The sequence below is a fragment of the Ahaetulla prasina genome, chromosome 2 (assembly GCF_028640845.1).
Source record: "Ahaetulla prasina isolate Xishuangbanna chromosome 2, ASM2864084v1, whole genome shotgun sequence".
Lineage (NCBI taxonomy): Eukaryota > Metazoa > Chordata > Lepidosauria > Squamata > Colubridae > Ahaetulla > Ahaetulla prasina.
The window spans coordinates 242,639,182-242,711,270 of NC_080540.1; the positions used below are offsets into that span (position 1 = coordinate 242,639,182).

At 38.2% G+C, this 72,089-nt stretch overlaps 1 protein-coding gene across 4 annotated transcripts; it reads right to left on the bottom strand.

Annotated features, from left to right (window-relative positions):
* Window positions 1–5,858: 5,858 nt before the first annotated feature.
* On the bottom strand, window positions 5,859–59,873 carry AUH (AU RNA binding methylglutaconyl-CoA hydratase). 4 transcript variants are annotated; one of them, XM_058166849.1, is made up of 11 exons: window positions 59,322–59,855; window positions 52,779–52,846; window positions 52,609–52,696; window positions 45,173–45,259; window positions 43,529–43,621; window positions 43,065–43,121; window positions 32,949–33,136; window positions 20,778–20,828; window positions 17,249–17,296; window positions 16,077–16,150; window positions 5,860–14,279 (listed from the first exon to the last, which is right to left on the bottom strand). In XM_058166849.1, the coding sequence occupies exons 1-11, from the start codon at window positions 59,539–59,541 to the stop codon at window positions 14,276–14,278; spliced, it is 978 nt and encodes a 325-aa protein (XP_058022832.1). In that variant the 5' UTR covers window positions 59,542–59,855; the 3' UTR covers window positions 5,860–14,275. The 4 variants fall into 4 exon arrangements, with proteins under 4 accessions (XP_058022833.1, XP_058022832.1, XP_058022834.1 ...); XM_058166850.1 differs by lacking the exon at window positions 16,077–16,150 and having other exon boundaries at window positions 5,859–14,279; window positions 59,322–59,863; XM_058166851.1 differs by lacking the exons at window positions 5,860–14,279; window positions 20,778–20,828 and having other exon boundaries at window positions 15,549–16,150; window positions 59,322–59,873.
* Window positions 59,874–72,089: the final 12,216 nt, after the last annotated feature.

The window sequence follows — 72,089 nt, forward strand, 5'->3', positions numbered from 1 at the left end:
TTGTTGATTGAACTTGTTCAGCCCTAACAACCTAGGATGAGAAATGGGCATAATGGCCTTGAGTTCATGTTATCAGAATAGCAAAAATGTCAATACGCAAAGATAAGGGAAAACATAATCCTGTTTTTGTCACATGGTTGACTGGGTTCACTGAAGAGGTTAAAATGCTGCAGAAACACTACAAAGGGGACAGTTAACCCAGTCAACAAATTCTACGTTAGATTCAATCCAAATCAAATACAGTCTTTCACTGGGCTAAATTAACTTCACCCAGGTATTTCTGTACTATAGAGTTGTTGATGACACAAATTCTTGCTCATATTATCCAGGTGCTTCATGGAGAAAGTGAACAGGAACTTTACATATTCCAAAAAAACCCCAAAAACTTTGACCCAGTTTGAAGGACTGTGCCCTGTTAGAACCACCAGTAAGCAGATTTGATAGTGTTAGGGACTAAGTAGGTTACCTAATTGGGTTAAATGTTTTGTGTAAACAGGGCATTCATGTTGCAAATACCTAATTAGGCAGAAAAGTATTTTCTTTGTTTTAGAAAGTTTACATGTAACTTATACGGGAATAAATACCAATTAATATACTAGAATGTATATTTGAATGAACATCTACAAGATTTTATTAGCTAGGTTATTTAATATTTGTAGGAGATGTCCAGGCTAAGCCTAAGGGAGCGGTCAAGCATTTCATCAGTCTCAAGTCCCTTCACACCCACCAGAGATCTAAGTTTAGCCCACCCTGAGGTCTGTTGACTCGTATCTACCGCCAATTTGCTTTGACTGTTAGTAATTCAGATTCTTGTAGGAAGCGTGAGTATACATTGAATCTGTATTCATTTAAATCACCTTGGCTCCTGATGTCTTGTGCTTTCTTTAAGTTATCAGCACTGTCCGGAGATGTTTTCATGGTCATGTGGCCAGCATGAAATCACACTGCAGTGCAACAATACAGTGAAACATGGAATGCTGTGACCTTCCCACCAGGGTGGGTTCTACTTACCTTTACTACCGGTTCACAACGGGCGCGCACGTGCTCATGCACATGTGCAGAAGCTTCTGCGCATGCGCAGGTCATCTATGATGACATCCGGGCAGGTGGGTGGAGCCTCCCCCCTGGTTTTACTACCGGTTCACAAGAACCAGACCGAACCGGGAGCAACCCACCATTGCTTCCCACCGAAGTGGACCTATTTATCTACATGCCTTGACATGCTTTTGAACTGATAGGTTGGCAGGAGCTGAGACATGCCTACTAAATGTCTAACAAGTCAATAAATACAAATACAGGGGCCTCTGGTGGCGCAACTGGCTAATGCAGCCTATTATTAACAGCAACTGCTTGCAATATTGCAGGTTCAAGTCCCACCAGGCCCAAGGTTGACTCAGCCTTCCATCCTTTATAAGGTAGATAAAATGAGGACCCAGATTGTTGGGGGGCAATAAGTTGACTTTGTATATAGTATACAAATGGATGAAGACTATTGCTTAACACAATGTAAGCCGCCCTGAGTCTTCGGAGAAGAGCGGGATATAAATGCAAAAAAAAATAAAAATGCAGCAAAATGTAGAAAATAAACTCCGATTCTTTTTTTTTGATCACTTAGAATGGGAATACAAATTCCAAATTTAACATTGTAAGTCTCCCAGAATTACCATGTGGTGAGATGGGCAGCCAATAAATTTTACAAATTCATCACAGAATATTGCATAATCTGTCACTGGCTGCCCTTTTCTGGAGTCCTTCTAGAAGGATACCCCATAGATGCATATTCCCTTTTTAAAGTACGTTTTTTGAATGTTCCATTGGATGTTACAATGTTATTCTTTTAATTAAATGCACTTTTTTGTGACTGGGTGCAAATATATTTAGACCCCAGTTTTATTTTGTAGCTATGTAGCCACAGCTAGGGTTTTCATTTGACAACAATGTCTAGAAAGGCTGCTAATCAAGATAGCTTGTCAAACCAGCAGCAACAACAAAAGCTCCTGACTATTAATAAAGAACATTTATTGCCTCCCAGGTTATTGAGGAAGTGGACAATAGTTCATGCAAGTATTTGCATAATCACATTTTATGTAATTCTTCTGTTATAACTTTCAAATCATAATGTAGATAATGGGAAAAGCTAATAATAGGAAAAGCATTATATTACTACCTGAATCTTGGCCTCTCTGGATTCAGCCAAATCAATGAATGCTGATACAGGTCATAAAATATCAAAACACAGAAATGTTATTCTGAATGCCCAGTTTAGGAAGCTGTTTGTGTCTAGCTGTTATCCCCTTTCTCCTATCACTAATACATTAGGCAACATATACTGGTTCAACTGTTGAATATTTACTTGCCACACCACTATGGCACAGGGGCTTAGCCAGAGAAGGTGACAATCAGATGTCAGTTGTTCTGCTTCAGTATAAATTAGCTTTGTATTCAGCATATATCATTTTAGGAAATGTATTTCCATGCTAACTCCAAAACCAATTAACACTGTAACCCCAAATATTTCAGAATAAAAAACAAAGTGAAAACAGGTCTGGTGATTATTTTTATTTATTTGAATCACGATGCAAAGCTGCTCTAGGAACTATTTACAAGGGATAGAAAAAAATAGCTGTTTTGGATTCCTTTGACCATTGCTAAGGCTTGCTTGAGTAGCTGGGAACTATAGTCCAAAATGTTAAATGACTGTTTTCAACACATAATCATATAGGAAATGTGGCACATAAACCTAGATATTCCCAATCAGCATAGTATTTCTCAGGACCAAGAGAGTGAATTTAGTTCTGCATGATTCTTCTTGTCTTCAAAGTCTAGTCATTATTCCCTACTCCCCAAATCCATTTACTGGTGGAGATAGGTCTCCTCCATCTTCACTGATAAAACATGGGACAAAGGATTAGGCTTAGAAAACACGCCTCTTTTAATGCTGCCTTCTTCAATCTAGCTCTCTCCAAGTGTATTGGACTACAGAAAATATTATCAGGAGTTAGGGATAAGCGGAGTTGTAGTAGTACAGCAAACCAGGAAAACAGCAGGCCACAAAAGCTCTGAGACCAATCCTGAGATGCTCCTCCTATTGAGTCCCTTGTATATTAGTGTGCACGGGCGGGGGGCTGCATGGGGCTGCATAAAGTTGTCTGGTGCCCCTCCCACCATTGGTCAATGAGAGAATCTAGCAAGGGAGAGAGAGAGAGAGTTGGATGAAGGGGAATAGTGGCTGGATGCCCATTGTGTTAAGAGTGAAGCACAATAGAACCTCTCACTGCCCCCACGTTGACTGTGAGCCTTTGTGTTCATGCCCAACAGGTAGGGAAGCTGGAGGTCCAAAGTTAGGGTGTCTCTGGAGGACAGGGGTAGGGAGGGCAGTTATAACCAAGTGGTGACAGGCAGGGAGTCAGAAAGCAGGCCACATGTGGGGAATATGCCCCTAATGTTTACTACTGTCTTCTGGCCATCTGCATTCACATCTAGGCCTGGCAGATCAATGCAGCCTGGGGTTTTTGACTGCTGCTGCTTAATGCCACATTGATCGACAACAAAGCTCATATTTGTGACATACATCCTCATGTATGAGGATCAAGCCAAACTACTATGTATTACTGAGATCTAGCTGGGCTCAGAGGTGGACAGGTTGTCCTCTTTGAAATATGCCAACTAGGTTTAAGTTTTGGCACCAACCAAGACTCCAAGGCAGGGGAGGAGGGATAGTAGGCATCCAGGGGTAGGCATCCAGGAATCTCTGGTAGTCATCAGAGGCACAGCCATTTGTGAGATCCTGTCCTTGAAGTTAAGACTCCTGGGAGCAGTTGGGATTGTTGCTATCATACCAGCCTCCCTGCTGCTTTGCAACTTTCCTACCTAAGCTACTGGAAGTGATTGGCAGGACTGGCAGTGGAATTCCCCAGACTCATGATTCTGGGAGACTTCAACTTGCAACTCTTCTTTACCTCAACAATGGTATCCTTCTGGGCTGACTTAGGGAGTTGGTGGTTGGTGGCACACTTCTGTGCTGCTTCCAATTGGTGTTGGTCAGGAATGAGAAGTCCATCTCTTTTCTCCTGCTTTGTGGGGTGCCACAGAGCTTGGTGCTTGTACACTGTCCAGAATCCCTCTGGGAGGGGCATAGATTTTTTTAAATTTGATAAATTGGATGGATGGATGGATGGATAGATGGATGGATGGATGCATGGATGCATGAATGCATGGATGAAACAGGGAAGGTGGGGAAAAGGTAAGTGATGCCTCTTCTGGCCTGCAATGGTCCGTGATCCAAGCAAGCTGAAGCAATGATTTTGAGCTTTAGGAAAGCAAGCTCAAATTAAAATGTCCCTGTATGAGCAAGTCTACAAGGAAGGTGCAACAACTGGGGATTATCAGATGGCCATGTTTGCATTTGCATTATCTGTAATCCATCATTTTTTAGTTGATTGTACCTGGCAACAGCTGCCTATGGCTTTGTTACCTGATAACTTTTTGGAAACTATCTGGAAGTTATATGTGGTACAGAATATGACTACTAACATATTACATCTATGTTAAAAGCTCTTATTCTGATCATTGTTTTGAAGCACAATTTAACGTCCTAAAAGCTCAGCTCCTAGTCAAAAGAGTGAGAGATAGTTTATATTAATATAAAAGATTATAAATACCCTACTTAAAAAGTTGCCCTTTAATTAAAATACTGTATCTGATGGGGTTATGCTAAGGCGTAGAAGAATATGAACTGTGGAAATGAGTGGTTGTTTTCCTTTTTTTGCAGCTGAGGATAGCTCAAATGATCAAAACATACTTACAGGGTTTAAGTTCATACATATACTGTATATCAGTACCCAATTATGCCTCATCTTTGGAAATTGTTTTTAGTCTCCTTAATATAACGAGATTCAGCTTACTTCAGCATTTGCCAGAAAGACTTTAGATGGCAAAATCCAATTTGTTTTAATAACCACTGATAACATACCATTTTCTTCCTCACATCAGCAATTGTTTTTCTAAATACAGCCCTATTGGGCAAGAAAAAAACATTACAGTACTGGCTGTTGTGACACCAGAAGGGCGAGATTTTATAAAAGTTAACATCTCCATAATCATGATTTAGCAAATTGAAAACAGCTAAACCACAAAGGAAAACACAGCACACACACACACACAGCCTCACACGCATAATCATCTTTCCCTTCTTTTATCTCACAGATTTCTATAATAAACTGGTTGCTAAAGAAATCTGATCAAATTGTCACACAGTATTTTGAAACTCTTCATGGAGTTCATTTGAAACATAACAAGTGGCCTCTTATCTGTGTACTATTCCAAGAAGGAAGGCATGCTATTTCGTCATCCCAGCTGAAAAACTAGCTGGCTTCGCACGTAGACCCAGCGAGAAGAGAGACAGAGAGTGAGTTTGCACACATACTAGTAAACAATGGTAACCAAAACTCTTTCCTTTTCCCCTTGCTGCTGTTACTGCTTTGCTGGAACTGGAATGCAGGAAGAAGTATTGCCCAGATTCCTAATAAATCAAAGTCAATGTTTGACTTTTTATTTGCTTTTGACCGTAGCTGCAGTTTATTCTGTGGTAGCATTCTTGTTCTGCTTCTCCCAGCTGAATATGGATGCATCTCTCATCGAGGTCGTGCACCCTTTTTACAAACAGACCCGCTGAATTCCTAGGGAGAACTTACGTGAGCGAGGCTTACTCATGCTTAGTGCTGAGGCTGATCATTTCCAAGCAGACAAACATTTCACTGAAGAGGGGAAAGGCCATGTTGCACCTTTTCCAAGTTAAAAATAGTCTTCTGTAATTTGGGGATATAGAATAGAATAGAATAGAATAGAATTTTTATTGGCCAAGTGTGATTGGACACACAAGGAATTTGTCTTGGTGCATATGCTCTCAGTGTACATAAAAGAAAAGATACGTTCATCAAGGTACAACATTTACAACACAATTGATGATCAATATATCAATGTAAATCATAAGGATTGCCAGCAACAAGTTATAGTCATACAGTCATAAGTGGAAAGAGATTGGTGATGGGAACTATGAAACGATTAATAGTAGTGCAGATTCAGTAAATAGTCTGACAGTGTTGAGGGAATTATTTGTTTAGCAGAGTGATGGCCTTCGGGAAAAAACTGTTCTTGTGTCTAGTTGTTCTGGTGTGCAGTGCTCTATAGCGTCGTTTTGAGGGTAGGAGTTGAAACAGTTTATGTCCAGGATGCGAGGGATCTGCAAATATTTTCATGGCCCTCTTCTTGATTCGTGCAGTATACAGGTCCTCAATGGAAGGCAAGTTGGTAGCAATTATTTTTTCTGCAGTTCTAATTATCCTCTGAAGTCTGTGTTTTTCTTGTTGGGTTGCAGAACCGAACCAGACAGTTATAGAGGTGCAAATGACAGACTCAATAATTCCTCTGTAGAATTGGATCAGCAGCTCCTTGGGCAGTTTGAGCTTACTGAGTTGGCGCAGAAAGAACATTCTTTGTTGTCCTTTTTTAATGATGTTTTTGATGTTAGCTGTCCATTTGAGATCTTGCGATATGATAGAACCCAGAAATTTGAAGGTTTCTACTGTTGATACTGTGTTGTCAAGTATTGTGAGAGGTGGAAGTATGGAAGGGTTTTTCCTAAAGTCTACCACCATTTCTACGGTTTTGAGTGTGTTCAGTTCCAGATTGTTTTGGTTGCACCACAAGGCTAATCGTTAGACCTCTCGTCTGTATGCGGATTCGTCATTGTCTTGAATGAGACCAATCAATGAAAAATTAGTTGCAGGAGGAGAGGATAGCATGTTGCTTCTTCCGGTGTCAGTAGATGGATCAATAGCTCTAACCAGCCCAACTTATACAAAGAAAGGTATTTTTAAGAAGACTGTTATCTAGATATAGTGGCTAGGGTCTAATACTATATCATCTTCGGATATGTTAGGTTTTGGCTTAGTGCGGTATGTAAATACTGCTGGTGTGGCAAATTATGTTTTATAGCTTAGTATACTAATTGGGTTGGGAAGAGGCAATTCTGCGGATACTGGGCCTGAAGTCACTGAGAGCATGGCTGGTACGCTCTAAAGAAGTTCAAAGAAAGCATGGGCTAGGTAGATTCAAATCTTTGTTTTATTATGAAGAGCCTTGTATGACACAGGACCTATTTCAAGGGGGGCTGTTAAAATAAGGGGAGACACTCAATGTATTATCCTGCTCCAGAGAAAAGCTCAAGGTTAAAACATAGCAGTAAATACATAAATAAGTACATGCTTAGCATCTTCAATTGGATTAATCAAAAGCAAGAATAAATAAGATTGTTGGGATAATTATGAGAATAGTAATGTCCAGAAAAGAATAGTTAAGCTTGATTGTTGAAGAAAGACATCTGACTATGTAGAGAAAATGAGTTACACTTGTATGATTGTCACTATTTCCAAAATTAATCATGTGTAATACTTTGCAATCCAAAAATAAATCATCTATGCCCTTTCCCAAACAAAAAGCTTTTTTCTGAACTTTGAAGCTGAACTACATTACCAAGAAGAAAAGGCTTCATTTCTGAATTGTGAGTTTGAAAAGTTTTGAGACTTTCATATTTATGTGATGAGAGTTATGTCACAAAGTTAATCATTCCCAGGATATAAACATTCAGGCTAATGAAAAACTTCTTGTGCAAGGAGTCATTAGTCAGGAGCATAACATTGCATAATGCTTTCTAAAACATGTGTTATGTGATCAGAGTACAAGGCTACATAATACAGACAAAGTGTTTATGCCATATGCTGACCTTTCCTAAGACAGAAATGGATCCATGTGACGTGCTGTTCTTGCCAACTGAGACTTAATGCCAATAATTAAACTTGATGATATGAAAGAAGACAAAATTGTCTTCTTTTCAATCTTTAAGAAGCAGCTTTCAAGTTCTTACGTTCTGCCGTAATAAACGTAACCATAGCCACGTTTTCCACTGGGAAAATCGCTTTTTAAAGCTGGAATCAATAAAGACTTCAAATGGTTCCTGGCATTTGTAGGAGAGAAAACACACACTCATAATATAGATACATGTACGCACACAGGCACTATCACACACAATTGCTTTATTTGTCAAAGAAGTATAAAGGTCAGAGGAACAAAGACAGCCAAAAGAATGCATGGCACATCAAATCTCAGCACAGAACAATGGCGTTTGAAGTTCTTGAGCAAGAAGCATTAGCAAGAAGTTGTTACTTAATCTCCTACCAGTATGACTGAAAAGAACATTTGCGAAACCATTCAGGCAATCATGCTATAATTATAATAAAAAGGGGTTTGCAGCATAATTTTAACTCTTTGTACAAATACTTCTTTAGACCTAGCTTAATTAAGAAGAACAAAGAAAGCCATGGCTTTCCACATGCACTTAAAACTATTATATAGTAGGTAGCACATACATATAAGTATCTTTACCTACTGATGGCATCCATTCTATTTTATGAAATCCTGAACACGGTTGTTAAGTGACTAAATTCCCACTAAAACTCGGTATACTCCAGATATATCCTAAAAGTTCCAGCTAGCTTTCATAGTAAGAGAGAAATATGCAATGAACTCACTGGGAGTAAAGGCAGAATATAGATTTGTATTATAAGGAAACTGCTAAACCAGGTGTAGGTAGAACGTAGATTTAATATTGGGAAACCCTTGGATAATTTATAATAAATATTTCTAACTTTTTATCCATTTTAATTAATTAAAATTAGATTGCAGAGATGGAAAAAGAGTTTAAAGAACCAAAGGCTTTTCTTTTGGGATTGATGGACAAGCAGTTGAGAAAAAGTTATGGAACTTTGTTTTTGTATAGGGTCACTGCAGCAAATTATTGCATGCACAATGATGGAAAATTTTGACACTACTCACAATGGAGAATAGTTGGTTAGGATGATAGAACCTGCTGAAATGGCTACATTTTCCTTGATCAGGAAAAAAAAATCCAGTAATCTATGTTTATTGAAATTCCTTATAGACTTTTTGCATGAAGAAAAAAAAGGTGAACGTATGATTTATGGTTTTGATGATTAAATAGGATATATGAAGGAAATGAGAGGGTTATATTGAACCATAGAGGTAAATTTCTAATTGTATTTATAACTGCTGCATAGAAGATCAAAAGCTACTTTGTATCTTTTTTTTCTATTTTTCTTTTACATTTTTCCCTTTCCTGCACTTTTAACTTTCCATTTTTTCTTTTTTTTCTTATTTTACATTAGTTTGTAGCAGTTATCTTACTTTTTAAAATATTTAATAAAATGTATTTTTAAAAAGCTGAAAGAAATGACAAATAAATAAATAAGGGTGTGCTGGTCTTGAAAAGATTTTGAGTTAGTTTACTTGTACGGAAAATAAATTGTTGGCTAAGGAGACGCTCAGATTAGACACTGCTGTTCTAGCAAAATAATGTAGATCTCACAAGTTTTAAATCTGCCTGTTCTGTACAAAACCAGACTTTATTACTCATATTATTCCCACTATGTAAATGGCATAATAGGACTTCCACCCATCCTCCATACTTCCTCTAAAATTTTACAGTTTTCCAATTGAAACTGGTAATTTAGCTGAAGAAATTGTATTTGCATTTTCTCCTACCAAAATAAAGCTTAGTTTTCAGAGTGCATCAATAGATTTCTCTATACATAACCATTTTGTAATTTTTGAACTTGCTATTAATATAGGCAACCAGACTTCTTTCTGCCAAAGGTTGGCTGGAGTTAATAGAAAGTATAATTCAGTTTGCAAAATTCTTGAAAAAAGAATGTGGGTTCCACATGCCCCAAATTTTTGAGAAATGTTCAACTGATAAATATTGAATTAGAATGAAGATGTTTAGAATAGTTTATTGATTAGCCTTGTGACATCAATACAAGAAAAATAAAATGCATAATCTGGCTCCAGGATAAAACAGGTAGAATGTAATACAGTGATAAAATACATATGTGATAAATACAATGAGTCAGCAGGATAAATACAATGAGTACCCTTTCAGGATACCTCAATTTATTCAATGTGTCAGGTTCTTAGCTCCACTGCCGTATTAAAAACTTAATGATATATGTAGGATAACCTACATAATAGTAATAATTCATTCAGAACTATGCAAAGGATGGGTGGTGGGGCATGTAATGCCAAGAAAAATGGAATATCAAAATAGCTATAAAACAGGTAAGAATACAGTCAATGGCTATGATATAATCTGAATCTGTATGTATTCCTTTTTCTTTCCTACCTGTACAACAGTCATTCGTGTGTGTCTCTCTCTGTGTGTGTATGTGTGTGTTCATATACAGGTGTGTGAAACATATACAGCAGTAACACAAAGCACAGGGCAATTTGGGAACTGCCAACTTCTTGAACTTGGACACAGTGAAATGGATAAGGTTCGTTCAAATCCAGCCTACCATTTCTCATTTCTTGTTGTTGCTTTTAGACAGACAATAGAGAAATAAGCCTTTCTCACGTGATGCCACCCTCTAAAAATACTGGCAAATAACTTGGAAAAAATCTCCCCTCCATCTGAAAATATTTTTAATGAGAGAAAGAGAAGGGACGAAGGAAGAAGAAATCAAATGAGACTTGTGGTAGTGTCCTCCCCCACATTCGACTTTAATTTCATTTATTGTCCACAATTATCCATCTACACCTGGCACAACATCACTGCAAAGCTGTATCTATCAGCATGAAAATAAAAGCCCCCCACCTGCACTTAATGGGATAGTGTTGGGATTGTACATTTTGGACACGACTTCTGATGTCATCAACAGCTTCATCCATAATTCTTCAAATTTCTCTTCATTTTTTAAGAAAATTAAAGTGGATTGCTTTTCATTAATGGGAATTATAAACTGGTACAAAAAACACAAGAATAGTTTCTCTGTCTAGAATTAAATTTAAGTATTTTGGAAGAGTTAATTGATAGAAATGCTTGAACCAAAAGTACACATGCTGATGAAATATTGATGAAGACATGAAGAAAGGAAGTTATGCAACTTCTTTGTTTCATCACTGGAACAACTGAGTTTTCAGGAGTATTTCAGGAGTATATGAAGTGTTGCTGCTGAATCTTTCTCTCTTTTCCAGGCTCCCACCCAACTTATGTTTGTCATTTCAATCTTTTTTCCCCTTCTCAACCAGCTGGGAAAATAGTTTAAGCATCTACAGTTAGTAAATGGAAATACCAATATAAGCTAAATACCTTAAATGAATTAAGTGCAATTCACCAAAATAAGCATGTTCGTAAGAAACTGAAAAACATCTGGTACTTAACTGAATATCAACATTGCAAAATTTGGAATCTTCTTCCCAAATTCATTATAATAACAAGAATTCTCCTGAGTCCTTGTGAACAACAAAAAATGACATTTTATCATACTTGGTGGATAAGTAAAAAAAACTTTTAAAAAATTGGATTCAAATAGATACATTGATTCAAAGGATTTTAAAATAACAGTAAAATAAACAATTGTGATCAGAGGCTTTTATAGTGGAATTGACGGGCAGTTTGAAAAAAGTAATGGAAGTTTGTTGTTGTACATTGTATACACAAACTTGGAAAGATTTAGCATTATCCACAGTGGAGGAATGGTTGGTGAAAATGAGATGGCCAAATTGACTTCTTTGATAATTAGACTGGATAGATTATAGAAAGAGAGTCGTGTTGTTTTAGAGTACGAAGGCAAATTTATAATTGTCTTTTAACTGTAAAGAAGGGTGGAAGCTATTTTGTATATTTTCTATTTTTCTTCTACCTTTTCTCTCTTTCTTCAATTTTGTTTTCTCTTTGATTTATTTTGATTTTTTCCATTATATTAGTTTATTTCCATTTTTATTTTCCTTTTTAAAACTATATGCAAAAATTTACAATGGAATAGTGATTTTGTTTAGATTGTTTTGGTTATAGAACATAGCCCATTTCTTTTGCAATTTTTTTCTGTAATTTGATGTATAAACAATGTATTTACTTAGTTTTGCTTATCACATCAGTAAGATAAATTTTATAAACAGGAAAGAAATTGAAATATGAGTGGAAATCCCATAAAAGATCAAGGTTCTTTATTTTCCAATAATACCAAATATCTTTATGGTATCTTGCTGTAAATCCAGTTTTCTCATAGTGAATTTCACTTCTACTTATTTGATCTTCCAAAGTTTCATAACAAAAACAAGCAAATATAGCAAAATGGGTTAAGAGGCCATAACAATTTTTCTTGGCAACTATGGCAAGCAATAAATCCAGATGTTTAACTCACCTAGTGATTACATATTGACAAGCCATTATACTTCAAAGCTAAAGGTTCTCTAAAGATTATGTTCTACATATCACCCTGGAACAATGCAATCAGAAAAATTAGCAGTTAATCCATGCTTTGGTTCCACTTGAGATAATTAATTTAAAAGAGTATGTATTATAAATGCATTATAAATAATATATTAATTGGATGTTCACTTCAGCAAGAGATAACGGCTTGGAATTTTTGAATGAGTATAAATCCCTTTAATTGCACAGGATCTAACAATAACATTTTTTTTTCTCCCATCTGATTCTTTTCCCAAAAAAAACTTAAGAAGATTGAGAAATTACTTTGCTTTGAGGTTAACATGGTAGGTGCAAATGGAATCAGCACAAAAGGATTATGTACTGAATTTTCAGCTGAACAAATTTTAAGGCAATGGACAATTTATTTCCCTTCTTTCCAGCAAATGATTAACCAACATAAATTAAAGAAAAATGAGGAAGAAACATAGGATAGATTATTGCCTAATGTGAATAATCTTTCCCCTGGAATTCATTACAACTTAAGATACCATGATATTTTATCTACAGAAATAACCAGATAAAAGGTCTGCAAATAAATAGCAACATTCTTCTTATGAAGAAAACTGAGATATGTATGTATAATTTTCTTAAATCAAGATAATTTTTAAAACATAAGACATCAAAATGACTAAATATTACAGTTTAGTAAAAGTATTTTTGTATTCCTTTATAAGCACTTCTGATGAATGACATTCAACATGCAATTATAATTTCTGTTATTTTTAAACACTAGATATATTTAGTCTGAGTGATGTCTGTACACTTAAGTATATTTAATTGGATGCTTGACTTTATTAAACATTACCTCTTACACAATGAAAATAGAATTTTAATGTTTTTTGAGACTTTTTCTTTCTTTCTAAAATAATAATAGATGAAATGGTCAGTCAGCATAGTGATAAGCCCACTAAAGTACTTTAATCAAAAAGTGGAATAATTGTTTCATTTCATTTTGACCCATTCTTATATTTATTACTGACATGCAACATACAGAATTGCATATAATTTTCCCATGATAATAGACAATGCTATGTAATAGAATCAATATGTAAACAAAAAACCTGGTATACACTACATTCATAGATGAAACCTCATTCTAGTTCATATAGTGGGTAGAATAATTTCTCTACAAAGGTTAGCATCCAACTTAGGTTAACAATCAAAGGGCTTTGGGACAAAAAAATACAAAATTTGGGCATCATCAATATGTTTAATGCTTGCAGGTGATATTAAAAAGCTGACAATGAATCCAGATAAGATATTGGTTCTAAAACAAAAGGGGATTGCACAGAGGGAATGGTAATATAATGTATTAATTAAGAGCATAAGAATCCTTATTAAACCCCTTTATTTCTTTGAAGAAAGGAAAGATTGGCCATATTCATGGTCTTTTGTTAATTTTAGCTGTCTAGAAAGGACAAGCTTTCTGAAGTTCAACATGTATTTATTTAATTGCAGTTTTTCCTCTCATCATTCTCTTCAAAAAAAAATTTATAACAAGGGGTTGCCTTAAATAAAGCTTGTATGCATCCCTAAACTGTAAATTATAATAGAAGTCTTCAACTTACAACTACAATGAAGCCTAAAATTTATGTTGCTAAGCAAGGCAGTTGTTAAGTGAATTTTGTCCCATTTACAACCCTTTTTGCCAGTTTTTAAGTGAATCACTGCAGTTGTTGTTAGTAACACGGTTGTTAAGTGAATCTGGCTTCCCTTTGACTTTGCTTGACAGAAAGTCGGGAAAGGTGATCACATGACTCCAGGACACTGTGACCGTCATAAATATGAGTCAATTGCCAAGAAGCTCAATTTTGATCACCTGATCATGGGGATGCTGCAACTGTTTTATATATGAAAAATGGTAATAAGCCACTTTTTCCAGTGCCGTTGTACCTTCAAACGGTCACTAAACGAACTGTTGTAAGTTGAGGACTATCTGGAAAACAAAAAAAAAATCAGTGCTGCTTCTTACCTCCTCAGCAGAATGTAGTTGTTTTCTAAAGTTGGAAGAATTCCAAGCAGACAGATGTTGCAGCACTAGTGACTCCTTTTTTGGAGCCATCGGGTATGAAGAACCCTTGGCTGGCAGTGTCACTTTCTTTATAGCAATTTCAGTTTATTTGCCTTCCAATGAGAAGCCTGGTTTACTAGGCAACACAACTGCAGCAAATTGTATGAGCAATTTCTAGACAAGTGTAACATAAGATGGTAAGGTCTCCGATTATTATTTTTTAATTAATTATTATCCCTATAGACACTTAATTAAAATGTACAAGTTTATTAGCCAAAATGTTCTATTTTTTTTTAATTTGAATTTATATCCCGCCCTTCTCCGAAGACTCAGGGCGGCTTACACTATGTTAAGCAATAATCTTCATCCATTTGTATATTATATACAAAGTCAACTTTTATTGCCCACAACAATCTGGGTCCTCATTTTACCTACCTTATAAAGGATGGAAGGCTGAGTCAACCTTGGGCCTGGTGGGACTTGAACTTGCAGTAATTGCAAGCAGCTGTGTTAATAACAGACAGACTTAGTCTGCTGAGCCACCAGAGGCTCTTGGTCTGTTTTGATTAGTATGTAGGGTAAACCTATCTGCTTTATTGCTAAATTGGGTTTATTAATGTATTTTCAACTATGCATTTATTGTTTTAATTCTATTTTACATTCATTCTTGGATTTAGTTAGAATGCCTGTTGTTTCTGTGTGGATATGTGTGATTGTGTGTGTGTTGTGTGTGTCTACATCTACAAGTAGTCCTTGACTTAAGACCGCCATTGAGCCCAAAATTTATGTTGCTAAAGAGACATTTGTTAAGTGAGTTTTGCCCTATTTTATGAGTTTACTTGCCACAGTTGTTACAGTCATTAAGTTAGTAACCCAGTTGTTAAGTGAATCTGGATTCTCCATTGATTTTGCTTATCAAAAGGCTGCAAGAGATGATCACATGATCCTGGGACACTGCAACATCATAAATATGAACCACTTGCCAAGCATCCAAATTTTGATCATATGACCATGGGAATGCTACAGTGGTCGTGTTAAAAACGGTCATAAGTCCCTGTTATGGACACTAAATGAACTGATGTAAATCAACAATTACCTGTATACACACAATAAAAAACTCACGTGCCATTATACACACAAAAAAATTTCAACTCAATCTTTATGCTGCACTCAAATAATCCCAATCAAAAAAAGTCTAAGTTTCAGTCTCTATTTTATTGTTAAAATCCTATGGTGGAAGCATAGCACAATTAATATGCTGAATAACTCTTTACAATTATACAAGCTGTACAGTTGTTCCAAGAGTATATAAATATACTCCCAGTTGTTCTTTCATCGATTTGAGAAATGTCATAAATTTACATGTTCAGATGGAATAAAAATGCATTTGCTGATCTACTGATAAATTTATTCAATATAATCTACAGTGTCTGGTGTGCAGAATTATTTTGTTCCAACAGCAGAACACTTAACATTGTTAAGTCTCTTTAGGAATGTATATATTTAATTGATAAGATATACAATTCAAAGATGTGGAATAAAGTGCTGTAGAATTCAATGACCTTGCAATTTTACAGAAAAGCCTTCAGGACATATACATTATAAATATCAATCCATGGGTATTTACATTTACTTTCATAGTTGCAGTAGTCCACAATCTGAGGCCAAGAGTAAGCTAACAGTCTTTTATTTCATTTGCATTTTAAAAGAAGTTTTTCTTACTCTCCTTTGTAGCGAGGAGGTCTTTTCTCTTTAAAAGCAAGAAGACCTTCAATTCTGTCTTTTGTTGGGATAGTCTACAAAGAAGAAAATCTTTTTCAATTCTTCTAAGTTAGTTACATTTATATACAAACATCACCCAAAAATATGGGTTAGCAGAAAGATAAGAAAAAGTGTAAGCTGAGCCATGGCTACAAAATGCTTGCAGCTGTTGTAAACCAATCATGCTTTTCTATAATCAAAGTTTTGCTGGATATCAGGGATGGGATAAAAATGAGAGTAGTGTCTCATATTTGTTCGTTCTGAAATTAGAATCTCTCAAAAAAAGAATATACATATGTAACTATTAATTTTGCAACAAGGATGTAAATTGTGAAGTGTGGCTTCTTGAAACTGGTCTTGCAGGAAAGTTAAATACCCCTGCAAAAACTGAACAGCAATGGGCGGCTCTTTCCAGTTTCACTTCTGAATAAGCTCGTCTTAATCAAATAAACCAATCACAATTCATGTAAGACAGAATTAGTATGGTACATTCAAGAACAAAGAAAAAGCCCACCTTCCATTAAGTCCCGTTAACTTCCCAGACATTCTTAGGATATAAGAATTGCCTTGATACCCACAATGCTGCTGATCTACTTCAAGCTATTATTCAGGTTACATAATTGTTAATTTGATAAATTTCAATGGTAAAATAATACAGTGGTGAAGAAGACTCTTATGAAGGTCTAGATTACAAATTTGCCTGTAACTTACAGGATTTGTTAAGTAGTACAAGGAGAAACAGAGATGTTTCCCAAAGGTGCAAAGGCAATCTGGACTTGGTTTTTCTTGAAGAAGTTTTGTTTCTCATTCAGTTCACTGAAGAAACTTCTTGGATGAGGTGAAATGTTTTCAAGGACATTGGGACAACTATGACCTGGATGACTATTATGATGTCTGCGTTTCTAAATAATGCTGGCATCACCGAGAGAGGTAGACCAAGGGCTAATTTTTAAGAACATTACTGATTCATGAGAACAGATGTTCATTTCAACATGAGCACTCTAACACTGTAAATATATATATATCAATCTGGAATTAAGTCCTATTTCTAAGCAGGCATATATACAGTTGAACAGTAAATGAATAAAGTTCTCACAAAAAGAGACCAAGGAAGGGTAATTATGATTTCGTACCTGAGCATAACAGGCTTCTTCAATTGCCAAACCTGTTAGCAGATCTACCTAAATAACAACAGAAGTGGAATAAATAAATTTAAACAGTGTTGAAAATATTGTAATAATACTAGTGCAAAAATGATATTCTTATCAATAATAATAATAGTTGAGGCTATACTTCAATAGAATCTTAGGCTGGAATTTCACAAACATATACGGAATCTGTGGCAGATTCCAATAGCTTGCAGGCCTGGTTTAATTTGCTGGGATTATTGGGACTTGGGAGTCACAGGTTTCCCCCCACCCCATTAAAGTATAACGATGTTGTACTTAAAAAGGGTTTTGTGCCCCTAATCTAATTGTATTATTGTGGTAGGCCAATGAAATGTTATTTAGAGTTTTATTATGCCGAAAATGTGTCCCATTTACACACAAATCCAGCTAATGTCTTTAAAGTACTTTTATCAGGATGTCAATGTACTATTCCAAGAATTTATATTCTAACTGCTACATGATGCATATTTGCATTCCATTTTATGACTAATTTGTATGTATAATAGTAAAATCACTGATATAACATTTAAAAAAATAAACTGAAATGAAGAACCATATAAAACGTTTATGTATACAAGGCCACAGGGGATAAGTGGTCATAGTGAAATGAAATATAAGAAAAATATGAGAAATCATGTGATCCCTAACATTTTCCCACAAAACAGCAATTCAATCTTAGCCAAATTCTAAAACAACTAAGTGCATGTAACAGGATATATTCTCCATGTACAGATAAGGGCATTCAAAGCACCATTTGGGATTTCCATTTGAAGAACTCTTTCAACAAAAATTCACAAATACATTTGCAGAGTACATTTACTGTATGCTTATATGCTTCTCATATTCCTTAAGAACTCGGGGATACAAAACTATCTATAAATAACATATATACTTATATAAAGCAAAACATAGATCAATATCATACTTTCAGAAAACCATATCACAAAATAAATCAGAAGACAGATTTTAGTAGCCCTTTTGCACTTTTTGCATAAAGCAGAAAAAATAAACTTAAGATCTTTGGTTTTAACAATAAGTATTTTTTTAAAAATAAGAGTCGCAATGTAACTTTAGAGAAAAAGATAAATATATAGTTGTATTTATAACTGCTATAAAGAAGATTAGAATCACTTCTTTATTTTTCTTATTCCTTTTCAATTTTTCTTTAACTTTTTTCTTCTTGCATTTTAGCTCTCTCTCTCTTTTATATTTTTCTTATTATTTTGTCTTACACTTAGTTTGTATTAATTTTTACTCTTGATTTTAAAACTTTTAATAAAATTATGTTAAAGAAAATAGCTTTGGTCACCTTGAAAGAGGCGGTAGTGAGACCCCTCCTCAAGAAGCCTTCCCTGGACCCGGCTGTTTTAGGAAATTATCGTCCGGTCTCCAACCTTCGCTTTGTGGCGAAGGTTGTAGAGAGTGTGGTGGCATGTCAATTACCCCGGTACCTGGATGAAACTGTCCATCTAGACCCGTTCCAGTCCGGCTTTTGCCCCGGATACAGCACGGAGACGGCTTTGGTCGCGTTGGTTGATGATCTCTGGAGGGCCAGGGATAGGGGTTATTCCTCTGCCTTGGTCCTATTAGACCTCTCAGCGGCTTTTGATACCATCGACCATGGTATCCTGCTGCACCGGTTGGAGGGATTGGGAGTGGGAGGCACCGTTTATCGGTGGTTCTCCTCCTATCTCTCTGATCAGTCATAGACGGTGTTGACAGGGGGGCAGAGATCGACCCCGAGGCACCTCACTTGTGGGGTGCTGCAGGGGTCGATTCTCTCACCTCTCCTGTTCAACATCTATATGAAGCCGCTGGGTGAGATCATCAGTAGTTTTGGGATGAGGCACCAACTGTACGCTGATGACACTCAGCTGTACTTTTCCAGGCCACCCCAACGAAGCTATCAAAGTGCTGTCCCGGTGTTTGGAAGCCGTACGGGTCTGGATGAGGAGAAACAGGCTCAAGCTCAATCCCTCCAAGACAGAGTGGCTGTGGATGCCGGTACCCCGGTACAGTCAGTTGCAGCTGCAGCTGACTGTTGGGGGCGAGTCATTGGCCCCAATGGAAAGGGTGCGCAACTTGGGCGTTCTCCTGGATGGACGGCTGTCTTTTGAAGACCATTTGACGGCCGTCTCCAGGAGAGCTTTTTACCAGGTTCGCCTGGTCCGCCAGTTGCGCCCCTTCCTAGACCGGGATGCCCTATGCACGGTCACTCATGCGCTCGTGACATCTCGCTTGGATTACTGCAATGCTCTCTACATGGGGCTCCCCTTGAAGAGCATCCGGAGGCTCCAGTTAGTTCAGAATGCAGCTGCGCGGGTGATAGAGGGAGCCCCTCGTGGCTCCCATGTGACACCACTCCTGCGCAGACTGCACTGGCTACCTGTGGCCTTTCGGGTGCGCTTCAAGGTTTTGGTTACTATCTTTAAAGCGCTCCATGGCATGGGGCCGGGTTACTTACGGGACTGCCTACTGCCACCGATTGCCTCCCACCGACCCGTACGCTCTCACAGAGAGGGACTCCTTAGGGTGCCGTCCGCCAGGCAGTGCCGACTGGCGACACCCGGGGAAGGGCCTTCTCTGTGGGGGCTCCCACCCTCTGGAATGAACTTCCCCCAGGACTCCGCCAACTTCCTGACCTTCGAACCTTTCGCCGTGAGCTCAAGACACACCTATTTATCTGCGCAGGACTGGCCTAGGATTTTAATTTTAATTTTTAAATTTAGCTTTTAAATGGGTTTTTTATTATTTTAATTATAATTTTAAATTTGGCCTAATTCAATACGTTTTTTAAATACTGTTTTTACTGTGTATTTATTCTTGTGTTTTTATCAGGCTGTAAACCGCCCTGAGTCCTTCGGGAGATAGGGTAGTATAAAAATTTGATTAAATAAATAAATAATAAATAAAATAAATCTTTGTAAAAATAGATAAAAGGATAGTCTTCACTAAACATTTAAGAAGTCTAAAGGTACTAATTTCTAGTATAATTGTGTTAGAATACATATTTTCAGAAACCTAGTGAGGACAGAAAATAAATATATTGTCTTTATTCCAATAGAAATTTGCAAGTCTGATAAAAATATGTTGTGCTCAAAACATTAATTCAAAAATGAATAAAGACATCATAACTTAGCAGACTTTCTAAAGTTAAGGAATAAATATGCTGATTTATAGGGTTTACTCTTTTCAAACTGAGGACTAAGTAAGATATGAGAGAATCTGCATAATTGTTATTGTTCTATGTGCAATAGCAGGGTCACATTCAAACTTTCCCCGATTCTGTGAGGCAATGGGACTAAGAGTATAGTAGTCAGGAAAAAAGTATAAATAGGATTCAGTTTTCCAAACTTTCTATACTGTGCTTGAGACAATACATCCTACTACTGTTTTACAGATTTTGATCCATATATATCAAGTATACAATTTCTGCATGTACTTTGTCCCTTTAAAAAAATATTAAATTGTATGCATAAATAGATTTTCTTACTTCCATTCCTTGATTTATGGCCAATTTTGCAACTCTCATTGCTATGGGTCCCTAAAATTAAAAAGAAATGTAAGTTTCAACACAGAAAATAAGTTTTGTGACTTTTAAAAAGGATTCAAATATCAACATTTCATTTTGCTCTCTCAGAAGTCAATTGGATTAATTGTTACATTTGCATGTGTACCGTAACAGCATTTGAGGGTAAGAATTAAAACCTAAATCTATAACTTCACTTGACAAGCTGACTTCAGTCAACACAATATTGAATCTAACAACTTTTATGTAGAATAGGGCTTTGTACTCAAGGGCTTAAAACATATTTCATAATAAAATGAATGCTTTATCAGCAACCTGGAACTAATTATAAAAGTGCCAGATTAAAAATCAGATTATGAGTCGTAGTACTTCTACAGGCACATAAACTGGCTTGGTAGATTTGAGCCAGTTCTTTCTCTTAGAATAACCATTTTACAGGATTGTTGTTGTAGGGAAAATAGGAGGCAGTAGGATTAAGTACACCACCATGAGTTATATAAAATAAAAGTGTGATCTAAATCTATAAAATAGATATATGCATGGATATACAAAGCTTATTTAGCAAGTTCATTTACTTATAATTCTATTTGTATTTCTATATGCATTTTAATAATTTTTCACTATTAAACAATATGATACAGTATATTTAAAAAAGAAAGGCACTGCAATTTTTGTAAGAATTTCTAGAATATAAAATCTGTAATTTGTTGGCTAGTTTTGTGGCACCTGCTAAATGTATGAGAGCTGAACTCCTGAAAACTAAATTTGGCAAATGAATATCAAATAGAGCACCAAGATGGGAAAGACCTATCTCTGAATATTTATACAGGACAACAAAAAAGGTTTCTTGGATGCAAATATACTACTCTAAGTTGTCATCTATCAATTCAAACAAATATATAAGTAGAAAATTTATTTCTAGTCATCACAATGTGTCAGAAAAAGCAATGGTCTTTCCATTTCCTATGTTGGTAGGTGAAGATGAAATTTGCATAGCTACCTAATATAAGCAGGAGGAAAACTGCCAATCTGAATGAGAATCAGGCAGCAATAGCTGGAGTAAACCTTTATGACTCCATACATTATCAGTATGGAGCTTGGAAAAACCTTGAAAAACCAAGAATAAACTTCAATCCCAGTGAAATGGTATTGAACTGGCCTAACCTAATTAAAAATGATAAGCATCAAAAGAATAAAGTAATGTGCCAAGCGCAGGAAATCAGGAGTCCAGACAATTCAAATGAATATAGGTTTATTGTATGCTAACACTGTCTATAAGAAACTGAATTAACAGTCAAAGCAAATTGGCGGTAGGTAAGAGTCAACGGAATTCAAGGTGTGCTTGACTTAGATCTCTTCTGGGCATGAAGGGACTTGAGACTTATGATGCATTTGACCTCTCCCTTGGCCTCAGCCTGGTCATCTCCTGCACAGTTTTTTCCATGGTGTTCAGAAACTGGGAAAACAGACTATTTTGAATGGAAAAAAATGAAAAATGAAAAAAATACCTTGATAAAGGACTATCTTGTTCTATGGAAAATGTCTAGTTTAATGAAAAGAAGGACTAGGGGAGACATGATAGCAGAGTTCCAATATCTCAGGGGTTGCCACAAAGAAGAGGGAGTCAAACTATTCTCCAAAGCACCTGAGGGTAGAAGAAGAAGCAATGGGTGGAAACTAATCAAGAAGAGAAGCAACTTAGAACTAATTTCCTTAGAATTTCCTGATAGTTAGAACAATTAATAAGTGGAACAACTTGCCTGCAAAAGTTGTGAATGCTCCAACACTGGAAATTTTTAAGAAAATGTTGGATGACCATTTGTCTGAAGTGGTGTAGGGTTTCCTGCCTGGGCAGGAGGTTGGACTAGAAGACCTCCAAGGTCCCTTCCAACTCTATTATTATTATTAAATAAGGAAAGCCCTCATCATAATGTATACATACATACGTACGTACGTACATACATACATTTCTTGTGCTGCAACCAAAACAATCTGGAATTGAACACACTCAAAAACGTAGAAATGGTGGTAGACTTTAGGAGAAACCCTTCCATACTTCCACCTCTCACAATACTAGACAACACAGTATCAACAGTAGAAACCTTCAAATTTCTAGGTTCTATCATATCGCAAGATCTAAAATGGATAGCTAACATCAAAAACATCATCAAAAAAGGACAACAAAGAATGTTCTTTCTGTGCCAACTCAGGAAGCTCAAACTGCCCAAGGAGCTGCTGATTCAGTTCTACAGAGGAATTATTGAGTCTGTCATTTGCACCTCTATAACTGTCTGGTTCGGTTCTGCAACCCAACAAGAAAAACACAGACTTCAGAGGATAATTAGAACTGCAGAAAAAATAATTGCTACCAACCTGCCTTCCATTGAGGACCTGTATACTGCACGAATCAAGAAGAGGGCCGTGAAAATATTTACAGATCCCTCACATCCAGGACATAAACTGTTTCAACTCCTACCCTCAAAACGACGCTATAGAGCACTGCACACCAGAACAACTAGACACAAGAACAGTTTTTCCTGAAGGCCATCACTCTGCTAAACAAATAATTCCCTCAACACTGTCAAACTATTTACTAAATCTGCACTACTATTAATCTTCTCATCGTTCCCATCACCAATCTCTTTCCACTTATGACTGTATGACTGTAACTTTGTTGCTGGCAATCCTTATGATTTATATTGATATATTGACCATCATTTGTGTTGTAAATGTTGTACCTTCATGAACGTATCTTTTCTTTTATGTACACTGAGAGCATATGCACCAAGACAAATTCCTTGTGTGTCCAATCACACTTGGCCAATAAAAAATTCTATTCTATTCTATTCTATTCTCTATTTTAATGATCCGATGTCACAATCATCAGAAATTTGATGTATCAGGACTATAGACATTAATTCAAAGGGTTTCAACATTAAGAGAGCAAAAACAAAGGAAAGGCTGCACCAGAAGTGGTGAAGAATCAGAGAATAAGGACTATCTAGTCTAGGGCTTCATGAAATGCTTCACTTGTGAGTTATGAAAAAGAAAAGAAAAGAAGTGCTAAGCAAGGACGGGAAGGCTGCAAGATATACTTTACTGAAGAGTGAACCAAATTTTGTTATTTCATACGCAAGACAATGGGAAAAATATGGTTGCCCCAATACTGTACAGGATTCAATTACAGCTTTGGCATTTCCATGTAGCCCTGTAGAAAGCTTCTGAAAAGCCAACAAAGTCAGTTCTATCTTGATTTGGAAGGACTTTTGAACCCAAGCTGTAAGATTGGTTGATTGTGTGCCATCAATCTGTAAAGCAGAAGGAATTAAGATCTGGATGGAAGTCTTGTCCCTGATATACTGTATGAAAGGAAAATCAGTTTGGTTTATAAGTAAGAGATGAAAAGGAGTAGCATGACAAACTGCAGCTCCTGAGGCCATTGGGAAATGAATGGGGCAGTTTGCTAAAACAGCTTTGACCCTTTAATGGGCAACAATCTGGGGGATAACAATAGTGGTGTCAACTCTAAGGAGGAGTGAAAAATGCAAATATTTTCTTACAGAGTTAAGCTGCCAGATAACCTTTGATACATGGTAATTGTATGAGGTTTGAAGGAAGGTGAAGAGGCTACAAGTACTTCAGGGTCAGTTGCCCTTAAAGTTAGTTTCCAGAGAGAAGTAAGCAAACAAGAATGATTGTGATGAAGTTGCTTAGTAAATATCTAGAAGCCATGCAAATATCTAACCCATATGATTTTAAATAGAGCAAAGATACAGATTGAACCTCTTAGGGCCATAAACCTCAAGACTAAGGCCTGTAACTGAAGAACAAATTATTGCAATTAATCACTCAAGGAATTTCTGAGAAAGGTTAAAGAAAACTAAAAGAAAAAAAGGAAAGGAAAAAAATAAAGTATTTAGACAAAGCAGTTCAAGAATGGCCATGTTAATACTGCCCTGGTTGAAAGCCAACTAAAAGGATTTCAGTGAGATCTACATCTAACTGTGTGGTATATATGGGTTCAGGGCAGTGGTGGGTTTCAAATTTTTTTACTACTGTGGGTGTGGCTTTGTGGGCCAAGTCAGAATTTCTGCTCCCCTCTAACCCGCACAAAAAGACCCAGAAGGGGGAGACTCTCTACAGCAACACAAACGTTCATTGCATGTATGTGGCCCAGGGGCCCGCGTTTGAGGACGTCTGATTTAGTGCAATATAAAAAATGCAAATAATTCTGCGGACCACTAAAATTTTCTCGCGGACCACCAGTGGTCCATGGACCACTGGTTGGTGACCGCTGATGTATAGTATGTATACCTCAATGTACATACATCAGTATCACAAGGACTAGAAAGTGTACTATTGGTCCTTGTTGTGCCTCGCTCGCCCCCCTCCCCCCGCAGCCGGGCCCCTCTCGTCTCCTGCCGGACGCTGATAGTGCAGAAGAATGTCCTGGCATGCCTCCAGCCCCCAGTCCTGGCACCATGCCTGGACAGACCGAGCAAGACGAATGGCCTGACATGCCTCCAGCCCCAGTCCTGGCACCATGCCCGGAAAAACGGAGCAGCTGGACCCCTCCCCCACAGCATGTGAGCCTGGGGAGTGTGAAGCCACTCACGAGCTGGAATTACCGGCAGCTGGAGGCTGGAGGGACCCACGTGTTCTGTTTCCCTTCCCCCAATACTCCCAGCAAAGAGTCCGTCAGAGGCCTTCCTTTTTTCCTTTTATTTACATAGATACATGTCCTGGCCACGTCTACCCACGGGCCTGCCAAGTTTCTGGAGATAACGAGGAAATTATAGATAAGGCCAGAATTACTCACGAATATATTCTTCCCTCCATTGAAACAGTTAGCTCGCGCCAATTCATTAGCTCGCGCCAACTCATTACTTTGTCCAAGACAAAAAACCAGGAAGTCCCGCCTCCTATTTATAGTCTCTGCAGATGTCACTGCATGACAATTATGACTTGGCTTTGTCCCAACTCTTCCGCTGCTGCGCACGGCGATCACGTCTACGTAACCTTGCATCGCTCCAAAACTGTTCTTGGGGCGTTGCCAAATCAGAAGGAGGCTCCATGGAATCAGGCTGTGCCGGCCCCTCCTCCTCCCTTTGAGTGGGTGCCAGGGAGGGAAAGGGCTCAAGAGAAGCAGGGCTGGCCAGGTCTTCTCCCTCACTTTCTGAATCATCCGAGTCCAGGAGTCCGGGTCCAGGAACCTGGGTCACAACACTATCCCTCACCGCAGGGCCCTTCCCCCGGGGCTGACGATCGGGATGCGGTCGGGCTGGGTTCTGCTCATGGAAGGCCTGCACCAGGTCAGGGCATGAACGCCGGAGGCATCTACCCAGGAGAAATCAGTCCCGTATCCCTTCCACGCGATCAAATATTGGAAACGACCCTTCAGCCAGCGGGAGTCTCGACGCTGTGGACTTCAGATTCCTCCGATCCGTCCTCGGCGACAGTGACGGGTGCTGTTGGGCACCAAGGGACTCGTGTGGCCTCAGGAACCAGAAGGGACCGGTGAAAAACGGGGTGGATCCGCATGGATCGTGGCAGGGTCAGTCGGTAGGCTACCGGGTTGATGACTGCCTCGACAGGGAACGGGCCGATGAATCGGTGGTCCAACTTCTTTACCGGGCGGTCGGACGGGAGGTGTTTGGTGGAGAGCCACACCCGGTCTCCAACTGCCAGCGGGGTTGCCCGTCGGGAGCAGTCGGCGGACCATTGTAGTCCTTTGCCCGATTCAGCTGCTGACGTACCAACTGTTGGACCGCATGCAATTCCGTCAGGAAGGTCTGCGTTTCGGGAACAGGAGAGTCCGGTGGTGCCAGAGGGAAGAGCCGCGGATGGTACCCCACATTGGCAAAGAACGGGGTCATCTGAGTAGAGGTGTGCTGAGAGTTGTTAAAAGCAAACTCCGCCAGGGACAGGTAGTCGGCCCAGTTGTCCTGTTGCTGGTTGATGAAGCAACGGAGATACTGTTCCAGTATACCGATGACCTTCTCTGTACCCCCGTCGGTCTCCGGATGGTGCGATGACGACAGACACACCTGCACCTCCAACGCGGCCATCAGGCTCTTCCAGAAGCGGGCTGTGAACTGAACTCCGCAGTCCGAAACCACCCTGTCCGGTAGACCATGGAGGCGGAAGATGTGCTGCAGAAAGAGACGGGCCGTTTTTGCGGCTGTGGGCAGTCCGCGGCATGGGATGAAGTGTGCCATCTTGGTGAGCATGTCCACCACCACCAGCACCGTGGTGAACCCAGAGGACGGCGGCAGGTCTGTCAGGAAGTCCATAGAGATCGCCCCCCAGGGTCTGTCGGGTATCGGCAAGGGCTGGAGGAGCCCGGGAGGTGCCCCCGTGGTGGTCTTGGCTTGCCGGTACGGTACGCAGGATGTCACGTAGGCATGTATATCATGCCGCACTCGGGGCCACCAAAAGGTCCGTGTCACCAGGTGGAGGGTCTTGAAGAACCCAAAATGTCCTGCTGCAGGGTTGTCGTGGCACTGGGTCATGACTAGGGCTCGGAGTGGTCCTGTGGGCACATATAATCGCCCAAACTTGAGTAAGTCCTCCTCCAAGGTCCAAGGAGACGTGGGGCCCACCTCCGCTCTCCTTTGCTGCGACCAGGCGCCCTGGCGCTGCGCCTCGCACCTGGGCCCGCAAGTCCACTGGCTCCCGTGCTGCGGCCAAGGCTTCTGCCGCAGCACTGTCCGTGGAGGAAGGGGTCCTTGGCGCAGAGGTACTCTGGCTTGCGGGACAGGGCATCCGCCCTCGGTTGTGACCGCTGGGAATGTAGGTCACGGAAGTTGAACCGGCAAAACAACGACCACCGGATCTGCCGCTGGTTCAACTTCCGAGCTGTGGTGAGGTGCTCGAGATTCCGATGGTCCGCTCGACCTCCACCTGATGTCGGGCCCTCCAGATGGTGTCGCCAAGCCTCGAATGCAGCCTTGATAGCCAGCAACTCTTTTCCCAGATAGTGTAGTTGCGCCGGAAGGATTGAGTTTCCGGGAGTAGTAAGCGCAGGAAAAGTGTGCCACCATTCGCCGGAGCCTGTAGCAGCACCGCTCCCAGAGCCACATTGGACGCGTCCGTTTCCACCACAAAAGGCCGGAGCGGGTCGGGATGCCTCAGGACGGGTTCCGTGAAAGGCTTTCTTGAGGGCTGTGAATGCTTCTTGCTGCGGGGGACCCCACCGGAACGCAACCTTCTTCCTGAGGAGCTGGGTAAGTGGAGCCGTCAGTGTGGCGAAGCCCGGGATGAAGGTCCGGTAGTAGTTGGCGAAGCCCAGCAGGCGCTGAACATCCTTCACCCGACGAGGGGCTTCCCAGCTACACAAAGCTTCTACTTTACATGGGTCCATGGCTATGCCCTCGGGCGAGATGATATGCCCGAGGAATTCTATGGAAGTCCGGAAGAAGACGCATTTCTCCAGCTTCGCATTGAGTTGTTGCTCCCGCAAGCGTTGCAGAACCAGACCGACGTGTCGAAGGTGGCTTTCCCTGGACCGGGAGTAAATCAGGATGTCGTCAGGTAGATAACCACGAACCGATCCAACATGTCTCGGAACACGTCGTTCATGAAGTGCTGGAAAACGGCGGGAGCGTTGGTCAACCCAAATGGCATGACAGTGTATTCGTAGTGTCCGTATCGGGTGCCGAATGCCGTCTTCCATTCGTCTCCTTCTCGCATCCGCACCAGGTTGTAGGCCCCCCGGAGATCGAGCTTGGTGAAGATCGTGGCCTCCCGCAACCTCTCCAGTAGCTCCGGGATAAGCGGCAGGGGGTAGCGATTTCGTACCGTAATGGCATTTAGCCGGCGGTAATCACAGCACAGGCGCAAGTCCCCTGTCTTCTTCTTCACGAAGAGGACCAGGGCCGAGAGAGGGGACTTTGAAGGCCAGATGAACCTCGGCCAGGTTTTTGTCCAGGAAGTCCCTGAGGCGCCAACTCGGGCTCCGACATGGAATACAGGCGTCCCACAGGCAGTGGTGCGTTGGGCAGAAGGTCCACGGGCAATCGTGGGGCCGATGCGGGTAGTCGGTCCGCCTCCTTCTCGCTGAACACGCCGGGCGAAGTCCGCCAGCTCAGGAGGCAAGGTGATGGCAGCGGTGGGGACGTTCTGGCCGGCACAGGTGTGGCGGATGTGATCGACGCACTGCAGACTCGGGAAAGAGATGGCGTTCGCGACCAGGCCACCTGAGGATCGTGGGTCCGCCAGGCCATCCCAAGGACCAAGGGAAAATAAAGGTCCGCCGTGACATAAAACTGGATCGCCTCCTCATGGTCCCCAATAGCCAGGCGCAAAGGCTGGGTGGCGAATTTAATGGGGCCGGACACCAGTTCTCGTCCATCAATTGTCTCTACCGCATCGGAGGGTCCACCGGAACCACGGGGACCGCAAACTGGGCCACAAAGGCCTGGTCCATAAAGTTTGTTGTGGCCCCTGAGTCCACCAGCGCATGCGCCTGGAGCCCGTCCGACTGGTTCCCCAACCATATCCATGTCTCCAGAATCAGATGCCGAGGGGGCCCAGAGTCTACTTCCGCAACGCCCAGTGGGGGCTTAATGCGTGCCCGACCTAGGGTTTCCCAGGTCGGGCCTGCCCGCTTCCGATTGGTCACGCCATTAATCTTCTCATAGTTCCCATCACCAATCTCTTTCCACTTATGACTGTATGACTATAACTTGTTGCTGGCAATCCTTATGATTTATATTGATATATTGACCATCAATTGTGTTGTAAATGTTGTACCTTGATGAACGATCTTTTCTTTTATGTACACTGAGAGCATATGCACCAAGACAAATTCCTTGTGTGTCCAATCACACTTGGCCAATAAAAAATTCTATTCTATTCTATTCTATTCTCTATTTTAATGATCCGATGTCACAATCATCAGAAATTTGATGTATCAGGACTATAGACATTAATTCAAAGGGTTTCAACATTAAGAGAGCAAAAACAAAGGAAAGGCTGCACCAGAAGTGGTGAGGAATCAGAGAATAAGGACTATCTAGTCTAGGGCTTTCATGAAATGCTTCACTTGTGAGTTATGAAAAAGAAAAGAAAAGAAGTGCTAAGCAAGGACAGGAAGGCTGCAAGATATACTTTACTGAAGAGTGAACCAAATTTTGTTATTTCATACGCAAGACAATGGGAAAAATATGGTTGCCCCAATACTGTATAGGATTCAATTACAGCTTTGGCATTTCCATTTAGCCCTGTAGAAAGCTTCTGAAAAGCCAACAAAGTCAGTTCTATCTTGATTTGGAAGGACTTTTGAACCCAAGCTGTAAGATTGGTTGATTGTGTGCCATCAATCTGTAAAGCAGAAGGAATTAAGATCTGGATGGAAGTCTTGTCCCTGATATACTGTATGAAAGGAAAATCAGTTTGGTTTATAAGTAAGAGATGAAAAGGAGTAGCATGACAAACTGCAGCTCCTGAGGCCATTGGGAAATGAATGGGGCAGTTTGCTAAAACAGCTTTGACCCTTTAATGGGCAACAATCTGGGGGATAACAATAGTGGTGTCAACTCTAAGGAGGAGTGAAAAATGCAAATATTTTCTTACAGAGTTAAGCTGCCAGATAACCTTTGATACATGGTAATTGTATGAGGTTTGAAGGAAGGTGAAGAGGCTACAAGTACTTCAGGGTCAGTTGCCCTTAAAGTTAGTTTCCAGAGAGAAGTAAGCAAACAAGAATGATTGTGATGAAGTTGCTTAGTAAATATCTAGAAGCCATGCAAATATCTAACCCATATGATTTTAAAGATACAGATTGAACCTCTTAGGGCCATAAACCTCAAGACTAGAGGCCTGTAACTGAAGAACAAATTATCGCAATTAATCACTCAAAGAATTTCTGAGAAAGGTTAAAGAAAACTAAAAGAAAAAAAGGAAAGGAAAAAAATAAAGTATTTAGACAAAGCAGTTCAAGAATGGCCATGTTAATACTGCCCTGGTTGAAAGCCAACTAAAAGGATTTCAGTGAGATCTACATCTAACTGTGTGGTATATATGGGTTCAGGGCAGTGGTGGGTTTCAAATTTTTTTACTACTGTGGGTGTGGCTTTGTGGGCCAAGTCAGAATTTCTGCTCCCCTCTAACCCGCACAAAAAGACCCAGAAGGGGGAGACTCTCTACAGCAACACAAACGTTCATTGCATGTATGTGGCCCAGGGGCCCACGTTTGAGGACGTCTGATTTAGTGCAATATAAAAAATGCAAATAATAATTCTGCGGACCACTAAAATTTTCTCGCGGACCACCAGTGGTCCACGGACCACTGGTTGGTGACCGCTGATGTATAGTATGTATACCTCAATGTACATACATCAGTATCACAAGGACTAGAAAGTGTACTATTGGTCCTTGTTGTGCCTCGCTCGCCCCCCTCCCCCCGCAGCCGGGCCCCTCTCGTCTCCTGCCGGACGCTGATAGTGCAGAAGAATGTCCTGGCATGCCTCCAGCCCCCAGTCCTGGCACCATGCCTGGACAGACCGAGCAAGACGAATGGCCTGACATGCCTCCAGCCCCCAGTCCTGGCACCATGCCCGGACAAACGGAGCAGCTGGACCCCTCCCCCACAGCATGTGAGCCTGGGGAGTGAGCTGGAATTACCAGCAGCTGGAGGCTGGAGGGACCCACGCTTCCGGAGAGTGGAGAGGCGACGTCAGCAAAAGGAAGGGAGGGGCAGGCCTGGATAAGTGCTGAGTCATGGAGCCACACCCCATGGCCTATATAAAGGATCTGCTTTCTGGCATTCTTTGAGTCAGACAAAGTCTAAATTGGATTGCTGAAGTCACATCCTGGTCTCCTCCCTGCCCTGAGAACTCTGACAGAACTTTGGCAAAGCTGCAGAGGCTTTGCAGCCACGCTTGATACGGACTTCCCCGACCCGGCCGTCAGAGGAGGAGTGGGACACGACAGTCCTCTAGATTTATGGTCTTGGGGACTTCAACCTACTGAATATACTGGCTGATAGGTGTGTTGCTTCAAATGCATAAAACAGTAACAGTACCTATCTCCTTCCCTATATTGAACAAACACCACTAAAAATTGCACGCAATAACCAACAAACTCACAGCTTTCATGAAAGCAGAATGACTATCTAATTGTTCTACAGGTAATGCCTGGGTTACGAGTGTTCCCTTAACGAATGTTCAAAGTTACGCGATAAGCACCCCTATTTTAATATTAATATGAAATGTATTAATGGGATGGGAAGTATTATGATTTGATAGATGGGTGGCGGTAGGTAGGTAGATGATAGATAGATAGGTAGATAGGTAGATAGATAGATAGACAGACAGACAGACAGACAGACAGACAGACCCTGCCAAAGGTAACAAAATAGATTGTGATCATATACCACATAGTTATATGTAGTATACTACATATACTACATAGTTCACCTAAGGAATTTTAAAATATACTTTGTAAAGCTGCTTGAGAGCTTGACAATACTGACCTTTAACAAAGACAATACTTGACAACAGAATAATATTATTTTATCTATTGTTTCCTAAAATGTTAGAGACAGTGATTCTTTTTAATTTCAGATCAATAAAAATCACTATTATTTTTCACTATATCTAGATAGTAATCAAATAAACAAATATTATAATATTATAAAGGATATTATCTAATATATAAAACTACATACTTAAACCCATTTATAAGTATACACTTTCCATCAAGCTAATGGAATCTGTATTTATAATTTGGGCTATAAAGTGCCATTTCAGTACTTTTTACTGATTAACAGAACTTCAACATTTTAATTTATTTGGGGAAACTAAATTAGGAAATGTGGAGACAAAAGAATTTTTAAAATTTCCATAGTAAAATGCCTAAGAAAATGATGGATACTAAGCAAAAATACTAGTTAAAGTACTAAATCTTAAATAATAACAAAATCCTCCAATATTTATCATTAATTCAATATTTTAAGATTTATAAATAATCATGGATAGATGAATAATATGCCCATAATAACAACCAAGGAAGAAGATTTGGCATTATAAGTAATTATAAGTAATGGAAGGCTTTCAATATATTTTATAGTAATAATTGTCCTCTATTGCCACAAAATGACAGAATAAAGAATATTATCCACTGAGACTGTACCTGAGGTAAAAATTCTCTTGCCAAGGCTAACGCTCTTCTGTAGGCAGCATCTCCTGCTTCATTCTGTTCAACCACATGACTGATCAAGCCTATTGATTTAGCTTCTTCACCATCAAGTACACGAGCAGAAAATATTAATTCTTTTGCCAGAGACACACCAATGGTACGAGGTAGTCGTTGTGTCCCGCCTGTAGTTGAGGAAAGGTAAGAAAAAATACAAATACTGATGCTATGGAGTATCATCATCTTTAATATATCAATTTTTAAAAGTGTGACTGCAACCAAAAAAGTAGAGTAAGAGTTCAAGTACTTTAAGAAAATGCATATGTATCTAAAGCACAACATAATACACGTATTATTTTCTTTCTCAAGGCAATTTTAACAGGTCATCTCCACTCAGCAACTTTCCAACATAGAAAATAGATCAAACGTATTTATAAAACTGCACATCTCATCAATAATTTAAGAAAATACATATGCTGAAATTTGGCCCAACAAAGTAAGTTTTAGTTTTCATTAACCAACAGATCAGTACCCTTTATTATCTAGACATCAGCTGTAGTCAAACAAACAGATAAGCTACATTGCTGATGGATGTTAGATAATGATAACATATAAGTAGTCTATACTTCTTACCAAACAGAGAAAATAATATTCAGTCTTTAACTGAAGGACTTTCTGTCTGTTAGTTCAGCCACATTTGTTAGATCCTGAACTCTCCCCAGTTATGAAGGTGACATGGGCGTAATTAAGGGATGGGTCCATGCAGTGATTTCTGCTTCTTTGAGGGAGTAATTCTGCTGGCCTGAAGGAGACAATGGCATGCCCTCTTCTCAGGAGTCCATCATTGGCCATTACATTATTTTAGACAATTATTTTCCAGGCTCCCAATTCCACTTTATAGTAAAGGTTGTAGAGAAAGAGGTCAGGCAACAATTACAAAGGATCTTGGGGAAATGGATTACCTGGATATGTTTCAGTTGGGTTTCAGACTGGGGTACTCTATGCAGAAGGTGCTAGTCAGTGGTGGGATTCAGCCAGTTCGCACCACTTCGGGAGAACCGGTTGTTAACTTTCTGAGCAGTTTGGTGAACTGGTTGTTGGAAGAAATCATTAGGGCAGAGAACCGGTTGTTAAATTATTTGAATCCCACCACTGGTGCTAGTCATGCTTGTCAATGACCTTTGGCAAATCCGGGATAGTGCATTCATTGATGAATTCATTTGAAGGTCTGCCTAACTTAATTATTTCTACCTGCCCACTACGTGATAACAGAATGGGAACAGAGCCACCTTATAGAGGAGATGGGGAGCATAAAAAAATAAATAAAAGCAAAAACAAACACTAGAGATCCCTTCTATTAAATGTTATCATCTTGTGGAACTGAAGAAACTTGCCTTTTCTGTTGTGCCTCTAGAATAGCAACCCCTCTTTCCTCCCGCTTCCCCCAGGGAGATACAGAAAGCACTTCAAGGTTCTGAAAAATACTTCAGAACTGGTTTTGGATTCAGGTTTGTGGGTTTAATGTGTTTTGGTTTTATTTGTTACGATTTGATTGTTTTAATATGGGATGCTTGTGGGGTTATATACTTTTATACTTTATACTTATACACTCTGACCCACCACTCATGCATAAACCATTGCCTCTCCCTCCCCCCCTGACAGTCCACAAAGGTGGAAAGGTTAGGGATCGCTATTCTAGTCCCCTCTTAGGCACAAAGCCAGCTGAATGATTTTGGGCTGGTTACTCCCTCTAAATCCTCGAAAAAATGAAATGGCAAATCAGTTCTGAAATTCTTGCGAGGAAGACTGTAAAGACTGAAATACATGATTATGGCAGTGAGAATAAATTTTGCACCACGCTGGGAGAAGATATAATCCCAACAATATTTGATTGGGAACTTAAATTTGGAAAATATGCAGCACTGGCAAAATTAACAGAATTTATTTACAACAGAATTTTAACTTAACATAAGCAAGAATAATTACAAGATATCATACAACATGGCAAATATAAACATTTACAGTTTGGGCTCTCTGAGAATTTAAATGTTTATGAATATTATAAATTAGAAGAAGCATAAAACGGGGAAAGTCAGAAACCAAATAACATTGTTTTTCTTTTTCTTTTTAGTTGTTGTGCCTATTTGTTTTTGTCTATTTCTTTTTTCTTCAATATGCATCAACAGTAAATAATATTACAATGGAGACCTTAATAGAATAGAATATAGAATAGAATAGAATAGAATAGAATAGAATAGAATAGAATAGAATAGAATAGAATAGAATAGAATAGAATAGAATAGAATTTTTATTGGCCAAGTGTGACTGGACACACAAGGAATTTGTCTTGGTGCATATGCTCTCAGTGTACATAAAAGATACGTTCATCAAGGTACAACATTTACAACACAATTGATGGTCAGTATATTAATATAAATTAATATTAAAGGACAAAAATATTTACTGTATAAAACTATATTGATATAATGTGCAACTGCTTTTTATTGTTATATTCAGCTTTGGATGTAAAAGCTAAATTATCTTAAGCTTATTAACTCTGACATTTTAAATCATAATTAATACTGATGAAGTCTCTTCTTTTTCATCTTTAATGCTCTAGGTTATCTAAATATTGCAGTGCCAATAAACTATAGTCAGCACTGCACAAATACCACGATACTGAAATAAAATAATCTATTACATATGATTCAAATGAACAAAAAAAACGCTTTCCTGTTTTCTCACCTAATTCCTAATAATTCTAATTAATGCATTTTAAAAAATTGTTCTCAATGTAGTAGCCAATTTAGGTACTATAAATATTTCACATGATTTATCTGTGGGGTTTTCTAGCATAAGCAAAACGTGAGTCTTTAACCGTATATTCCAGCTGTCCATAATTAAAATGTCTCTTTTTGCTCTTTTTTATTTATATAAAAACATCCCAAAGGACTAACATCTTAGTAGGAAAAAGAAATCATTTTTATTTATTTTTTTATGTTCCAAGAAAGAAAAAATCCATAACAGAAATTTTCAGATAGCATCTGAAAATGGTTGATTTATAGTTTTTTATATTTCAGAATGAGAGTCACTGAAACATGGCCTGCAATTGAAATGAATCCTATTAAGTAGTACGTAAAAATGATTTGTTCACAGCAAGGTAATTTGTTGTTTTTTTAAAAAATCTAGTTAAAAATTTTTTCATGTGCATTTACTTTTTAGATTTCAAATACACCAATAAGTTTAAATTTCAGTGTGTATGCTTAGAATATTTTCAAACTGTGAGAATAGATAAGAGGATATTTTGGAGGATTTCTATGTAGCTGAGAATCCTGAATTAAATTAAAAACACTGAGCTGACAAAAGGGAATAAGGCAGCGGTGAAATGCTCCCGGTTCGGACCGGCTCGCGCGATCCGGTAGCGATGGCGGTTGCTGGTTCGGAGGACTGGTAGCAAAAATCCCCGCCCCCGCCCCCTTGCCTCTGCTGAGCTGCACCATCAGCAGAGGGTTTTTTTTTTACTTTTAAAAGTCAGCTTTTCTTCAGCCGAAACATGCCTTTAAAAGTAAAAAAAAAGCCTTTGAGGATCCCACCCCTCAGCTGAGATTAGCAGAGCCTTTAAACTTAAAAAATTTAAAGTCTCCTCTGGCGATCTCACTTGAGTTCCGCATCAGCAGAACCTTACTTGTACTCTTACTTGTAGAAAACATGTTTTTTACAAGTAACACTAGAGATTCTAAGGCACTTATCTGATTACTGATGAACACATGGCTTTTTTTCCAGCCCGAAAGCCCCAGTTTCACTTTCAGCCAGACAGAATCAATTGCTTAGCTAATCTATTTCCTCATGATCAACTAATGCTGGCTGGCTTTGCTGGCTGAGGAACTCTGGGAATTGAAGTCCACAATAAAATAAAATAAAATAAAATAATAAAATAATATGTTTGTGCAGCTTTCTGAGATTTGGCGTGTTTCTGTAGTGTTTCACTCTAACTACACAAACACACAAAATCTCAGAAAGCTGTATGTGGCATTTTGTGCGTGCGTGTGTGTGTGTGTGTCAGTTGTGTTGTGTGTGTGTAAAGTGTGAAAGTTGATTTTTGAGCTTTTTGTGGCTGTGTGAAGTGTGAAGTGCAGCTGCTTTTACATTGTGTGTGAGTCAATTGTGTTGTGTTGTGTTGTGTTGTGTTGTGTGTGTAAAGTGTGAAAGTTCGTTTTTGGTACCTCTTATTTTTTTTATACTTTGTTTATTAATTTTATTATTTATTGTTATTAGCAACGCCCACCCAGTCATCTGACCATCAAGCCACGGTCACCAATTAAGCCACGCCCACAGAACCGGTAGGGAAAATTTTTAGATTTCACCCCTGGAATAAGACTTAGGAAAATATCTTTGTAATATTTCAATAAGTTATTCTTGGGGCCATAAAAGTCAATCAATAGTGTTATTAGTCAATATTTTCTAAGGGGAAAATAAAGTATAATTCAGTGTCACAAAGCTTGTATTGTACATTAATTTTAGAATTGCTATTAAGCATAATAGCAATTACCCATATATTAATACAGGTTTGTCCAATCCGACTTCTAGGTCTCTTCACCTGGTAGAATATTTCCTGCAACTTCCTGCACCCACCCACCCTCTTTTATAATCTGAGCCCAATTAGATTCTAGCTGATTACTTTAGGCCAGGGGTCTCCAACCTTGGTCCCTTTAAGACTTGTGGACTTCAACTCCCAGAGTCCTGGGAGTTGAAGTCCACAAGTCTTAAAGGGACCAAGGTTGGAGACCCCTGCTTTAGGCCCATGCCTTTACGTAGGCAAAATATTTCTCAAAACCAATTTCCAAACATGGCAGACATCCTGTTCTGTGAAAACTTAAAAAGTAATAGATACATAAAGAGGAAGGGTTTAAATAATGATTACAGATCTAAACTAAAAGAAAGTAAATATAATAAAGAAAAAACAGATCTCTCTAATATTAAAAATGGACAAAAAAGCCCTTTATTATAAATCTACGGTAGGCTCTGGCTTAAAACTCCTCACCTCTCTGACCCTGGAAATAAAAATGTAGAAAAGGAAGCTTCTGTATTCATACAAGAGCAACAACTGTTGAAGTAAAGGAAAAAAAAAAAGTTTGTTACAAAGCAGATAAATGCAAACGCTGTAAGAACTCCACATCAGAAAATTTCCATCACAGAATATGTACATTTTAAAATATTCTCCCAGAAGAAAAATAGTAGATTGCTGGATTTAAAAAGAATTACGTTTCTTGTTTCCTGTCAACAGATATGACAGACATGCCAAATCAATTTTCTTCTTTAAATTTAGCATTTGCAAAGGAAGAGCTGGTTAAATCATTATTTTACTTTTACTTCCTACTCATTTTATTTCCACAGCTAGAATCAACTAGCAACAAGAAGACTTCCTAAATACATTCTTTTATGTAAAATTAACGAAGAGGTCAGCTGATCTGCATATCCAAAAGCAAATTATTTTTTAAAAATTTATTTCAAATAAATCATCTATGTATTTTAAGTTAGCAGATATTGTATATCATGAATTTATCATGAAATTCTTCCTTTTCTTTTAAGGTCTTGATTCTGATTGCACGTGCATAGTTTTAAGGTCTCCATATAGATCTCAGATATACCAGTATTCGGATTCATAAATTTACTTTTTCATTCATTTATAGATTAATTAAGGTTTCATCATTAATTCCAACCTCACTATTGCTTCTCATATAAATAGGAATACATCTCACATTCATATGTTTTCTAGCCCAACAAAATCTGAGGTGGCTCTCAGGGATTTCAAGTGAATTTATATGCTTGTCCAGCTTTTCTCCCTATTATCTGAAGTACAGCTGCCGGGGGGGGGGGGGGGCACTGCCTTTTTCATTTTACAAGGCTTAATGTTAAATATAATGTCCTGGTTGTTAAGGCAAACTGTGAAAGTTTGTGTATGCATCACTTGCTATTTATATCAGCAATTTTGTTCACATTGTTGGAGGGAAGTAAAAAGACGCAACTGCTTAGGCTTCAAAATCAAAGTCATACTATTTCCTTTGTAGAATTTTCTATTTTTCTATTTTTAGGACAATACTGTAAGACATTAAAACCTTCAGCAGTCATCATCCAATTTACCATACAAGAAATTAGGCATGTGCCAAACATTTTGTGGTTTAATATTCTAATTCTGGAACTAACAAGTATTCTGGAAGTGTTCTGGCCCCCAAGCCACCATGTCAACCACACAATGGACCATCCTGATGCCAGAATAGCCTATTTCAAATTCAGATCACTTCCATAATATATAGAATCAGAATATTCTGTGAAAGCTTGCTTGCTAAAAACTAATAACCTAAGCTTGCATCATTCAAACCAAATATAAAGTGTTTACATTGATTTTCTGTAATTCAGAATAATCCTCCAAGCGCTCTCTCCAAAGCAAGTAGGTAGCATTTATGCAATGACATCATTGTGCATGTGCTGTCATAGTGGTTTTCTGAGAACACTGCTACTTTGGAGTACTATGTTATTGTTCAGAATAAAAACTTAAGGAAGATTACTCATGACTTCAACAAATTATGATCAAAATTCTGGGTTCCATTATAGTCATAAGTCAAGGACTACTGAAGTCCACAATACTATATTTTGTGTCTCAAGTATAAACTAAAGTAACAGTAGCAACAACAAAACCACATATTTAAATTAAAATATACCACAATACAAAACATAAAGTGTGATGCACTGTGGCCTGCAGAAAAAATAGCAGAGAAAAGTAGATAATTTATCCTGTTATATGAGCTGTCAGGAATTGACCTGCAAAATGGATAATCATCACCTCTAAAAATCTATTCTTCCGAATACATGCTTCATGTTCTATAATGACTAAAGAAAACCTGTTTTAAATGCACAATTATGCTAACTCAGCTGTAACTGAAAGCATGTTGGGTGTTGATTTATAATGTACTTTGAAGATTTTCATTCAATAGCTGCATTTTTCAGTTGCAGGAATACATATAGTAAAAGCTTCTAAATCAAGAATCCACAAATATTGCTTGGGTTTACTAAACATTGTCTATTGGTGTTTACCAACCATTCCTCCCCTTCTCTAAATCTACTGATCTGCACCGAAGCTTGGAGTCGGAGTTTTTGTCAGTTTTTCTGGGAGATAAAGAAAGGATAATATAAACTATGTTCTGTTTCTCATATTTATCAAATTCCACACAAATAAACTAGTACCCTAAACTATGATTAAGGAGCAAGACTGGCAAATAAAATCACCTGATATTATATTACCTATTCCAAGTGCAACTGAAGAATACCTAGAAAAATATTTTAACATGCTGTATAATGCAAAGAAGCTTTTAAAAAAAAGCTTGTATGCATGAAATTTCATTTTAATGTATGCCGATTAGTGTACATTAAGAGTGACAGTAAAGTTATTCTAAGTCTAAGTTATTTGAGGAACTACTACTAGATTTATTAAATCAGTTACAATGAAATTCATCTGAATCAAATTCTATTTTGGGGATAGCAAGCAGGAAAACACACCCAAGCCACACTATTCTTCTTAATTTATAGACACAGAACTAATTCACCTCTTTCTATTAGCACTTGAGATACATGGTTTAATTATTTGGAAATAAGACTGGCGGTTCAAACATCTGTTTTCTATACTATTATACTATTACTATTTCTCTTGAGAGTATATATCTTTGTAAGTCTAAAATAATATTATATACTGTAAAAAGCAAATAATGTTGAGTTTTCACACAAACAGTAATGATGAAAAATAATTTGATTACAACATCAAGGCGTCAGATTAATCATGAGCTCAAATAATCAGAGCCAGATTTATGATAATTACTCAGAGTTTGTGTATAAAAATGCTTTGATTTTGTAAATGCCCCTTTATATGGTTCAAGAAACATGTCAATACTCTTAAATTCACAGGTCCAAAAAAGATACAGTGCTAAATCACCACATGCTATGTTTTGTAATTCAATGGCCAGTCTGCACCTTCATGAATTATTACCATGTAGTAATAAAGGAGCTTGTGCAACTGGCTATTATCATTGGAGATGTATAATTCTTGCACAGTTCACCCTTGAGGGACATGTCAAAAACAAAGTATCTACTAGAGAATAAAATGGCAACTTCTCTGCAACATTTTGTCAAAAAGTTACTGTTTTCTTGTGAAAACAGTCTTCTCTTTTTGCTTCTTGTACAAACTCTCCTCCTTTTGTTAGCTTTAGGCACAGATTAGCATTACAGGTAGTCCTTACAACAGTTCATTTAGTGACTGTTCAAAGTTACAACGGTGCTGAAAAAGAGACTTATGACCATTTTTTATATTTACAACATTGTAGCATCCCTGTAGTCATGTGACCAAATTCAGACTCTTGCCAACTGATTCATATTTATGACCGTTGCAGTGTCCGAGGGTCATGTGATCCCCTTTTGGGATCTTCTGACAAGCCAAGTCAATGGGGAAACCGGATTAATTTAACAACCAGGTTACTAAAATAACAACTACAGTGATTCACTTAACAACCGTAGCAAGAAATATCGTAAAATGGGGCAAAACTCACGTAACAAATATTTCACTTAGCAATATAAATTTTGGGCTCAATTGTGGCCATAAGTCAAGAATTACCTGTATAGTTATACAAACCAGCTATTTTTACATTATTCACATTCATCAAGCTTTGAAATATTTAAAGTTTGACAAATGATAAACAGATATAGTAAATATTGAAAGAAAATATTTAGCTACCTATCATAGAGAAAAATAACGCATGGTTGATGAAACAGTCAGAATTTTTTTCTCTTCATGCCCCCATTTCAGATCTTAGTCACTGAAGTAGGAAATAGTTCATATTTATAATTTCTTCATGAAGTCAAGACAAAGCAATATAGGATAAATCTGTTTCTCCTTCTTCTAACTCCTTCATTCCGAAGGAGATAGGATCTTCAATTTTTATCAGCCAAATCTACGATCATCTGGCCAGTGCAACTATATCTACAGTCCTCAACTTACAACCATTTCTTTAGTGACTGTTCAAAGTTACAACAGCACTGAAAAAAGTGACATGACCAGTTCTCACAATTATGACACTTATAGCAGCATACCTACGGTCACAAGATCAAAATTCAGGCACTTGGCAACTGGCATGTATTTATAACTATTGCAGCATTCTGGTCATGTGATCAGCTTTTGCAATCTTTCCAGCTGGCTTCTGACAAGTCAATAAGAGAAGCTGAATTTGCTTAAGTATTGTGTGATTCACCTAATTGTAATGATTCAGTTAGCAACTGTGTTGAAAAAGCTCATAAAATCGGGCAAGTCTCACTCAGCAATTGCTTTTCTTAGCAATGAAAATTCTGGTCCCGACTGTGGGTTTTAAATCAAGGACTACCTGTATATTGAAAGGAAGAAAATTAAAGAAGTGCAACTTCTCCTTCCCCTTTGGGTAGATTGGGGACTTTTGCTGCACAGAAGAAAACTAAGCAGCAGGCCAAGTACAAAGGAGTTAATTTCTATGATGTTCCCTAATGCTAAAAATCTTCACAAGTAAAAATGGGCAGCATGCATATCCATGCTCGTTGCTTATACAATAGGCAAAATGCCCTACAGTCTAAGAGAAGATAGATATCCTCACCAGTCCAACCTGGCTTCATTTCCATTCTCCATGACTACACAGTTTAGGTATCATAAATTGGGAAGACATTCACAACATTATGACAGTTATCAAACAATAGAGATGGAAAAACTGTATTGAAAGTCAATTTGGTGAAGTCATTACTATACTGGTCTAGAAACCAGGAGACTGTGCATTCTAGACCTCCCTTGGGAATAAAAACCAATTGGGTGACTTTGGGCCCGTCACTCTGGTTCAGCCCAACCAATCTCAGAAAGTTGTTGCTGTGGTGAAAATAGGAGGCAGGACTATATTAAGTACATTCACCACCTGGAGTTATATACAAAAAATTCAGAATGAAAATAATGTTGTTCAAAACTGGCCAGCATCTGGACAACATACAAGAGATGGAACATAACAATAACATTCATAAAGAACAGTTACATAATTATGAAAAAAAATTCCATACCTGCACCAGGAATGATTGCTAATTTTGTTTCAACTAGACCCATTTTTGCAGAAGAAGCTTTAAAAAAAGAAAGAAAGTTGGTTTTTGAAAAACCTACAAATTGTTTTAATAAAATAACAGGAACTTAGTAAAATAAACTGTAGCTTCACTTTAACAGTTTTAGATAAAAGTGAAAACACTAAAACTTCATTAACCAGTTCCTTTTTCTTTATCCTCTTTTGTACCTAATAGCAACAACCTTTCATGACACAAATCACAAAAATTTTATATTAGATTAAATACATTTACCCTGGACCCAAAAATGAAAAGATACATACTAACACAAATGTAAGTACTATAATAATTACCACAGTTGAGATGTTCAAAATTGCATTAAAATAGCATTCAGAAATAATTTCCCCTACACTTGAATTAATAAAGGTTTAGAAAAATGCTTTAATTTTAAAAATAGGACTAAATCTTACCTGCCACTCTTATATCACAGGCTAGAGCCAATTCCAGGCCACCACCTAATGCAATGCCATCTATTGCAGCTATAGTTGGTACTGGAAGATTAGCTAAAAGGCAAAGTTAACAAAAATAATTTCAGCCAGTTGTCAATATTTGTAACAAAATTAATTTTATGAAATTTCTAATATCTATTTATTTATTAATTTATGTGGATAATAGCATTTTTTTTTGTTTCCTTCCAATATTAACTGCAAACTAAATTCTGATTACAGAGATATTTGGGATATTAACAGCAATAAAAAAACAAGATACCAGAATTAATTGTAATAAGCAGCAGTTATGACAAAACAGTAATTCCTGATCTGTAAATATGCAAATCAAAATAGATGTTATCTATCCATGAAACTAACAAATATGAAAATTATTTATTTTATTACTTTAATTTATATGCCACTCCATTTCCAAGCAGCCAAGGTCCTCCTGGCTACAGACTCCACCTTTTCTTCAAGTAGGAGCTATGAGATGAGGAGGATCAAATAAAAATTCTGTTATTTAATGGAGATCTGGAAAACACATAAGCAGGGCATGAAAATAACAACCCTACTCATTGTTTGCCACCAGCATTCACACACCTGTACTACCAGTGATTATGAAAGTTTTACTTAGTTGTTTGTTTCAATACAAGTTAACTGACTCAACCCTAACAGGAAGTTATCACTGAAAGACAATAAATTCTTAAAATACTGCCATTCCAATTTTAATGGATTCTTAACCTCATTATCAAAAACTTTTTATGAATTTTTGTAAACAGTCCTTCTGTATTGCTTATGAAGTTAATTTCCCTCTTTACAAAAGACTACTTAGCAACTGGCATGTTCAGTGATAGATCCATGAACAGAGGTGGCTGCTAGATTGATGGCAGACTCCATCCTCCCCTGCTCTCTACCCATCCATTTTTGCTTATCATACTGATGTAATACTCTCATGGTTTCCTTTGTCATTGTTTATTTTACTGTTCTATTATTTTACTTCTGCTCTTTTTACATTCTCTTCATTTTTATTCCTTTTTATTATTGTAAGCTGCCTAGAGTAGCCTCACGGCGAGCTAGGCAGCAAATAAATTTAAGACATAAAATAATAAACAGAATTGAAAAACAATTATAAAGTAATTGTAAGCTCTTTGAATTATTTACTAATACAATGTTTTGATATTGTTGAAAAAAGAAATGCCTTGGCTCTATCCTTTTCTCTCTCTCTCAAGCCAACTGTTTAGAACACATTTGTTTTAATATTAAATCAGTTGAAGTTTCCGATTAAAGTTTTCTAGGAAACATTTTTTTTCCTGTTTTGATCCTATTCAAACTGTTTGAGAGTTTAACTTACTTGTGAAGGATATTCACTGAAATAAATTCTGTCTATACATTTACAGGGTTTATTTATATTCAATTCAGTAGTACTGTATCTAACAACAGAGAGAAATATAAGAACATTAATATTCTTTAGTGATAATTATCTCTTTGTCATGTTAATGATAATTAGTCTTAATTTATTAGAGTTATGAAAAATTTAAATGGGATTTTTTTTATCACTAGGAACTTTAGTACTACCATTCATGACTGATTGGCTATCAGGAATATTTCAATGAGAGTTGTACTTACCCATTTCATTAATAGTGGATCTTGCTTTTGAGACAAAAGAGCTTACTTCACTAGCATGCATTTGAGCTCTTTCTTTAAGGTCAGCACCTGCAAATGACATTTTTGGACATATTTAAATATCGTCACCATTTCTGTTCAAATCAACCCATCTTCTCCAACCTGAATATCTGTCAAATGTATGAACCTCAGCTTTTTCATGAATGGCAAGGCTGGCTAGGATTTCTGGGAGCTAGGCAATATAAGTGAAATACACCAAAATGGCATAATCCATTCATACTTTCAGAAAAAGTAACATGGAACTGTAAATCTATTTCTTGACAAGATCTGGAAACTCTGTCACTTCTCTTTACAAACATTTGGATATAAAATAAAAATGTGTATACAATTTACAAAGTACTTAAAACATATTCCATTGCATGTTTTATATGCATATTTCATAGAAAACATGGAAATAAACCAGTCCTTGTTTCATAAAGGACAAAAAAAGAGGAGAAAGTTAATAAAACAAACCAAGCTAATTTCCAGATGGCTGCAAGGGTTTGTGTAAAAAGAGATTTGTTTTTTTGTGATAACTCTGAAAACTATCTCTAATTCTTGGTGTTATAAGCATGACCATATCTTTTGAATGCTATGACAAAATGAAGAGTTTTACAAACAAAATAAGGAAAATGAAAATAAGGATCATGTCAGCAATTCAACGAATCATTCATAAAAAGGCATACATTTTATCCAACACCAGAAAATAATTGTTTCAAATTTCATGCTTAAATCTCTTCTGAAGGAAAGCACTCAATTAGAGCACTTAACAGACTTTGCTCTATACAGTCAATGTAACAAAAGAAGAAATTTATTAAGCCTATAGTCAGTTATTTAAACTTAGATTAAAAAGAACTTTTCTATGTAAAGGCTATATAAAAAGTTTTATAATTGTAGTCCACATGCATATGTATCCATAATTAAATGTGACTGAAACATTTCATATAATTATCCCACTCATGTATATTAAAAGCCCAGGATGACAAAAATTAGTGATGCAATAGCTGATTTTACTTCTGCCAAGATTTAAAAAAATTAACAAGTAAAAAAAAAATATGTGTCCAATTTAAAAGTGCCATTTATACATTTTCAGGAATACCAGATTTTTATCAGGCATTTGGAGTAGGACATTAGAATTAGCTATGTCCTACTGATTACCATAATATATATAATTCATATGCTCCCCTAATCTAAGAAATGAAAAATACTCAATTTATCTTGTCTATTTCAATGATTGCTGTATTAGCCTTCATTTAAATAGCTGAAATTTATTTTTGTTGGATCTGAAACTGAGGAGTGCAATTATGGAAGGATTATAATTAGAAGATTATTAGGTGGAAAAATGTTTGAATGTTTGCACTTATATGATCATATCTAAAAGCTCTAATAACACATAAAAGGTTTACACAATCTAAATAAATTGTTCCCTGAAAAAGCCAAATTCACACATATAACTCACACATGCTTTCTTAGAAATCAATTTCAGAATAGAATAGAATAGAATAGAATAGAATAGAATAGAATAGAATAGAATAGAATAGAATAGAATAGAATAGAATTTTTTATTGGCCAAGTGTGATTGGACACACAAGGAATTTGTCTTGGTGCATATGCTCTCAGTGTACATAAAAGAAAAGATACGTTCATCAAGGTACAACATTTACAACACAATTGATGATCAATATATCAATATAAATCATAAGGATTGCCAGCAACAAGTTATAGTCATACAGTCATAAGTGGAAAGAGATTGGTGATGGGAACTATGAAACGATTAATAGTAGTGCAGATTCAGTAAATAGTCTGACAGTGTTGAGGGAATTATTTGTTTAGCAGAGTGATGGCCTTCGGGAAAAAACTGTTCTTGTGTCTAGTTGTTCTGGTGTGCAGTGCTCTATAGCGTCGTTTTGAGGGTAGGAGTTGAAACAGTTTATGTCCAGGATGCAAGGGATCTGCAAATATTTTCACGGCCCTCTTCTTGATTTGTGCAGTATACAGGTCCTCAATGGAAGGCAAGTTGGTAGCAATTATTTTTTCTGCAGTTCTAATTATCCTCTGAAGTCTGTGTTTTTCTTGTTGGGTTGCAGAACCGAACCAGACAGTTATAGAGGTGCAAATGACAGACTCAATAATTCCTCTGTAGAATTGGATCAGCAGCTCCTTGGGCAGTTTGAGCTTACTGAGTTGGCGCAGAAAGAACATTCTTTGTTGTCCTTTTTAATGATGTTTTTGATGTTAGCTGTCCATTTGAGATCTTGCGATATGATAGAACCCAGAAATTTGAAGGTTTCTACTGTTGATACTGTGTTGTCAAGTATTGTGAGAGGTGGAAGTATGGAAGGGTTTTTCCTAAAGTCTACCACCATTTCTACGGTTTTGAGTGTGTTCAGTTCCAGATTGTTTTGGTTGCACCACAAGGCTAGTCGTTCGACCTCTCGTCTATATGCGGATTCGTCATTGTCTCGAATGAGACCAATCACTGTTGTGTCATCTGCGAACTTCAGTAGCTTAACTGATGGATCATTGGAGATGCAGTCATTGGTATACAGAGAGAAGAGAAGTGGGGAGAGCACACAGCCTTGGGGGGTCCCTGTGCTAATTGTACAGGTATTTGATGTGATCTTGCTTAGCTTCACCTGCTGCTTCCTGTTTGTTAGGAAGCTTGTGATCCACTTACAAGTCTGTTCCGGTACCTGTAGCTGGTTTAGCTTAGTTAGAAGAATGTCTGGAATGATGGTATTGAATGCTGAACTAAAGTCTACAAAAAGGACCCTTGCATAGGTCTTTGGAGACTCAAGATGTTGTAGGATGTAGTGCAGAGCCATATTAACAGCATCATCTGTTGATCTATTTGCTCGGTATGCAAATTGCAAGGGGTCTAACAGCGGATCCGTGATGGTTTTCAGGTAGGAAAGCACTAGCCTTTCAAAGGTTTTCATGACTACAGATGTTAAAGCAACTGGTCTGTAGTCATTCAGTTCCTTGATGGTGGGCTTCTTCGGCACTGGGATGATGGTAGAGCGTTTGAAGCAAGAAGGAACATAACACATCTCTAGTGATTTATTGAAAATATGGGTGAAGATAGGGGCCAATTGGTCAGCACAGACTTTTAAGCAAGAAGGAGTTATCTTGTCTGGGCCTGGAGCTTTTCCTGGCTTTTGTCTGTGAAATAGGTCCTGCACTTCCTTTTCTGTGATCACTAGGGGTTGTGAACCCAATGAAATGGGGTCAGTTGTAGGAGGCTTGGCTGTTGTTGGTGTGTCTGAGATGGGGGTTGTGGAGATAGGTGGCTGTAGTTTCCTTTCAAACCTGCAGTAAAACTCATTCAGGTCATCTGCCAGTTGTTGATTACCTTCAGCCTGGGAAGGAGGTTTGCCATAGCCGGTGATATTTTTAAGAGTTTTCCACATGTTTGCTGGTTCATTTGCTGAAAATTGATTCTTTAGCTTTTCAGAGTAGCTTCTTTTGCTGCTCTTATCTCCTTGTTAGTGCATTTCTGGCCTGATTGTACAGCATTTTATCACCTTTTCTGTAGGCTTCCTCTTTGGAATGTCGTAGCTGCTTAAGTTTAGGTGTAAACCAAGGTTTGTTGTTACTGTGTATTCGCAAGTTCCTTGTAGGTACACATAGGTCTTCACAGAAGCTGACATATGATGTTACAGTATCTGTGAGTTCATCCAGGTCTGCAGAGGTATCTTGAAAATTTTCCAATCAGTCCAGTCAAAACATGCCTGTAGCTTTAATTCTGATTCCTCCGTCCAGGTTTTCACTGATTTAATTATTGGTTTTATGGCTTTAAGTCTTTGCCTGTAAGCAGGTACAAGGTGAATCATGCAATGATCAGAGTGTCCTACAGCTGCACGTGGTAAAGACCGATAGGCATCTTTTAGTGTTGTGTAGCAGTGGTCTAGAGTATTCTTGCCTCTGGTGGGACAATTGACATGCTGAAAGTATTTTGGTAGTTCTTTCCTTAAGTTTGCCTTGTTTAGATCTCCCAAAACAATGGCCAGTGAATCAGGGTGTTTGGCTTCAGCCTCCATGATTTGGTCAGCTAGAGTTCGTAATGCCTTGTTTACACAGGCTTGTGGTGGGACATAAACAGCAATTAGAAGAAATGAGGAAAATTCACGAGGCGAATAGTAAGGTTTGCAGTTGATAATTAGAGTCTCTAAATTGTTGTCACAGAATTTGTAAATTATGTTAAAATCTTGACACCAGGTTGAATTAATATATAGGCATAAGCCTCCTCCTTTCTTTTTACCAGATGTTTCTGGAATCCTGTCTGATCGTTCAATTTGAAATCCTGGAATGTTCAGGCTGCTATTTTCAATTGATTCATTTAACCAGGTTTCAGAGAAGCATAGGACTGCTGAATTGCGAAAATCAGAATAGTATTTGTTTAAGAGGAGTATTTCATCCATCTTATTTGCAAGTGAGCGTATATTTGTTAGGAAAATTGAAGGCAGAGGAGTTTTAATGCGACTTCTTAATCTGTTTAAGATCCCAGATCGTTTACCTCTTTTCCTTCGTTTCCGTCGTTTGGTTTTTTTAGTAATCCATGGCTCCGTGGGAATTGCCTCCTCCTGTGTTAGAATCTCCTCCGTGTTTGTAAAGACAGGCGGGGGTGAGATTAAAGAAAGCTGCTCCTTAAAGAAATGTTCCTTAATTTTTAGCAGATGGTCTCGTGAGTAGGAAATCCGTAGTGAGTCACAGAGAACAATTAGAAATAAAGAAACAATTAGAGAGCATTTCATAATAATTTTACAAATAGCTATGTAATTTATGCCTCTGATTAATAGCAACAGAGTATATACCAATTTTATATTCTTAATCTAGATATCTACCAATCAAAGCTTCAGTATCAGAAAATTTAAACAACTGGCAAAAAAGTACTGATACTCAGTGACATCAGAAGAGAAAATAACATTATAACATTTTCTGGTTTTTCTCAGCCTACACAACTCAATAGACCTCTACTAAAATTATGGCAACAGAAATAAGGGTCTCTTCAAAACTATTGCCTTGGCCACAAGTTAGACTTACAATAAAATATGCACTGCCTTTACATTTGCTGTTTCGTTAAAATGGATTAAAAATTAATAACGGTGAGCTGCAAGAATATGCAATTTCTGCAGCACTGTACTTTAGGACAATGCTGAATTATCTGAGTATAAGGCTCAACTTTACATTTTGAAACTTTAAAGAAAAAGACACAGAAGATGCCATGCCATGGTAGCAACATAAAATAATGAATGAACTGAGTAGATATTTAAACACATAGTTTTGTTTCATTTCCAATATGAGGGATAAACAGTAATATTTTACTGGCTACAAACTAGGTTCTCTACTTCAAAAAACTTTCTTCAATATAAATCTAACCCTCTTCTGTAGCTCTTTACTGCATCTGCATACTATTAAAACTGGTGTCTGTAACCTTTTTAAACCAAGATATCTCAAATGGGATAACATTCAGAATGTAGGGGACACATTATTCCCCAAGGGAATGAAAATTTGGGAAACTTGTGGCTGCTTCAGTGCTGCCAGTTGCTATTACTTCAATACTCCCACCACACTGCTATAGTCATATGATCTTCATTTTCAACTTCCCCTAACAGCTTCATGGCCAGTCCTTTGTGAGTCAGGGGAGAGAAGGGAAGCAGAGGGCAGGGGCAGGGCAATTTCTAATGTTCATTGCCAGCTTCCTACAAGGAAATTCAGTGGAGAAGCTGAGAGAAATTCAAAAGTCACCCCTCCTCCCAATGGGTTTTTGCTGTCCATGGTCATTCTATTTCTTTGTTTAAATAAGGAAATATCTCTGAAACAGTGACCCAGTGAGCCACAGGTTGTCTAGGTTTCTTTAATATTACTGGTTTGAGAGTGTTGCTTCTTGTTGGTCATAAGAGGGTCTGAAAAACTTTGCAGCATTTCTACATTTCTAACATTAGACAAGGCAAACAAATAAAAAAATAATCATACTTTTCCTTTCGGCAATGCTTAATTTCAGATACTACAGTGGATTTTCATGGTCCATCAGAGCTACTGAACTCTAAGTTATACATGGTTGCGCTTCCCCAGGCAGACCAGGTATGCTCTAGAGCCGTGATGGCGAGCCTATGGCACATGTGCCAGAGATGGCATGCAGAGCCCTCTCTGTGGGCATGCGCACCATCGCCAGCTGCTCTTCTGGTTTCCAGCATGCACATGTGCACCGGCCAACTGTCTTTTGCAGGCACCGGAGCGCTGGAAATTGGTCTGAAAATGGCCCAAACAACGGCCAAAAATTGCCAATTCCAGGCTAGTTTTGGACCAGTTTTAGGCTGAAAAATGGCCTGAAAACAGCCTGAAAAATGGCCTGAAAAATAGCCAAAAACAACCCAAAAACAGGCATGTGCATGCTGGCCGACTAGTCTTTGGGTTTCTGGCAGTCCGGCACGTGCACGCATGCACACGGACACACGTTCCAGTTTGGACACTCAGTGCCAAAAAGGTTTGCCATCACTACTCTAGAGTCACAACTGTTCCTTGAAGAGGTTACTGTTGTGGCTAGAAGGGTCTTTTTGTGCAGCTTTCAGTTGTGTTCCAATCCTAGATCAAGAGGTTCTACACTCAGAGTCACTCAGGCCCTAATTAATTCCTGTTTTATACTGGGTTGCCTTTGAGGAATATTGAGACGCTTCAGTTAAAAAACAGATAAAGACAGTCCATGGGTTATGATGGCAATTGGGACTGGGAACTCTTATCTCTGTCATAAAATGTGATGTCACATGACTGCTTCATTTAGCAATGACAATTACAGAAGTAATATTTGCTGTCCTTAAAACAATGGCAATTTTAAATATTTATGTTTTTAACTGTAAGTCATCCAGAATCATGAATGTGAGATGAGAGGCTATATAAAGCATTGGGTCATTAAGTCAGGACCTCACATGATATTAATTACCTGCCAGCTTCCCCATTCACTTTGCTTTTGGGAAGCAATCAGGAAATGCTGGACATTGGGATTGTATAACTGTGGTTCACTGAGATGTTGTAATCATAAACCAGGTGCAAGCATATGAATCACATGACTGCAGGGACATAGCAAGGGCTGTAATTCTGAGGATATATCTTAAGTCCTCCTCATTCAGCATTGTTGTAACTTGTAATTGCTGAACAAATGGTCATAATCTGAGGACTACTTGCATAGTATTTAGATACATGCACACAAAGTCAGGAAAACTCTCCAGACTATATATCACATTACATGTTATGGAACTTTTTTCTTAAAAGGGCACAGCAAATATTACTTAAACATAGAACCTATCTATATTTAGTTACTAAATAAGGGATTTTGAGTTACTTCTGCTGAGTTTAATAGATTATGGATTTCCAGATGGATAATAAAAATTAAGTTTGCATACCAGCACAAAATACCCCAGGAACTTCACTTCGGAATATAACTGTCCGTACTTTTTTGTCTGTTTTCAAAGCGTCCATAACTTTTGATATCTACAGAGAAAAGGTGTGGACATTATCAACACTAATTTTCAGTTTTTCACATCAGTAAGTAGTTAAAGTTTCATTTACTTACCGTTTTAATAAGATTTTTATTAAGTGCATTTTTTGCATGTGCTCTGTTTATTCCAAGTACAACAATTCCTGTATGCAGGACAAAAAATAATTACAAAAATCAGTTATGCATTCCAAAACATTTAATGCTACATTTTTAAGACTTCTATGTCTAAACTGCAGCAGTTTATATGAATAATTATTGCTGGACATTTATCTGAAAATTTAGGTGATATACTAACTAGCATGGAAATACACAATTAATACTTAGTTGATAAATACATTTTAATATATTTCTTATCTGAAAAACTACTAGGTAATTTGGTGTATTAAAAACATATACAGTATATTATAATAGTTATAATAAAGAAAGGCAGTAACAGTGTTGATAATATTGAAAAATAAACTTGTATGCCCTAGCTTTACATAAGCATAATTCCATTATAGCATACTGCTACCAACAAGCTGAGTCCTCATTTTACCAATCTCGGAAAGATGGAGGCTGAGTCAACCATGAGCCAGTCAAGATCAAACTCTTGGCGGTGGGCAGAGTTAGCAACACTGAGTTAGCAACAGAGTTAGTTAGCACGGAGACAGCTTTGGTCGCGTTGGTGGATGACCTCTGGAGGGCCAGGGACAGGGGGTGTTCCTCTGCCTTGGTCCTATTAGATCTCTCAGCGGCTTTCGATACCATCGATCATGGTATCCTGCTGCGCCGGTTGGAGGGATTGGGAGTGGGAGGCACCGTTTATCGGTGGTTCTCCTCCTATCTCTCCGACCGGTCGCAGACGGTGTTGACAGGGGGGCAGAGGTCGACCGCGAGGCGCCTCACTTGTGGGGTGCCTCAGGGGTCGATTCTATCGCCCCTCCTGTTCAACATCTATATGAAGCCGCTGGGCGAGGTCATCAGTGGTTTTGGGGTGAGTTATCATCTGTACGCTGACGATACGCAGCTGTACTTTTCCACCCCGGACCACCCCAACGAAGCTGTCGAAGTGCTGTCCCGGTGTTTGGAAGCCGTACGGGTCTGGATGGGGAGAAACAGACCCAAGCTCAATCCCTCCAAGACGGAGTGGCTGTGGATGCCGGCACCCCGGTTCAGTCAGCTGCAGCTGCAGCTGGCTGTGAAGCAGTTATTGGCCCCAACGGAGAGGGTGCGCAACTTGGGAGTCCTCTTGGATGGGCGGCTGTCGTTTGACGATCATTTGGCGACCGTCTCCAAGAGGGCCTTCCACCAAGTTCGCAGTGCGCCAGTTGCGCCCTTCCTTGACCGGGATGCCTTATGCACGGTCACTCATGCCCTCGTAACTTCCGCCTGGATTATTGCAATGCTCTCTACATGGGGCTGCCTTGAAGTGCACCGGAGGCTGCAGTTAGTCAGAATGCAGCTGCGTTGGTAATAGTGGGAGCAACTCGTTGCTCCCATGTAACACCACTCCTGCGCAGTCTGCACTGGCTTCCTGTGGTCTTCCGGTGCGCTTTAAGATTTTGGTCACCACCTTTAAAGCGCTCCATGGCTTAGGACCCGGTACTTACGGGACCGCCTGCTGTTACCGTTTGCCTCCCACCGACCAGACGCTCACAGAGAGGGCCTTCTCAGGGTGCCGTCCGCCAAACAATGTCGGCTGGCGGCCCCCAGGAGTAGGGCCTTCTCTGTGGGAGCTCCCACGCTCTGGAATGAGCTTCCCCCTGGTTTACGTCAAGTACCTGATCTTCGGACCTTTCGCCGTGAGCTGAAAACGCACTTATTTATTCAAGCGGGACTGGCTTAAAATTTTATTGGGTTAAAATTTTATTGGGTTATTTATATTTTAATATTTTAATTCGTTTTAAATTTGGCCATTTTATAATATGCTTGTTTTAATTTCTTTTAATATTGATATTGTGATTTTTTACTTGGCTGTACACCGCCCTGAGTCCTTCGGGAGAAGGGCGGTATAGAAATTGAATAAAATAAATAAATAAATAAATAAACAGCAATAGCACTTAGACTTATATACCACTACATAGTGCTTTACAGCACTCTCTGAGGAGTTTACAGAGCCAGCATATTGCCCCCAACAATCTGAGTCCTTATTTTACCAACTTCAGAAGGATGGAAGACTGAGTCAACCTTGAACATGTTAGCATCGAAATTGAATGTAGGCAGAGTTAGCTGCAATACTGCATTTTAACCATGCACCACCAAGCTCCTGTTATTATGCTATCAAATGGATTGTATTCAAAAAATTTATATTTTAGATAGATAGATAGATAGATAGATAGATAGATAGATAGATAGATAGATAGATAGATAAAATATATATTATTTTTTTTAATATAATAATGGACATTTGTAAAAAAGAGCAATGTTCAAGGGCAGATGCGTGTAACTGATACATCCGACGAATGGGAGTCTATCATACAGCTTTTTGAGAATTGTGTTATAGTGGAAATTGATTTGTTCTATCGTGCCCCCTATATAGCAATTAGGACTAAAGCACTGTCAATAACTGATGGGGACAAAGAAGAATGTCTATCTCCAAACAACTGATATCTTTCTCTTTTACAACCAATATTCTTTCTACAAAGTTAAGGGTTAGTATTTCAAAAGCAAAACTTTTGAAAAGTAGTATTTTAAGGTCATACTATTGTATAAATTTTTCATTTAAAACTGACAGACAAATGTCAATTAAGTTCATTTTCAGGAATATTTTGGAACTAATTTTTTTACTTCTTAAATCAGTTCACTTTTTATATTTCCAAAAGTCCTATCAAAAGAAAATAGGCAGTTTTCAGAACATTTTTAGTACAGAGTTTATTATCGCAAAAGTATATTTGAGAATGTATCTTCTTCTAAATCTAGAAAAAATAGTTTCTATTACAAAATAGTACCTTCTAAAACAGAAAATGTTTTAACAAATTGAATTTTAATTTACACCTACACTGTTCGTTTATTATTGTTTTTATTTATTTATTTAATGTATACATACATTATTGCTTCATTTTTCCTTTTTGGAGTCATACCTCGTTTGCAGCATAACAACTATCAAGCAACAGACTAAATGAGACCTTTATTTTTATTTCTTTTTCACATGCCTAAATCATAATATAATGGATTAGGGAATCAATGCAGATTATGGTTTGGTTTTATTGCTCTCAAAGTTTTAAAATAAGTTTTGTTGTTGTTCGGGGGGGGGTTCTTCTGTGTCTTGTTTTTAACTTTGTATATCACTGTCATGTATGTGAGTTGAGCAGCTATTTATTTATTTATTAATAAATAAATAAATAGGACCGGGATACCTTCGAGACCGCCTTCTGCCGCCGATTGCCTCCCAACGACCTGTGCGCTCCCACAGAGTGGGCCTCCTCAGGGTGCCGTCGACCAAACAGTGTAGGTTGGCGGCCCCCAGGGGGAGGGCCTTCTCTGTGGCGGCACCAGCCCTGTGGAACGAGCTCCCTCCAGGATTACGACAACTACCCGACCTCCGGACCTTCAGACGGGAACTGAAGACGCTATTGTTTCAGCGTGCAGGACTAGCCTAAGATAAAAGGTTTTAGCATATCTTAATGGGGTTTTTATAGGTTTTTTATTTTTTAGTGATCAGGCCATGATATTATCTAGTTTTAATTGGGTTTTAATGTTTATTTATTGTACTGTTTTAATATGCCTGTGAACCGCCCTGAGTCCTACGGGAGATGGTGCGGTATATAAGTTCGATTAATTAATTAATAAATAAATAAATAAATAAATAAATAAATAAATAAATAAATAAATAAATAAATATATATATATAATAGGCATACATGTGTCATAGTGACTGTCTAAAGAAATAGTTCAGAACATTATTATGTCTCTAACCAAAATAGCATATAATTATGTAATAAAATTGTATAAAAATATCTTATTAAAGTAAGAAAGTAAAATAAATTAGAAATAACATAAAATAAAGTAATAAGATAGCAATGGCAATAGCACTTAGACTTATATACGCTTTACAGCCCTCTCTAAGCGGTGTACAGTCAGCCCCACTTTACATCAAGTGGGGCTGTGTAGAGAGAGTTTCCTCCTTTAAATTCCTGGGAGTCCATTTCAGTGAAGACCTCACCTGGAAAAACAACATGATCCAGGTTGTCAGGAAGGCCCAACAGAGCCCAACTCCATTTCCTTAGGGTTTTGCATAAAAACAGGATGGAACAACAATTGATGACCTCCTTTTACCGGTCCACAATAGAAAATGTCCTCACTTATTCTATCACGGTATGGCATGCTGGTCTGACAGCCGCAGATAGAAAAACATTACAGAGGGTGATGAGCACAGCACAAAACATCGTGGGCTGTCCCCTTGATACCACTAGATGAGATCGCTAGGGCTCACTGCCTTAGAAGAGTGAGGAAAATTCTCAGGGACGACTCTCACCCTGATCATCACGTCTTTACCCGCCTACCATCGGCAAGGAGATATAGAAGTATAGCCAGCTGTACAAACAGGCTGAAGAACAGTTTTTATCCGTGGGCTGTCAGACTCCTGAATGAGAAATAACATCATAACTATGTAGTATGATGGACTGCAGGGTCGGCACAATATGTAACAGGTTCACACTGGTGCAATAGGACTGGGTGTTTTGTTAATATGATTTATTTTCTGTCTTCACTGGGAGTTGTATAGTGTTGTGGGGGTGCACTGAGGGTGCTCAACCAATCTCATTGCATATATGTTTTGCACTGATAATTGCTCAATGCAATTCAAAGATTTGAATTGCATTGAGCATATTTTCCCCAATAATTTGGGTCCTCAAGATACAAGTTCTAAAAGAGTAAATACTTAAGACTAATCACTATACAGGTAGTCCTCAACTTATGACCACAATTAAACTTAAATTTTATGTTGCTAAGTGAGACATTTGTTAAGTGAGTTATTTGTTAAGTGAGTTTTGCCCCATTTTATGACCTTTTTTGCTACAGTCATCAAATGAATCACTGCAGTGGTTAAGTTAGTAACACAGCTGTTTAATGAACCTGGCTTTCCCATTGATTTTTCTTGTCAGGTTACAAAAGATGATCACATGACCCTGAGACAGTGCAACCATCATAAATATGAGTCAGTTGCCAAGAGTCAGAATCTTGGTCACATGACCATGGGGGTGCTGAAATGGTCTTAAGTGTGAAAAAATAGTCACAAGTCACTTTTTCAGTGCTATTATAACTTTGAATGGTCACTAAATGAACTCTTGTAAGTCAAGGATTACCTATACTATAAAACTATCCAATCACTGTAAATAATACACTATAAATTGGAATAGATGTTTTATCTCCCAATCTTCCACGTTTATTAAAAAGACAGGAAATGTGAATTAAAACAAGCATAATATTAGATATATATTTTCTCACAAAGCATGACTTTTGAATGCTTTTCCTCTCAAAGTACCCTTTTCTCCTCTCACTTATCTAAAATAATTATTTATATCGATCTCTGAATATATTGCAAAATTCAAGAGCATGACATTCAAAGGATAACCTGTACATCATTCCAGAAAACATAATCAGTATATCTGAGTAGGTGTATCAAATCAACTCAATTTAAAATGCAAAGCCTTTATTGTGCTTTTAGCATAAGTTCTAGGCAGACATTCTTGTTACATTTATAAACTTAAGATTTCAATACGATTCAAGTATTTATCCATACATATTTTCCAAGAAGTTCTGCATTCTCAAACACGCAGAAGGTAAGAATTCAAATAAGAATAATTATAGACTGTAATTTTTTTAGAATAGAGTAGAATTTTTTATTGGCCAAGTGTGATTGGACACACAAGGAATTTGTCTTGGTGCATATGCTCTCAGTGTACATAAAAGAAAAGATACCTTCATCAAGAATCATAAGGTACAACACTTAATGATAGTCATAGGGAACAAATAAGCAATCAGGAAACAATCAATATCAGTATTTGTTTTAGAAACAGGAACGTGTATCAGTGACAGCTAAATGACAGGCCACCTTCAAATAAAACGCAGGACTTTCAAAGTCTGCACATCAGACATCCTGACCTTACAACCCAGACACCCATCCTCCCCAGTCTCCTATATCAGGGGTCTCCAACCTTGGCAACTTTAAGCCTGGTGGACTTCAACTCCCAGAATTCCCCAGCCAGCTTTGCGGCTGGGGGATTCTGGGAGTTGAAGTCCGCCAGGCTTAAAGTTGCCAAGGTTGGAGACCTCTGTCCTAAATCAGAGTAAGGCTTTCCCGTACCGGCAACTGTCACAGGCAGCATCACAGAGCACGAGAAAGAGCCGCGCATGCGCTTTATGACTGTGGCCGCTCGCGCGACCCGCCCCCGCCAACGGGAGAATTTAAAGGGTCAGGCAGCTTCATGATTTTGGACAGATAATTGGACGTGGAGGCGCCCCATCGACGAGTCTCTGCATCTGACAAGCCTTACCCGCAGGGCAGAACTGGGAGGGAGGGGGAGGGAAACCAATGGCTTTCTTGGAAAATGGAGCTTCAGGTTACGGGATAAATGACAGGAAAAAGAAGAAGAAGAAAAAAAAGACCCCCGCTCCATCCACGCCGGCTCCTTCCGTTACCTTTATGCTCGTCGTCCAAATATCGAACCCGCAGTTCCTCCTCCAGTCCTTTGGCTTCGGAACTGTATTTTCTCACGGCCGCGGTCAGGCCAGAACAGCTGCCCGTCGGGCTCACGCGGCCCAGGGAGAAGGAGGAGGCGGGAGACCAGGCGACGGCGGCTAAACCCCCTGGATGGTGAAAGAGCCTAAGAGCTACCTTGGCCGCCGAGGTAGCCGCCATGTTGGCTGTCTTTAAGGAGCACGCACACCGAGCCCGTCTCCAGTGCGGTCACGTGACGGCCACTTTTCCCGCGGGCCGCCAGAGGAGCGGGGCCCAGCCAGCAAAGGGCCTGCAAGAGGCACGTGACTCTGAGGGAGATTGGAGCCGGAGCTTTGCAGGGGAGATTTTGTTCGATCGATTCTCTGGAAAGAGATCCTTTTGCCACTCGGGCAGGCTTTATCCCTTCGCCCTGACCTGAGGACTAAAGCAGGGGTCTCCAACCTTGGCAACTTTAAGCCTGGAGGACTTCAACTCCCAGAATCCCCCAGCCAGCAAAGCAATCTCAAATTCTGGGAGTTGAAGTCCTCCAGGCTTAAAGTTGCCAAGGTTGGAGACCCCTGAACTAAAGAATGGCCCAAGCCGTGTGGGGCTTACGTATTGCGAAGTTACAAGCAGTGGTGGGATTCAGCCAGTTTGCACCACTTTGGGAGAACCGGTTGTTAACTTTCTGAGCAGTTTGGTAAACTGGTTGTTGGAAGAAATCATTAGAGCAGAGAACCGGTTATTAAATTATTTGAATCCCACCACTGGTTACAAGTCAACTTTTCCTATTTATTGCCTTATTGGAAAGTTTCTTGCCGGATGAAAAAGGAGGAACGAAATGTTTCCTAACGAAAAAAAAAATAGCATTTTCCTTCATTTGTGTGACTTACAGTTTTGTGCCTAGATTCTGTAGGGGGCTGTGGTGCTGATATAAGGACCCCGTATATAATAAGGACGATCGCTGATTTTGTTTTTTTAAATGTCAATATAGAATTAATAAAGCACGCTGCTTATTCTTAAAAAAGTAATAAAAACTTTAAAATGCTTTAAATTAATATTAAAATCATTTAATGGTGACAAAAAAAACACACGAATGGTATCATGAATTTTTTTTATCGTGGAATATATGCTTTGTGTGCGTCTATATATCTTGTCCGCAACATATAGACAACATAATGGAGCAATTCAGCAGTCTTTATATATATGCAAAAATTCCATCACACAAGCCCATTGACTTTATTGTATGTTTTGATTAAATCAGTAAATGGACCTAAACTTTTATTTCCTGTATGCATACATTTCTCAATGGCTTGCTAAAAAGTGAAACTGGTCTGTGTACCCTAGCTCAGCATGAAGTTTCCCCTCATTTTCCAAATTTTACTGTGGTTTTCCAGTCAAAATTCTGCCAAGGAGCTTCTCAGAGTGCTTAAGGCAGCGGTTCTCAACCTGTGGGTCGGGACCCCATTGGGGGTCGAATGACGATTTGCCAGGGGTCGCCTAAGACCATCGGAAATATGGGAAGTATACTTGCGAGTCGAAGAATCGCGCTTCAATGGTTGACTCCACAAGCTAGCTGCAAGCTCTTCAAATCGCTAGCGAATTCGGCTTCAGGCGCAATGAATTAAAAAAGAGATAAATCTTTGCTCTGATGTATCCCTCTCAAGCCAGCTGCAATCACTCCCAATCGCTAGCCTAATCTGGCTTCAGGCGTGATAAACTTAATAGGGGAGGAGTCTCCGCTTTAATGCCTCCGTCCTCAAGGCAATCGCAAGCAGTTCAGATCGCTAGCCAATACAGCTTCAGGTGCGATAAATTCAAAACGAAAATAATTTTATGGTTGGGGTCGCCACATCGTGGGGAATTGTATTAAAGGGATCGCCACATTGTGGGGAATTGTATTAAAGGGGTTGCAGCACTATAAAGGTTGAGAACCACTGGCTTAAGGTAAATTGTCCTGTCGTTTTTGCATTTTCTTGCTACCTTCTTATAGCATTATTCTAATCTGCATTTCTGCAATCTTTTGCAAACCAGTTAAAACATTGTACATTTATTCCATAAAGAAATAATACACATTCCCCCATTTAAATGTGAGGGAAACAGACTCAAAGATTGTGAGGATCTCAAGGGCTGAGAAGCCAAGCAAGGGGGGTGTCTGGGTATGGGGCTTCTCAGGGTCTCTCCCATCCCTAAGGCACCATCTGTTCAATGTCTAGCACTTTCATTTAACAACTGCATCAGGAAGTTGTTGCTGAGGCTGTCTTGCTTAATGGCTTTCACTACTTGCAACTGTAATGGTCAGGCTCCATTATGGTCATAGGTCAAGGACTACCTATAATGCAACAGACATTAAGTGACACTAGAGACACTATGTTCCTATGTGGAAAAAAAACTACAACCGATGCTTACTTAAGTATACCTCATTTCTTTATAATTTATAAAGTCTCCCATTTAAATCAGACTTAGCACCATACAGATTAAAAGCAGATAAATACCTAAAACAAACAAAAAGTGTGTAAATGTAAACAACTATGTTACCAAAATAGATACTGCACTCCAGGTAGGCATGGCCCATACTATTTAATCACTTGCCTTATATAGTCCACTATGCTGGCACATAACTCAAGGCAGTGTGCATGATCAATAAACAGTACGTGCCAGGGAAATAATTACTTCCAACTCAATGCTGGATTAAAATATCAAGTTTTTAATGTCTTTGAAAAGGCGGGCAGGGTAAACCACATTTCAGGAGAAATGCAGTTTAATGCATTTCTGTTCTGTATAGCTTTGGCTGAACCCTGATAAAACTAAGGGGCTTTGGATATGTGGAATTTGAGATCTAGACTGTAACATCTGGTTTTGAATCGGGTTGCATTGCTCCACACAGACCTGGTGCACAATTCAGGGCTTCTTCTGGACTTGTGATTCCTGATCAAATAGGTGGCAATTGTGGCTAGGATAGTCTTTATGCAACTTCATGTTCTGCACTAGTTGCACCCTTTCCTAGATTGAGAGTCCCTGTGCTCAAGTCACTCAAGCCCTGGTCATCTCATGTTTGGAGTACAATTAGTCCTCAACGAACACAACCCCAAAATTTCTGTTGCTAAGTGACAATTGTTAAGTGAACTTTGCAACCTTTCTTACCACAATTGTTAAATGAATCACTGCAATTGTTAGTATCACTGTTGTTAAGTGAATCTGGCTTCCCCATTGATTTTGCTTGTCAACAGATTGCAAAAGGTGATCACATGATCCTGGGACATCATAAATATGAGTCAATTGCCAAGCGTCTGAATTTTGATCACATGACCATGGGGATGCCATAACGGTCTTAAGTGTGAAAAATTAGTAACTTTCTTCAGTGCTGTTATAACCTCAAACTGTAACTAAATGAACTTTTATAAGTCAAGGACTACCTCTAGGGCAATGTGTTCTACATGGGGCCATCCTTGAAAGCTATAGCTAGTGTAGAATGCAGCCTAACAAATAGTCCTTGGGGTCGTTACGGTGACCCATGTTATACTGTTACTCTGTGAGTTGCATTGTTTGTTTCCAGGTCCAATTCAAGGTGGTGGTTATCATATTTAACGCCTGTCGTGGCATTAGTCCAGGTTATCTGAGGAACTACTGTGTTTTCCCCAAAATAAGACCCTGTCTTATATTTTTTTGAACCCTGAAATAAGCACTTGGCCTTATTGCCATGCGCACAAAAGCCCAATTGGGCTTATTATCAGGAGATGTCTTATTTTGGCAGAAACAGGGTATCTCACCCTGAGGAGACTGGCGTGCCCTACCTGCACCAGCAGAAGGGGCATGCTGCTGACCCCTTCAGTCAAGTAACTCCGGCTGGAGGGTCCAGGAGAAGAACTTTTTCTGCTGTGGCTCCTATACTCTGGAATAAGATGAGATCTGCACCCATTCTTTTGGTCTTCCGAAAGGCTCTGCCACCTGCACTGGGGTTCCAATATACATATAAAATTAGTACAACTTGTTTCTTTTTCAGGCATATTTTATGGTCTTTAGAAGGGCACTCAATCCTATTTTCAATCTGTTTAAATGTTTCTTTTATTTTCATTTCCTTATCCCCCTCCCTTTTTTAAAAACAATGCTATGACACTAACAGTGCCCTAATTGTAATCAACCCTTCATAAATAAGCAGCACCATGGCATTCCCGCTTTGGCGCGCTGCCTTTTTAGTTTATTTCAAAGGCAATTGTTTCCTCAAATTGTCCTTCTGCATGTTGATTAGAACATTTTCTTTTCTCTTTTAAATTCTCCAGAATCAGAAATTTCTGTGCACATACTTTCTATGTAAAGCAAAATAATACCTGTTTAAAAAGGTGAAGATAAAGGTTACCCTCGCACATATGTGTTAGTCGTTCCTGACTCTAGGGGGCGTGCTCATCTCCATTTCAAAGCCAAAGAGCCAGCGCTGTCCGAAGACATCTCCGTGGTCATGTGGCCAGCATGACTAAACACCAAAAGGGCACGGAACACTGTTACCTTCCCATCAAAGGTGGTCCCTATTTTTCTACTTGCATTTTTTACATGATTTCAAACTGCTAGGTTGGCAGAAGCTGGGACAAGTAGCGGGAGCTCACCCCATTACACAGCACTAGGGATTTGAACCACTGAACTGCCGACCTTTCAATTCGACCTGTTTAGATTTTGACAATACTTTTCTGACACTTATACCCAACTGTTGGGTAATAAATTGTATCTTATTAGTATCCCATACTAATAGCAATTAGCTATTAGTATAGCAATTAAAATTAAGTACAACCTATAGATTGAGGTGGCAAATTCAGTGATGATGGCAAAAGTGAACAATATTTTCAACTCTGAAAGCCACAGAGATGCTCAAGTTGGAAGCCATATGTATGTATATATGTATATATGTATGTATGTATATATGTATGTTCCCATTCCCCTTGCAAATAACACTTCTTCCCCCTTCTTTTCTTAACTACCCCATGGTCTACTGCAGACTGTTAGTTGCTGTCAGATTTCTTAGTATCTTGCCACTGATAGCTGGCAAAAAGGACAACTGAACAGTTTTATGAACCAAATTACTTGCAACACATGCACCTCCAGGCATAGGTTGTTTACCCTGTACATGTAATATTTAAGTGGTTTAAGAAGTGAATACAGGACAGTAGTCCTTAACTTACAACCATAATGGAGCCTGCCATTACATTTATAAGTTGTGATGCCACCATATGACTGGACCCATATTTATGGGGGGGATGGTTTTTGCGGTGTTTGTAAAGCAAGTGCTTCAGTCATAAAGCAAAGTCATTGTTTGATATGGGCCATTTTTGTTGAAAACTAGAAGTAAATACAGTTTTTGGCAAACAATTATAAAATATCATGTGCCCATGGGACATAGCAAATAGCAGTAAATGTGGCTGGTTGAGAAACATCTGATATACTGTCATATGACAGGGAGGGCACGGCCTTTCAGAATTTTGGAACCAGGTAATAGGTGTGGTTGGGTGGGACCATTATAACTTCGAACAACCAGTCATAAGTTGAGGAGTACTAGTAGTAGCAGTAGGAGTGAGGGGACTCCCAAGTGGGAAGCTATAGAGATTTATGTTCTATAGATTTATGCTATTATGATTTATGGATATTCTGCAGATATTTGCTATTTTTTCCCCTTTAATCAAAGTTTAATTACATTAAAAAGGAAGAAAATAAATATAAAAAAATCTAAAAGCCACCGTCCTGGTGTAATCGGATATTTAAATCCAAAACTAAACCGTGCAAATGCCTATAAGAAGATAAATGCTTTAGTCTGGCACCAAATCACCGAGGCATGGTTTACAACAGAGGTCATGCTTCATGTGGGCCCCACTGTGAGATTGAATTCCCTTGAAGCTGTTTGCCCAGATTTATTTATTAGAGGTGTCACTTGACTGTACTGACCCTCTGGTAATCTAAGATATATGTTTTGAAGTAACTGAATTTTCTGCATATCCCATGAAAAGTGTGTTGTAATAATCTGATAGAAAGTTACTTGAGCAGATGTAACTGATCTCATTATGTGTCCTGATATCACTGTAAATGCTGTCTCACCAAATAAGATGAAAAGCAAAGGCAGTGATGAGAACTGCTTTTACATTGGTGGTTTTTCCCAGTGAGTGTATGTACATGAAGGAGAAAATAGGGCTTTAGTACACTTTGGTGTAACTAACATTGCCCTTTGGAAATAGCCAAGTATGACTACCTGTAAAACAATGTTCCTAATTTGACATATTTTTATTATTTTTGATTTAGTGGAGAAAAATAATAGCGACAACATAATGGACCAAACCAAATATAATTACAAAAATCATCCGTTATTGTTGTACAAATATAGCATGAGAGTGAAAGTTCGTTCTCCAAGCTTGTGGGTTGGTTTCTGAACATTTTGTTACCAGGCTAGCAGAGGTGGGTTTCAGCAGGTTCTGACCAGTTCTGGAGAACCGGTAGCGGAAATTTTGAGTAATTCAGAGAACCGGTAGTAAAAATTCTGACTGGCCCTGCCTCCCAAGTTCCAGCTGATTGGGAGAAAATGGGGATTTTGCAGTATCCTTCCCCTGCCACACCCACCAAGCCACGCAACTCCACACCCACAGAACCAGTAGTAAAAAAATTTGAAACTCACCACTGCAGGCTAGGTAACATCTTCAGCAGAAGTTCAGCTCCACTAAAGATGTTACCTAGCCTGGTAATGAAACGTTACCAACCCACAAGTTGCGAGAACAAACTTTCCCCCTCATCCTACATCTGAGCTACAGATATTTGCCACTATTGCAAATATAGTATAATGTATGATCTGAATTACAGAAGTATGTGTATGTGAAAAGTATATATATTTTAGAAAAATAAAAAATGTGTTTAAAAAAAGCAGCAGATCAAGGAAATTTGACAGTTTGTTTGAAGATTCTCTTCCGTTCCCTTCTCTTAAAATTCTAATGTTGACAAAGTGAACAAATAATATAATATATTGAATCATTTTATCTTTCAAATGTCATATAATAAATTTTTGGCTAACAATTCCTTTCCCTCCCCTCCCCTCCCCCCGTTTCTCATTGCATAAAGAATTCATTATTTGTGAATTTGAATACATTCCAAATGCTAGGAACATAGCCAAAGAAAACATATGACAAGCAGTACTCTTTCTAATGTTGAAAATGAATGACTGCCAATAGGATGGCAATATTGTTGAAATGTAGACAATTCAAAGAATTGTTTGCAAGATAGGATATGCAATCTCATTATTCTTAAGATCAGCTAAATAGTATCAATTTCATCTATTTCATCTTCTAGTCAAAATAAATTACTGGATTAGGAGTCCAGTTGATTCTTCCAAGACTTCTAACAAATGTTGAATTTTGAGACAGCAAAGATTAGGACAAATCATTCAAAATAATAAGTGCTTGAAAAATATGCCAACAAGAAGTCAAGAGGGTTAGGTTTTACAAATAAAAAAAATCATTTCAGTGAAGTTATATTATGATAGATCCAATTTATTATTCTTCCAGGATTTTCTAGGTATTTCTAAAACATGATAATCTCATAATAGAAGTTTTTATTCGATACAGTGATCAAAACTATCCAAGATCTAGTATTTTCTATATACTGAAGCATTGAGTTCAGAAATTAAAACTGATTCCTTGCCAAAATTTCAGTGGGATGAAAGAATAACTCTTAAGTTAATTAAAGTAGAGCTGAATTCAGGAATTCCTTATTTCAAATTATAAATTAATTCATTCAGAAAATTTAAAATGTGTGAAATTAAATTAAAACTACATTTCCCAAGAGAAATTATAATTTCTGAAATAAAACTAAAAAAAGAAGACTTTATCCAAGGGAATTGTTTAGTAAACAATGCATTTACTTAAAATAATATGAAAGAATAAAAAATAGGAAGGCTTTATAAACAGTGTCCCTAATTTAGAGATTTGGACTTGGAAGATAAATGTTATTGAAAATGGCTGAGTGTCTAAAAAATCAGCAGAGTTTAATTCCTTTTCTCTCTTCTTCAACCAATATTATCTCCCAGGGTAACTAAGGCAGTTTTTATTTAAAACCTTTACTTAAAGTCAAAATGAACCTAAATCAGCTTCATTCAAGAGTATGCAGTCACGTGGTGACCCATTTAACAACCGCTATGACTAATTCCAGGTTCAATTGCAGTCATAAGTCAAGTACTACCTGTATTAGAATGTAAAAATAAACCAAAAGGAACTCAGCCCTAGTGAATAGACCTATTTATCACTTTCGGTATAAGTGGGCCAAGATGGAATAAAATAATGTTTGAAAACTAAGGTCTTGATTATGAAAATCTTAGTGAGTGCTAATTTAAAGAACCTTTTCTCATAACCCCTCCATAACAATTACTGAATCCTTGTTTCCACTGGCGGTAGAACTGCTTGTGACTAACTCTTGTGGTCAAATTAGCTGAAAACTACAAAAAATACATAGTTCCCAAGTCATACTTATGAGTGTAAACATGCCTTGGCAACATCTTTTTGTGTTTGTGTCATGTCCCCAATTCATGAGTGAAATAGGATACTATGACCAAGCAGTTTCTTTATGGTTCTTTCAACATTGTTCAAGTGCAACCTCAAAGGGTATAAAATCTATTAGCCTTTGTTATCTATTAACATGGAGGTAAGTAGATTAAAGCAATGATTCAAAATGGAGGCAACAATCTCCAGTTAGAAATTGGCAAACTTCACTGCTCACTATCTCTCATACAAAAGTTCTTTCTTTTTTTTCCAGTTTATGTTGCTTCCCCCTTACTTTTCTGACAGTGCTACAAGTGGTTGTGTTTTCAATTTGATACGATTTGCTCCAAATACTGTTTTGAGAGCTGCAAAAAATGTTGTTGTGAGAATAGACTAGCTATATCTAGCCATTCCCTTGTGTAGTTTTTCCCATGAATTTTTGTTTACTTAACTTTCAGCCTGATGTTGTAGTTAATCAACTATGCTGAGAGAAATTCTTTTGATTTCATTACATTTTTTTGTCATTTATCCCCAGAATAATGTTAGTTCCCATAACCTTTAAGTGCCAGAATTAGTCAAACACCAGAACAGAAGAATTCCCACTGCACTAGTGGAAGTTGGGGAAACTTGCTAAGCATAAAGCAAACAACAGAATACTTTCAGCATCCAATGTCATGTTTCCTATTACTGGAAAGAGGGGTAGGGGTAGGGAATGACAGCTGGCAAACTTGCCAAAGTACTTTCCAAGATTTATATATCAACTTAAACTAGAATAAACATACCAGATCAGCATTCCCTAATCTACTGTGTTGGGACTACAGTTCCCAGGATCCTAATTGGTTTGGGGAAAGCGATGCTAGAACAGATACCAAGTGTTTGTGTCTGTTTATGTGTTTGCCTGCATGCCTCTCACTCTCTCTTTTTCTTTCTCTCTCTGCTAAATGAAGTGAAACCAGACTGCTTATTGGAAAGACTAATAATGACATTTAAACCTAAATGCTTTGAATCGATAATGCAAATAAACAGTCGTTATTGAACACCCTTAATACATGGAAAAATTTGACAGCAGTCAAAAAAAGGCTGGTTGCAAACAAACCAGGTAGATACTACCACTGATGACAAAAGCATCATTTTTCAAAAATTCAAAGAAACAGTTGCTGAAAAGACAATTATGATATCCATCAAGTCATTAAGAATTGGAACTAATGGAACAATTGAACAAGTACAATAAGTCTGATAAATAAGTGTATCACAGCTACTGCAGGAGCATTTTGTCTCAAAATTTTTGAGAATCAGTATGTTTCCCCAAAATTTGAGTGATACATCTTTTAAGAGGTTGAAGTCTGTAAGCCATAGAGTATTTAAATAAGCCAATTTCAAATCAAGTATTTGTCAACTATAGTAACCCTTTTCTGGTATAGCTTCCACAAATATACCACAACTATTCTTAGACTTTGTTATATTCCCAAAAGCCATTTCTGGCAAAATGTATTGTGGTTCTCCAAAAATAGGAAATGCAGTACTTCTAATGTTTATTCATTTGGAAATAAGTCACATTAAAAAGCAGGATTTATTTTCAGATTAATATAGCGTGCCATATAATCCTATGTGTTATATTTAATTCGCAGATCTATAAAAATTGTAGAATAGAACATAAAGTTTCAGATTTGTGAGTTCTTACTTGCGTACATGCCCAAACATGCACACTTTTTATTAGTCCTGTGCTGGAAAGAACCATTTTTCTTGCAATCACAGATTCATTCATTTTTGGTATTATATATCAAAAAAGACTCTTGTCGCTTGGCCTTGTCTCTTTTACACTTGGACATTATGTTCTGTACCAGGACATTCATGCTAGTTCAACTTTTATAATGAAAATTGTTTTGTTATAATCTTGTGGTTGCTCCGCTTATGTTGTGCAATGAACTGTAAAAAAGTATTTTGAAAACAATATAGCAATAACAAAAGCCTTATTTTTACTTAGTGCACCAAATCTAACCAGAATTAGTCTAGCAATACTTGTCGTTGGCATAAATTTCACATATGTTTATATATTATCCCAAAGATATTTTTAAAAACTTCAGTTAAATAAAATCATCCTAAAAATGTTTATGCATCAAGAAAACTGATTATGTAAGTACCTGTGAAGAATGTGGTTGAATCCATTTTATATTCGCACATAGAGCACTACCCCTTTTATGGATAGAGAGAACCAGACCAGGCACAAAATGCTATAGATTGGGGCTAAGTGCAGCGCCATACTATTTCAGACAAATGGCCCATATGTGTTTTAATTTACAGTTCTCCCTTTAAAAGATGTTCCTGGTAACATTTTTGAAGAACCTATATAGATATCACTTCATATGAACCTTGAAAGGGTACTTCCAATGTACATTAAAACCAGCTGTGCAGTGGAGTGATTTGCCTTCTGCTTTGGCAGAACATTTGCCGTTGTCTAAATAGCCCTATGAATGAATCTTGAGAAGTCAATTCCCACTAATTTAATATGTATATATATTAAACCAACGGTCACCAACTGGCGGTCTGTGGGCCACTGGTGGTCCATGAGAAAATTTTGGTGGTCCACAGAAAAATTATTTGTAATTTTTATATTGCACTAAAAAAAAATTATTTGTATTTTTTATATTGCACTAAATCAGGGGTTTTGGTGCCAGTCGATCACGCAAAGTGGGAGACGCCAATCGTCACCCCATCAAATCGGACGGGTCAATTAGAATTTGCGCTGACTACAAGGCGACGCTTAACAAAGCCTTACAGAAAAGCGCGTGCCGGTTCCGTGGTGCAACATTTATTGCACTCTTGGGGCAAGGGCAAGTCTTTGCAAAGTTAGACTTGGCCCAAGCCTACCAACAACTGCTACCTGTTGGGGCTCTGTTGGGGCCCTAAGAAGCCTGGGTGGAGAGGCGAGGAGTGGCTGGGAGGGGAAAGGTGAATAGAGGCTGGCGAGGTGCCCCTTGACATGAGTGACATCGAGTTGGCCACATCCACCCAGTCACATGACCACCTAGCCACGCCCACCCAGCCGGTCATTAGGCAGATCATAATAGTGGTCCACAAGATTTAAAATTATGAATTTAGTGGTCCCTGAGGTACAAAAGGTTGGACTATGCAAAACATGGTTGAATTAAATTAAATTCAAATCTTTATTGTCACTGCACAACATATGTACAATGAGATTGGTTGAGCTCCCTCAGTGCACCCCACCCCAACACAATACAACTCAAAGTGAAGACAGAAAATCCCTAACCCAATAAATCATATTAAGGAAACACCCAGTCCTATTGCACCAGTGTGTTTAGAAAGATCTAAAAGAAGATTTAAAAGATCAGTTTATATTATCTGTAGCAATCCTTTTCTTTTCTTTCCTCTATGCTGCCCCATTTCATTGTAACCTTATTTAAATATCAATAATAAAGCTGCTCCAATCTATACTTTAACCACAGAATACTGTAGAATTAGTTCCTGAACAAAAGTATTTTTCACTAATCCAGGGTAATATCCACTAATCCAGGGTAATATCCATAACAATATCCAGCAACCAGGATGATGTAATTTATAACATCATTATAGCAGCTATTTTTCTTCTTATTGTTTCTCTGTTCTTGGATATCAGTAGGGTGTAAGCCAATTTAGTTCATTATTAACTAAACCTGAATTTCAGAAAGATTTAAGTCTTATTAAGTCTAAATTCCAAGAAATAAATATTTGAACTCTGTACTTCTCAGCCCCAAACTGGTATGATGTATGGAATATTTACAACTTGGGTTTAATTTACACGGTGTAACAGTTTATAATTCCAGATTTTATGATACTGTTTTTCTTTTATGGGCTTATTATTAGATGTTATTTGATTATTTATTTCATCTGATGCTACGGAGCTAATTAAGCTTACTTGATTAAATTCCTTGAGTCTGAAGAATGTGACGTGATAGATGTTAGGTAATCATATATTCATTCATTCATTCACTGATGAAAACTACGCAATATAATAGTTATCTCATAGTGAACATGCATGTATGATGTAGCACTTAAAATAATCATTCTGCATCAGCAAATGTAAATTGAGGAAGAACTGTAATGTGATTTTTGGAAACACAGAAATGAGCAGGGTTTTTAAAAAGAAAGAACAATTTAATTGTTAGTTAAGGTTATTCATATACAGATCTTCAAACAATAATATTATATTTGGTAAAAAAACTTGACAGAAATAAAGGGAAAAGAATGGGAAAG

What these genes read in the sequence shown, in the direction of transcription:
- AUH (XM_058166849.1), bottom strand. Translation starts at nt 59,541, where the DNA reads ATGGCGGCTACCTCGGCGGCCAAGGTAGCTCTTAGGCTCTTTCACCAT. An exon ending in ATAAAAATCTTATTAAAACG is followed by an intron (nt 52,697 to 52,778) that starts GTAAGTAAATGA and finishes TTTTCTCTGTAG; the next exon opens with ATATCAAAAGTTATGGACGC. An exon ending in TCCTGGGGTATTTTGTGCTG is followed by an intron (nt 45,260 to 52,608) that starts GTATGCAAACTT and finishes TGTCATTTGCAG; the next exon opens with GTGCTGACCTTAAAGAAAGA.